At 43.6% G+C, this 68,102-nt stretch overlaps 31 non-coding genes and 1 pseudogene across 31 annotated transcripts; all 32 read left to right on the top strand.

Moving 5' to 3' along the window:
* Positions 1-28,543: 28,543 nt before the first annotated feature.
* LOC135043539 (U1 spliceosomal RNA) lies at positions 28,544-28,707 on the top strand. Its single transcript, XR_010236379.1, has one exon. It is a non-coding gene; the product is annotated as a U1 spliceosomal RNA (small nuclear RNA).
* Positions 28,708-28,859: 152 nt separating this feature from the next.
* Positions 28,860-29,022, top strand: LOC135043555 (U1 spliceosomal RNA). The gene has a single exon (XR_010236395.1). It is a non-coding gene; the product is annotated as a U1 spliceosomal RNA (small nuclear RNA).
* Positions 29,023-29,668: 646 nt separating this feature from the next.
* LOC135043540 (U1 spliceosomal RNA) lies at positions 29,669-29,832 on the top strand. The gene has a single exon (XR_010236380.1). It is a non-coding gene; the product is annotated as a U1 spliceosomal RNA (small nuclear RNA).
* Positions 29,833-29,984: 152 nt separating this feature from the next.
* Positions 29,985-30,147, top strand: LOC135043558 (U1 spliceosomal RNA). Its single transcript, XR_010236398.1, has one exon. It is a non-coding gene; the product is annotated as a U1 spliceosomal RNA (small nuclear RNA).
* Positions 30,148-30,818: 671 nt separating this feature from the next.
* LOC135043536 (U1 spliceosomal RNA) lies at positions 30,819-30,982 on the top strand. The gene has a single exon (XR_010236376.1). It is a non-coding gene; the product is annotated as a U1 spliceosomal RNA (small nuclear RNA).
* Positions 30,983-31,134: 152 nt separating this feature from the next.
* On the top strand, positions 31,135-31,297 carry LOC135043548 (U1 spliceosomal RNA). The gene has a single exon (XR_010236388.1). It is a non-coding gene; the product is annotated as a U1 spliceosomal RNA (small nuclear RNA).
* Positions 31,298-31,968: 671 nt separating this feature from the next.
* Positions 31,969-32,132, top strand: LOC135043545 (U1 spliceosomal RNA). Its single transcript, XR_010236385.1, has one exon. It is a non-coding gene; the product is annotated as a U1 spliceosomal RNA (small nuclear RNA).
* Positions 32,133-32,284: 152 nt separating this feature from the next.
* On the top strand, positions 32,285-32,447 carry LOC135043553 (U1 spliceosomal RNA). The gene has a single exon (XR_010236393.1). It is a non-coding gene; the product is annotated as a U1 spliceosomal RNA (small nuclear RNA).
* Positions 32,448-33,118: 671 nt separating this feature from the next.
* Positions 33,119-33,282, top strand: LOC135043546 (U1 spliceosomal RNA). Its single transcript, XR_010236386.1, has one exon. It is a non-coding gene; the product is annotated as a U1 spliceosomal RNA (small nuclear RNA).
* A 152-nt stretch (positions 33,283-33,434) lies between these two features.
* Positions 33,435-33,576, top strand: LOC135043560 (U1 spliceosomal RNA; annotated as a pseudogene).
* Positions 33,577-34,268: 692 nt separating this feature from the next.
* On the top strand, positions 34,269-34,432 carry LOC135043543 (U1 spliceosomal RNA). The gene has a single exon (XR_010236383.1). It is a non-coding gene; the product is annotated as a U1 spliceosomal RNA (small nuclear RNA).
* Positions 34,433-34,584: 152 nt separating this feature from the next.
* LOC135043551 (U1 spliceosomal RNA) lies at positions 34,585-34,747 on the top strand. Its single transcript, XR_010236391.1, has one exon. It is a non-coding gene; the product is annotated as a U1 spliceosomal RNA (small nuclear RNA).
* A 673-nt stretch (positions 34,748-35,420) lies between these two features.
* LOC135043532 (U1 spliceosomal RNA) lies at positions 35,421-35,584 on the top strand. Its single transcript, XR_010236372.1, has one exon. It is a non-coding gene; the product is annotated as a U1 spliceosomal RNA (small nuclear RNA).
* Positions 35,585-35,736: 152 nt separating this feature from the next.
* On the top strand, positions 35,737-35,899 carry LOC135043562 (U1 spliceosomal RNA). The gene has a single exon (XR_010236401.1). It is a non-coding gene; the product is annotated as a U1 spliceosomal RNA (small nuclear RNA).
* A 671-nt stretch (positions 35,900-36,570) lies between these two features.
* LOC135043538 (U1 spliceosomal RNA) lies at positions 36,571-36,734 on the top strand. The gene has a single exon (XR_010236378.1). It is a non-coding gene; the product is annotated as a U1 spliceosomal RNA (small nuclear RNA).
* Positions 36,735-36,886: 152 nt separating this feature from the next.
* On the top strand, positions 36,887-37,049 carry LOC135043557 (U1 spliceosomal RNA). The gene has a single exon (XR_010236397.1). It is a non-coding gene; the product is annotated as a U1 spliceosomal RNA (small nuclear RNA).
* A 671-nt stretch (positions 37,050-37,720) lies between these two features.
* Positions 37,721-37,884, top strand: LOC135043535 (U1 spliceosomal RNA). The gene has a single exon (XR_010236375.1). It is a non-coding gene; the product is annotated as a U1 spliceosomal RNA (small nuclear RNA).
* A 152-nt stretch (positions 37,885-38,036) lies between these two features.
* On the top strand, positions 38,037-38,199 carry LOC135043547 (U1 spliceosomal RNA). The gene has a single exon (XR_010236387.1). It is a non-coding gene; the product is annotated as a U1 spliceosomal RNA (small nuclear RNA).
* Positions 38,200-38,870: 671 nt separating this feature from the next.
* Positions 38,871-39,034, top strand: LOC135043542 (U1 spliceosomal RNA). The gene has a single exon (XR_010236382.1). It is a non-coding gene; the product is annotated as a U1 spliceosomal RNA (small nuclear RNA).
* Positions 39,035-39,186: 152 nt separating this feature from the next.
* Positions 39,187-39,349, top strand: LOC135043559 (U1 spliceosomal RNA). The gene has a single exon (XR_010236399.1). It is a non-coding gene; the product is annotated as a U1 spliceosomal RNA (small nuclear RNA).
* A 671-nt stretch (positions 39,350-40,020) lies between these two features.
* LOC135043534 (U1 spliceosomal RNA) lies at positions 40,021-40,184 on the top strand. The gene has a single exon (XR_010236374.1). It is a non-coding gene; the product is annotated as a U1 spliceosomal RNA (small nuclear RNA).
* A 152-nt stretch (positions 40,185-40,336) lies between these two features.
* LOC135043550 (U1 spliceosomal RNA) lies at positions 40,337-40,499 on the top strand. The gene has a single exon (XR_010236390.1). It is a non-coding gene; the product is annotated as a U1 spliceosomal RNA (small nuclear RNA).
* A 673-nt stretch (positions 40,500-41,172) lies between these two features.
* LOC135043531 (U1 spliceosomal RNA) lies at positions 41,173-41,336 on the top strand. The gene has a single exon (XR_010236371.1). It is a non-coding gene; the product is annotated as a U1 spliceosomal RNA (small nuclear RNA).
* Positions 41,337-41,488: 152 nt separating this feature from the next.
* On the top strand, positions 41,489-41,651 carry LOC135043561 (U1 spliceosomal RNA). The gene has a single exon (XR_010236400.1). It is a non-coding gene; the product is annotated as a U1 spliceosomal RNA (small nuclear RNA).
* A 671-nt stretch (positions 41,652-42,322) lies between these two features.
* Positions 42,323-42,486, top strand: LOC135043537 (U1 spliceosomal RNA). The gene has a single exon (XR_010236377.1). It is a non-coding gene; the product is annotated as a U1 spliceosomal RNA (small nuclear RNA).
* Positions 42,487-42,638: 152 nt separating this feature from the next.
* Positions 42,639-42,801, top strand: LOC135043556 (U1 spliceosomal RNA). Its single transcript, XR_010236396.1, has one exon. It is a non-coding gene; the product is annotated as a U1 spliceosomal RNA (small nuclear RNA).
* Positions 42,802-43,472: 671 nt separating this feature from the next.
* LOC135043544 (U1 spliceosomal RNA) lies at positions 43,473-43,636 on the top strand. Its single transcript, XR_010236384.1, has one exon. It is a non-coding gene; the product is annotated as a U1 spliceosomal RNA (small nuclear RNA).
* A 152-nt stretch (positions 43,637-43,788) lies between these two features.
* LOC135043549 (U1 spliceosomal RNA) lies at positions 43,789-43,951 on the top strand. The gene has a single exon (XR_010236389.1). It is a non-coding gene; the product is annotated as a U1 spliceosomal RNA (small nuclear RNA).
* Positions 43,952-44,622: 671 nt separating this feature from the next.
* On the top strand, positions 44,623-44,786 carry LOC135043541 (U1 spliceosomal RNA). The gene has a single exon (XR_010236381.1). It is a non-coding gene; the product is annotated as a U1 spliceosomal RNA (small nuclear RNA).
* Positions 44,787-44,938: 152 nt separating this feature from the next.
* On the top strand, positions 44,939-45,101 carry LOC135043554 (U1 spliceosomal RNA). Its single transcript, XR_010236394.1, has one exon. It is a non-coding gene; the product is annotated as a U1 spliceosomal RNA (small nuclear RNA).
* Positions 45,102-45,772: 671 nt separating this feature from the next.
* Positions 45,773-45,936, top strand: LOC135043533 (U1 spliceosomal RNA). The gene has a single exon (XR_010236373.1). It is a non-coding gene; the product is annotated as a U1 spliceosomal RNA (small nuclear RNA).
* A 152-nt stretch (positions 45,937-46,088) lies between these two features.
* LOC135043552 (U1 spliceosomal RNA) lies at positions 46,089-46,251 on the top strand. The gene has a single exon (XR_010236392.1). It is a non-coding gene; the product is annotated as a U1 spliceosomal RNA (small nuclear RNA).
* The last annotated feature ends 21,851 nt before the right edge of the window (positions 46,252-68,102 follow it).

The raw sequence follows: 68,102 nt of genomic DNA, 5'->3' as shown, positions 1-68,102 counted from the left end.
TTTTTTCTATCTTCTTGATACTAGTAGCTTACTTTAGGAGTCTGCAGTGCTGACAGACAGTGTCCAGCAGGTCCGTCATTACATAATATATACCTGTCCGGCTGCAGTACTAGTGTGATATATATATATATATATATATTTTAATTTTATCTCATTATCATCCAGTCTATATTAGCAGCAGACACAGTACGGTAGTCCACGGCTGTAGCTACCTCTGTGTCGGCAGTCGCTCGTCCATCCATAATTGTATACCACCTACCCGTGGTTTTTTTTTTCTATCTTCTTGATACTAGTAGCTTACTTTAGGAGTCTGCAGTGCTGACAGACAGTGTCCAGCAGGTCCGTCATTACATAATATATACCTGTCCGGCTGCAGTACTAGTGTGATATATATATATATTTTAATTTTATCTCATTATCATCCAGTCTATATTAGCAGCAGACACAGTACGGTAGTCCACGGCTGTAGTTACCTCTGTGTCGGCAGTCGCTCGTCCATCCATAATTGTATACCACCTACCCGTGTTTTTTTTTTTTTTCTATCTTCTTGATACTAGTAGCTTACTTTAGGAGTCTGCAGTGCTGACAGACAGTGTCCAGCAGGTCCGTCATTACATAATATATAACTGTCCGGCTGCAGTACTAGTGTGATATATATATATATATATTTTAATTTTATCTCATTATCATCCAGTCTATATTAGAAGCAGACACAGTACGGTAGTCCACGGCTGTAGCTACCTCTGTGTCGGCAGTCGCTCGTCATCCATAAGTATACTAGTATCCATCCATCTCCATTGTTTACCTGAGGTGCCTTTTAGTTGTGCCTATTAAAATATGGAGAACAAAAATGTTGAGGTTCCAAAAATAGGGAAAGATCAAGATCGACTTCCACCTCGTGCTGAAGCTGCTGCCACTAGTCATGGCTGAGACGATGAAATGCCAGCAACGTTGTCTGCCAAGGCCGATGCCCAATGTCATAGTACAGAGCATGTAAAATCCAAAACACCAAATATCAGTAAAAAAAGGACTCAAAAATCTAAAATAAAATTGTCGGAGGAGAAGCGTAAACTTGCCAATATGCCATTTACCACACGGAGTGGCAAGGAACGGCTGAGGCCCTGGCCTATGTTCATGGCTAGTGGTTCAGCTTCACATGAGGATGGAAGCACTCAGCCTCTCGCTAGAAAAATGAAAAGACTCAAGCTGGCAAAAGCACAGCAAAGAACTGTGCGTTCTTCGAAATCCCAAATCCACAAGGAGAGTCCAATTGTGTCGGTTGCGATGCCTGACCTTCCCAACACTGGACGTGAAGAGCATGCGCCTTCCACCATTTGCACGCCCCCTGCAAGTGCTGGAAGGAGCACCCGCAGTCCATTTCCTGATAGTCAGATTGAAGATGTCAGTGTTGAAGTACACCAGGATGAGGAGGATATGGGTGTTGCTGGCGCTGGGGAGGAAATTGACCAGGAGGATTCTGATGGTGAGGTGGTTTGTTTAAGTCAGGCACCCGGGGAGACACCTGTTGTCCGTGGGAGGAATATGGCCATTGACATGCCTGGTGAAAATACCAAAAAAATCAGCTCTTCGGTGTGGAAGTATTTCAACAGAAATGCGGACAACAGGTGTCAAGCCGTGTGTTGCCTTTGTCAAGCTGTAATAAGTAGGGGTAAGGACGTTAACCACCTCGGAACATCCTCCCTTATACGTCACCTGCAGCACATTCATAATAAGTCAGTGACAAGTTCAAAAACTTTGGGCGACAGCGGAAGCAGTCCACTGACCAGTAAATCCCTTCCTCTTGTAACCAAGCTCACGCAAACCACACCACCAACTCCCTCAGTGTCAATTTCCTCCTTCCCCAGGAATGCCAATAGTCCTGCAGGCCATGTCACTGGCAATTCTGACGAGTCCTCTCCTGCCTGGGATTCCTCCGATGCATCCTTGCGTGTAACGCCTACTGCTGCTGGCGCTGCTGTTGTTGCTGCTGGGAGTCGATGGTCATCCCAGAGGGGAAGTCGTAAGCCCACTTTTACTACTTCCACCAAGCAATTGACTGTCCAACAGTCCTTTGCGAGGAAGATGAAATATCACAGCAGTCATCCTGTTGCAAAGCGGATAACTGAGGCCTTGACAACTATGTTGGTGTTAGACGTGCGTCCGGTATCCGCCGTTAGTTCACAGGGAACTAGACAATTTCTTGAGGTAGTGTGCCCCCGTTACCAAATACCATCTAGGTTCCACTTCTCTAGGCAGGCGATACCGAGAATGTACACGGACGTCAGAAAAAGACTCACCAGTGTCCTAAAAAATGCAGTTGTACCCAATGTCCACTTAACCACGGACATGTGGACAAGTGGAGCAGGGCAGGGTCAGGACTATATGACTGTGACAGCCCACTGGGTAGATGTATGGACTCCCGCCGCAAGAACAGCAGCGGCGGCACCAGTAGCAGCATCTCGCAAACGCCAACTCCTAGGCAGGCTACGCTTTGTATCACCGGTTTCCAGAATACGCACACAGCTGAAAACCTCTTACGGCAACTGAGGAAGATCATCGCGGAATGGCTTACCCCAATTGGACTCTCCTGTGGATTTGTGGCATCGGACAACGCCAGCAATATTGTGTGTGCATTAAATATGGGCAAATTCCAGCACGTCCCATGTTTTGCACATACCTTGAATTTGGTGGTGCAGAATTATTTAAAAAACGAGAGGGGCGTGCAAGAGATGCTGTCGGTGGCCAGAAGAATTGCGGGACACTTTCGGCGTACAGGCACCACGTACAGAAGACTGGAGCAACACCAAAAACGCCTGAACCTGCCCTGCCATCATCTGAAGCAAGAAGTGGTAACGAGGTGGAATTCAACCCTATATATGCTTCAGAGGTTGGAGGAGCAGCAAAAGGCCATTCAAGCCTATACAATTGAGCACGATATAGGAGGTGGAATGCACCTGTCTCAAGCGCAGTGGAGAATGATTTCAACGTTGTGCAAGGTTCTGCTGCCCTTTGAACTTGCCACACGTGAAGTCAGTTCAGACACTGCCAGCCTGAGTCAGGTCATTCCCCTCATCAGGCTTTTGCAGAAGAAGCTGGAGACATTGAAGGAGGAGCTAACACAGAGCGATTCCGCTAGGCATGTGGGACTTGTGGATGGAGCCCTTAATTCGCTTAACAAGGATTCACGGGTGGTCAATCCGTTGAAATCAGAGCACTACATTTTGGCCACCGTGCTCGATCCTAGATTTAAAACCTACCTTGGATCTCTCTTTCCGGCACAAACAAGTCTGCTGGGGTTCAAAGACCTGCTGGTGAGAAAATTGTCAAGTCAAGCGGAACGCGACCTGTCAACATCTCCTCCTTCACATTCTCCCGCAACTGGGGGTGCGAGGAAAAGGCTCAGAATTCCGAGCCCACCCGCTGGCGGTGATGCAGGGCAGTCTGGAGCGACTGCTGATGCTGACATCTGGTCCGTACTGAAGGACCTGACAACGATTACGGAGTCGGACATGTCGTCTACTGGCACTGCATATGATTCTCTCCCCATTGAAAGAATGGTGGAGGATTATATGAGTGACCGCATCCAAGTAGGCACGTCAGACAGTCCGTACTTATACTGGCAGGAAAAAGAGGCAATTTGGAGGCCCTTGCACAAACTGGCTTTATTCTACCTAAGTTGCCCTCCCACAAGTGTGTACTCCGAAAGAGTGTTTAGTGCCGCCGCTCACCTTGTCAGCAATCGGCGTACGAGGTTACTTCCAGAAAATGTGGAGAAGATGATGTTCATTAAAATTAATTATAATCTATTCCTCCGTGGAGACATTGACCAGCAGCAATTGCCTCCACAAAGTACACAGGGAGCTGAGATGGTGGATTCCAGTGGGGATGAATTGATAATCTGTGAGGAGGGGGATGTACACGGTGATATATCGGAGGATGATGATGAGGTGGACATCTTGCCTCTGTAGAGCCAGTTTGTGCAAGGAGAGATTAATTGCTTCTTTTTTGGTGGGGGTCCAAACCAACCCGTCATTTCAGTCACAGTCGTGTGGCAGACCCTGTCACTGAAATGATTGGTTGGTTAAAGTGTGCATGTCCTGTTTATACAACATAAGGGTGGGTGGGAGGGCCCAAGGACAATTCCATCTTGCACCTCTTTTTTCTTTCATTTTTCTTTGCGTCATGTGCTGTTTGGGGAGTATTTTTTTGAAGGGCCATCCTGCGTGACACTGCAGTGACACTCCTAGATGGGCCAGGTGTTTGTGTCGGCCACTAGGGTCGCTTATCTTACTCACACAGCTACCTCATTGCGCCTCTTTTTTTCTTTGCGTCATGTGCTGTTTGGGTAATGTTTTTTGGAAGGGCCATCCTGCGTGACACTGCAGTGCCACTCCTAGATGGGCCAGGTGTTTGTGTCGGCCACTAGGGTCGCTTATCTTACTCACACAGCTACCTCATTGCGCCTCTTTTTTTCTTTGCGTCATGTGCTGTTTGGGGAGTGTTTTTTGGAAGGGCCATCCTGCGTGACACTGCAGTGACACTCCTAGATGGGCCAGGTGTTTGTGTCGGCCGCTAGGGTCGCTTAGCTTACTCACACAGCTACCTCATTGCGCCTCTTTTTTTCTTTGCGTCATGTGCTGTTTGGGGAGTGTTTTTTGGAAGGGCCATCCTGCGTGACACTGCAGTGCCACTCCTAGATGGGCCAGGTGTTTGTGTCGGCCACTAGGGTCGCTTAGCTTAGTCATCCAGCGACCTCGGTGCAAATTTTAGGACTAAAAATAATATTGTGAGGTGTGAGGCGTTCAGAATAGACTGAAAATGAGTGGAAATTATGGTTTTTGAGGTTAATAATACTTTGGGATCAAAATGACCCCCAAATTCTATGATTTAAGCTGTTTTTTAGTGTTTTTGGAAAAAAACACCCGAATCCAAAACACACCCGAATCCGACAAAAAAAATTCAGTGAGGTTTTGCCAAAACGCGGTCGAACCCAAAACACGGCCGCGGAACCGAACCCAAAACCAAAACACAAAACCCGAAAAATTTCAAGTGCACATCTCTAAAGAGGGGTCAGTAATGCAGTGATGGTTATAGAAAGGTCAGTGATGTAGTGTAGGGTATAGAGGGGTCAGTTATGTAGTGTGGGGTAAAGAGGGGTCAGTAAAGATACTAAGCTGAAGTACTTAGAACACTTCTTGAATTAAGACACAACCTGCAAGACAAAAGTATGCAATATGGGTGAAAAGGCAAATGTCAGAGGTCTGATACAAGTGACCAGCTCCACACCTTGCACCACATAGCGTTATGTTAAACTGGGATATGTTCTTTTTTGGTGTGTGTGTGTGTGTGTGTGTGTGTGTGTGTATGTGTGTGTGTGTGTGTGTGTGTGGGGGGGGGGGGGTGCCAAAGGAAATTTTTGCCATTGGCTCCTTTGGTCTAGAACCAGCCCTGATCACAAAATATTTTTGTCTGAGCAGACTGGACACTGATCAGCGTTGGCTCATTCTCAGCCCCCCGCCCAGCCTCTGCTGCCAACAGACTGCTATTAGCTAGTTAACCTTCTGCCTTCCCTATCTATGACACAGACTGCTGCTAATGCTACCAGAATGTTCCCAGTGGCTTCACACCAACAGTGAATCCCAGCCGATGATGTAGGGCAGCGTGTGGGGGAGGGGGTCAGTTGCTGTGGCTCCAACATGGTAACCGCCAATGGACTGCAATGCTTTATCGAAAGGGGGGGCGCCAGTCCCTTACTTTGCCAGGGGCGCTTGGACCCCTAGCTACACCTCTGTTGACCCTAACCGATACCCCTAAACTAACCATAATTCCTGCAGTAAAAATCCATGTTTCTATGTATATAGGGGGTCATTCCGAGTTGATCGCTTGCTGCCGTTGTTCGCTGCGTAGCAATCAGTTGAAAAAAAATGGCTAATCTGTGCATGCGCATGCTCCGTAATGTGCATGCGCATCGTACGGGTACAAAGTCCATTGTGGTTTTGCACTAGTTCTAGCGATTATTCCAATCACAGAACAGGCCACAAGGAGATTGACAGAAAGAGGGCGTTTCTGGGTGTCAACTGACCGTTTTCAGGGAGTGCTTGGAAAAATGCAGGCGTGGCAGAAGAAATGCAGACGTGGCTGGGCATTCGCTGGATGGGTGTGTGACATCAAAAGCCGTCCCTCGGTTGTTAGAATCAACGCACACGAAGTGTAACTACAGTGCTGGTCTTATTTTGAAACGATTTTGCAGGCGCTCTGCTACTCAAGTATTCGCACTTCTCCAAAGTGAATATACACTCTCCAGTGGGCAGCGACAATGCGTTTGCATGGCTGCTAAAAACTGCTAGCGAGCAATCAACTCAGAATGACCCCCATAGTGTATTGCAAGAAAATATCTGTAAATCCAATGGTACCGTAAGTGCGGTATATACTCGCACTTCTTTGCGGGGTGAGAACATCTCCCCTAAGTGAAGTCAGCCCTATGAATAGAGTTTGTGTGATCCCTGTGCAGCAGTCACAGAAAGGGTTCATCTCTGCAGTTTGTCACTCAAATTACATTGCTGCATTTTTTCTAGAAGTGGATCTGAGAGCTGTTACCCGCAGACCAGCTACAATAATTATCCTGGGTACTCACTAGACCAGTGGTTCTCAAACTGCACCCTGGGGTGCCTCAGGACACTTGCAGGGGTGCCTTGGATTGGTGGTCCAGGACCAATTCAAAATATTTATAGTTAGTGTTATAGGCAAAACCAGTGCTGTTGGCTGGCAATCATAACATATGTGCACAAGCAGAAGCAAATCCTGTCCCCTACCAAAGGGCCAGTGCTAGGGTGTTTGGCGCCTCCCTGCAAACTATTAATTTGGGCCCTCTCTCCAATACTTAATAAAGGGACAGTGCGCTCCTTAAAAAAAGAAGGTGTGGTATCACAAGGAAGGGGCATGGCCACACAATAGCACCCCAAATCAAAATACGCCACACAGTAGCACTATCTTATTGTCATTACACCGCATGTAATAATAATAATAATAATACCCACAGTCGCAGTGCCCTTTATACACATAACCACCATATCAGTGCAGCTTACACACATAATGCCAACAGTAGCAGTGCCCCTTCTACACATGCCCACGGTGGCAATCCTTTACATGGCAAATATCAACCCGGTTTTGCCATGTAAAGGATTGCCACTTTAAAAACAAACAATAAAAAAAAAAAACAACAGGAAAAAACACAAAATCTCTCACTTTCTGATTCTCACACCCTATTACATTCCTCCCTATATATTTAAATGTTTCTATTACTGTATGTCCCCTCTTCCCTTCTCCAAACTATACACATCAACATTTTTTAGTATTTCCAGGTAAGTTTTGTGATGTAGGCCATGCACAATTTTAGTTGCCCTAATGTATTTACAGCCTTCTGGAGATATGGCTTCTGGAACTGAACACAGGATTCTAAATGTGGCTGTACCAAGGACCTATACAGTGGCATTACAGGTTGAGTATCCCTTATCCAAAATGCTTGGGACCAGAGGAATTTTGGATATCAGATTTTTCTGTATTTTGGAATAATTGCATACCATAACGAGATATTATGGTGATGGGACCTAAATCTAAGCACAGAAGGCATTTATGTTTCATATACACCTTATACACACAGCCTGAAGGTCATTTTAGCCAATATTTTTTATAACTTTGTGCATTAAACAAAGTGTGTGTACATTCACAGAATTCATTTATGTTTCATATACACCTTATACACACAGTCTGAAGTTCATTTAATACAATATTTTTAATAACTTTGAGTATTAAACAAAGTTTGTGTACACTGAGCCATCAAAACACAAAGGTTTCACTATCTCAGTCTCACTCAAAAAAGTCCGTATTTCGGAATATTCCGTATTTCTGAATATTTGGATATGGGATACTCAACCTGTATTACTTTTTTCTGCTACTGGTTCTTTAACCTATGCAAACAAGCATCTGACTTGCCTTTCCTATTGCTTTGTTACATTGCTCACCTGAAATAGTAATACTTAGATAGCTTTCCTCTTGCCATTATAATGCCCTTAATATTATAGTTAGCCTTTGCATTTTTGAGACGTGTATGATTTTGCATTTTTTGGCATTAAATGTTGCCATGTTCTTGACCATTCCTCTAGTCCAGGGGCGGAACTGCCAGAGACAACGGAGTCAGTTGCCGCCGGGCTCCAGCCCTAAAGGGGCTTCCTCCATTGCCCCCCGGCTGTTACGTGCCCTTCCTACTAAATAGACAAAGGCGCTACCAGCAGGGTCTCGCAGTTTGTACATTCCATGCCGTAACACCCTTCTTTCCACCTTCACAATGAAGCTATTGGTACTTTGCAAAAAAAAAATTATTAGCATTGCAACTCAGCAGATCAATGCAGTGTGCAGCCACACACTCCATATATCTGCTCAGCCACAAAGCTGATTATTTCTTCACAAAGTACAAGATGAGCTCCAAATAGAATTCTCTAGCTTAGATTATACCTTTCTATGCAAGGGTAAATAGCTCAATTGTTTGACTGCAATGCCACAGGAAATGGTTTGGATCCAAGACAGTGTGACTGAATAATAAAGAAACCTTAAGATGAGTTCATGAATGTTGTATAAGTATTAGTGAGAGAATGGGTCAGGAGCATGCTAGGCTGCAAAAAATAAGGTAGGCTGCAAGTGAAAGTAATGATCTCCTATATATTTTCCCAGATCTGTCACTCTGTGTGGCTAACTCTGGGGGAAGTCACAGCAATGGGCGGAGACGGCATCTGCAGGACGATACACCAGTGCCAGCAGCAGACCGTAACAAAGTGACAGATCAGGGAGAATATATAGGAGGTAGGGAGGTGGCCATGGTACATGGCTGGCCAAGGGACACTAGCTCATGTACCCCTTTACCACTGAGGCTGGCCACCAAGGATGGACCTGTCACCAGTGCACATGCAATAACCTCTTCTGCTGCCCTCTTTGCAACTCAGATTGCCCAGTGCTCCCCTTCGCTAACAGTCCACAAAGTTTCCCCATCTCACGATCTGCCTCCTCACCCCCACTTTCATCTCTACAGCACACGCGCATATCATACAAGATCCCATCATGCGTACGTAGGTCTGAAATGCAAGAGGGAGGTTGGGGGGAGATTGGCATGCGCCAGCAACACCACACAGCTCACTGTGACCACAGTGGAGAGGCGCTGCAACAGGACAATACACCAACCTCGGAGCAAGGAACTGCGTCGGTCAGGAGGAGAACTATTTCAATAGCATAAAAAGGTTAATGCGTCCCACCCTATGGACACCAGACTCATCAAGTCACTGTTGCCAGAGTCTCATACAATGACTCTGAACCTCTAAGCACACTATTTGACTGTCCACACCCTGCTGTGCCTAATACCCATCTCCTCCACCACCCTCAACACTGACCCACACATCATTCACCCACAAAGATACAATAAAGGTAGTTTGGATAAATTAGCTAAATGAAATGGATTTAACCAATTTATCTAAATGACCATTTTTGGATGTTTTCCAGTGTTTGTGAGCAAATGGTCAATTGTCATTTGCTGCCACATATTAGCATAATTTTGTTTCAACTAGAAAAAATTTAATTGGACAGATAATCTAAGTGTGGATCCAGTTTAAAGGTCCGTATTCACGGCCCGATTTTGGGGAGAGATGTGTGCTGAGCGAACTGCTCAGCACACATCTCTGCCCCCGCTCAGCACAGCGTGATGTGTGCTGAGCGTACGGGAGGTGGGGGGGGGGGGGGCGCTCATTTCACCCCCTGTGTAGGGCATTCTGTGTGTATCCAGTTTTCCAGGTGTGAGCATCATACAACTACTGACTTGCGAGTAACTATACAGCAGCTCCATACCTTGTGACTTGAAGAAACACCAGTTAACCCCGGGAATGCTGCAGTCAAAGCAACAATTCCTCTTCTTACATTCCGCTGCACTTATTGTGGGGTAGCCGCAATCCCTTCTGCTGTACGGTTCCACATTACATTGTTTCTTGTCACTTCCTGTTGATGCAGTAAGGAAACATCCAGGAATTACAGCAGCTTAGTTTTTTTTTTTTTTAACTGGGGCAATTTAGCTAGATCACAGGGCAATTTAGCTCCTTTGGTCCTTTTTTTAGGACAAGTTAATCAGACAGTTGAGCAAACTGAAAAACAGCTAACAGGAAATTTCCACTTAAATGGTATTTTCTAATCTTATCTGACCATGACTAAGAATAAAGGATACACAAGATAAACTCTTAGAGCCATGGACCTTATCCATGTTTAAGCTCCATCAAATCTGTAATCAATAGCACTACATGCTCCCACTTTACCACTGTACTATATACTCTACCTGTGTTTTTAAGGTAAAAACACCATTTAACCCCAGTGACACTTGAATTAAAGCAGCAGCCTCTGGAATAGCATTCCTTAGCATTAATCCCAGGAAATCTGCAATCTTCACGCTCTTTAATAGCCATGCTACATTGCTGTTTACTTGGATGGAGCAGAGAGCACAACATCAGGACATAGGAAATATTACAATGCATGATAAGAAAGGTGTGAGCTCTACAGCAAGGCCTCTAACCCTTTGCCAGTGCCAAATACATAGGGCTTAACTCAGATCTGATCACAGCAGCAAATTTATTAGCTAAAACCATGTACACTGCAGGGGGGGGGGGGGGTGTATAATATGTGCAGAGAGAGTTAGATTTTGGTGCGGTGTGTTCAAACTGAAATCTAAATTGCAGTGTAAAAACAAAACAGCCAGTATTTACTAGAGATGAGCGGGTTCGGTTTCTCTGAAACCGAACCCGCACGAACTTCATGTTTTTTTCACGGGTCCGAGCAGACTCGGATCCTCCCGCCTTGCTCGGTTAACCCGAGCGCGCCCGAACGTCATCATGACGCTGTCGGATTCTCGCGAGACTCGGATTCTATATAAGGAGCCGCGCGTCGCCGCCATTTTCACACGTGCATTGAGATTGATAGGGAGAGGACGTGGCTGGCGTCCTCTCCATTAGAAATTAGATTAGAAGAGAGAGAGAGATTGTGCAGAGTCAGACAGAGTTTACCACAGTGACCAGTGCAGTTGTTGTTAGTTAACTTTTATTTATTTTAATATAATATATCCGTTCTCTGCTATATCCGTTCTCTGCCTGAAAAAAAACGATACACAGCAGCAGCCAGTCACACAGTGTGACTCAGTCTGTGTGCACTCAGCTCAGCCCAGTGTGCTGCACATCAATGTATAAAAGGCAAAGCTTATAATAATTGTGGGGGAGACTGGGGAGCACTGCAGGTTGTTATAGCAGGAGCCCCCAGGAGTACATAATATTATATTAATTTAAAATTAAACAGTGCACACTTTTGCTGCAGGAGTGCCACTGCCAGTGTGACTAGTGGTGACCAGTGCCTGACCACCAGTATAGTAGTATATTGTTGTATGTATTGTATACTATCTCTTTATCAACCAGTCTATATTAGCAGCAGACACAGTACAGTGCGGTAGTTCACGGCTGTGGCTACCTCTGTGTCGGCAGTCGGAACTCGGCAGGCAGTCCGTCCATCCATAATTGTATTACAATATATACCACCTAACCGTGGTATTTTTTTTTCTTTCTTTATACCGTCGTCATAGTGTCATACTAGTTGTTACGAGTATACTACTATCTCTTTATCAACCAGTGTACAGTGCGGTAGTTCACGGCTGTGGCTACCTCTGTGTCGGCAGTCGGCAGGCAGTCCGTCCATCCATAATTGTATTATTATTATAATATATACCACCTAACCGTGGTTTTTTTTTCATTCTTTATACCGTCATAGTGTCATACTAGTTGTTACGAGTATACTACTATCTCTTTATCAACCAGTGTACAGTGCGGTAGTTCACGGCTGTGGCTACCTCTGTGTCGGCAGTCGGCAGGCAGTCCGTCCATCCATAATTGTATTATTATTATAATATATACCACCTAACCGTGGTTTTTTTTTCATTCTTTATACCGTCGTCATAGTGTCATACTAGTTGTTACGAGTATACTACTATCTCTTTATCAACCAGTGTACAGTGCGGTAGTTCACGGCTGTGGCTACCTCTGTGTCGGCAGTCGGCAGGCAGTCCGTCCATCCATAATTGTATTATTATTATAATATATACCACCTAACCGTGGTTTTTTTTTCATTCTTTATACCGTCGTCATAGTGTCATACTAGTTGTTACGAGTATACTACTATCTCTTTATCAACCAGTGTACAGTGCGGTAGTTCACGGCTGTGGCTACCTCTGTGTCGGCAGTCGGCAGGCAGTCCGTCCATCCATAATTGTATTATTATTATAATATATACCACCTAACCGTGGTTTTTTTTTCATTCTTTATACCGTCGTCATAGTGTCATACTAGTTGTTACGAGTATACTACTATCTCTTTATCAACCAGTGTACAGTGCGGTAGTTCACGGCTGTGGCTACCTCTGTGTCGGCAGTCGGCAGGCAGTCCGTCCATCCATAATTGTATTATTATTATAATATATACCACCTAACCGTGGTTTTTTTTTCATTCTTTATACCGTCGTCATAGTGTCATACTAGTTGTTACGAGTATACTACTATCTCTTTATCAACCAGTGTACAGTGCGGTAGTTCACGGCTGTGGCTACCTCTGTGTCGGCAGTCGGCAGGCAGTCCGTCCATCCATAATTGTATTATTATTATAATATATACCACCTAACCGTGGTTTTTTTTTCATTCTTTATACCGTCGTCATAGTGTCATACTAGTTGTTACGAGTATACTACTATCTCTTTATCAACCAGTGTACAGTGCGGTAGTTCACGGCTGTGGCTACCTCTGTGTCGGCAGTCGGCAGGCAGTCCGTCCATCCATAATTGTATTATTATTATAATATATACCACCTAACCGTGGTTTTTTTTTCATTCTTTATACCGTCGTCATAGTGTCATACTAGTTGTTACGAGTATACTACTATCTCTTTATCTACCAGTGTACAGTGCGGTAGTTCACGGCTGTGGCTACCTCTGTGTCGGCAGTCGGCAGGCAGTCCGTCCATCCATAATTGTATTATTATTATAATATATACCACCTAACCGTGGTTTTTTTATACCACCTAACCGTGGCAGTCCGTCCATAATTGTATACTAGTATCCAATCCATCCATCTCCATTGTTTACCTGAGGTGCCTTTTAGTTCTGCCTATAAAATATGGAGAACAAAAAAGTTGAGGTTCCAAAATTAGGGAAAGATCAAGATCCACTTCCACCTCGTGCTGAAGCTGCTGCCACTAGTCATGGCCGAGACGATGAAATGCCAGCAACGTCGTCTGCCAAGGCCGATGCCCAATGTCATAGTACAGAGCATGTCAAATCCAAAACACCAAATATCAGAAAAAAAAGGACTCCAAAACCTAAAATAAAATTGTCGGAGGAGAAGCGTAAACTTGCCAATATGCCATTTACCACACGGAGTGGCAAGGAACGGCTGAGGCCCTGGCCTATGTTCATGGCTAGTGGTTCAGCTTCACATGAGGATGGAAGCACTCAGCCTCTCGCTAGAAAACTGAAAAGACTCAAGCTGGCAAAAGCACCGCAAAGAACTGTGCGTTCTTTGAAATCCCAAATCCACAAGGAGAGTCCAATTGTGTCGTTTGCGATGCCTGACCTTCCCAACACTGGACGTGAAGAGCATGCGCCTTCCACTATTTGCATGCCCCCTGCAAGTGCTGGAAGGAGCACCCGCAGTCCAGTTCCTGATAGTCAGATTGAAGATGTCAGTGTTGAAGTACACCAGGATGAGGAGGATATGGGTGTTGCTGGCGCTGGGGAGGAAATTGACCAGGAGGATTCTGATGGTGAGGTGGTTTGTTTAAGTCAGGCACCCGGGGAGACACCTGTTGTCCGTGGGAGGAATATGGCCGTTGACATGCCAGGTGAAAATACCAAAAAAATCAGCTCTTCGGTGTGGAGGTATTTCACCAGAAATGCGGACAACAGGTGTCAAGCCGTGTGTTCCCTTTGTCAAGCTGTAATAAGTAGGGGTAAGGACGTTAACCACCTCGGAACATCCTCCCTTATACGTCACCTGCAGCGCATTCATAATAAGTCAGTGACAAGTTCAAAAACTTTGGGTGACAGCGGAAGCAGTCCACTGACCAGTAAATCCCTTCCTCTTGTAACCAAGCTCACGCAAACCACCCCACCAACTCCCTCAGTGTCAATTTCCTCCTTCCCCAGGAATGCCAATAGTCCTGCAGGCCATGTCACTGGCAAGTCTGACGAGTCCTCTCCTGCCTGGGATTCCTCCGATGCATCCTTGCGTGTAACGCCTACTGCTGCTGGCGCTGCTGTTGTTGCCGCTGGGAGTCGATGGTCATCCCAGAGGGGAAGTCGTAAGCCCACTTGTACTACTTCCAGTAAGCAATTGACTGTTCAACAGTCCTTTGCGAGGAAGATGAAATATCACAGCAGTCATCCTACTGCAAAGCGGATAACTGAGGCCTTGGCATCCTGGGTGGTGAGAAACGTGGTTCCGGTATCCATCATTACTGCAGAGCCAACTAGAGACTTGTTGGAGGTACTGTGTCCCCGGTACCAAATACCATCTAGGTTCCATTTCTCTAGGCAGGCGATACCGAAAATGTACACAGACCTCAGAAAAAGAGTCACCAGTGTCCTAAAAAATGCAGCTGTACCCAATGTCCACTTAACCACGGACATGTGGACAAGTGGAGCAGGGCAGGGTCAGGACTATATGACTGTGACAGCCCACTGGGTAGATGTATGGACTCCCGCCGCAAGAACAGCAGCGGCGGCACCAGTAGCAGCATCTCGCAAACGCCAACTCTTTCCTAGGCAGGCTACGCTTTGTATCACCGCTTTCCAGAATACGCACACAGCTGAAAACCTCTTACGGCAACTGAGGAAGATCATCGCGGAATGGCTTACCCCAATTGGACTCTCCTGTGGATTTGTGGCATCGGACAACGCCAGCAATATTGTGTGTGCATTAAATCTGGGCCAATTCCAGCACGTCCCATGTTTTGCACATACCTTGAATTTGGTGGTGCAGAATTTTTTAAAAAACGACAGGGGCGTGCAAGAGATGCTGTCGGTGGCCAGAAGAATTGCGGGACACTTTCGGCGTACAGGCACCACGTACAGAAAACTGGAGCACCACCAAAAACTACTGAACCTGCCCTGCCATCATCTGAAGCAAGAAGTGGTAACGAGGTGGAATTCAACCCTCTATATGCTTCAGAGGTTGGAGGAGCAGCAAAAGGCCATTCAAGCCTATACAATTGAGCACGATATAGTAGGTGGAATGCACCTGTCTCAAGTGCAGTGGAGAATGATTTCAACGTTGTGCAAGGTTCTGATGCCCTTTGAACTTGCCACACGTGAAGTCAGTTCAGACACTGCCAGCCTGAGTCAGGTCATTCCCCTCATCAGGCTTTTGCAGAAGAAGCTGGAGGCATTGAAGAAGGAGCTAACACGGAGCGATTCCGCTAGGCATGTGGGACTTGTGGATGCAGCCCTTAATTCGCTTAACAAGGATTCACGGGTGGTCAATCTGTTGAAATCAGAGCACTACATTTTGGCCACCGTGCTCGATCCTAGATTTAAAGCCTACCTTGGATCTCTCTTTCCGGCAGACACAGGTCTGCTGGGGTTGAAAGACCTGCTGGTGACAAAATTGTCAAGTCAAGCGGAACGCGACCTGTCAACATCTCCTCCTTCACATTCTCCCGCAACTGGGGGTGCGAGGAAAAGGCTCAGAATTCCGAGCCCACCCGCTGGCGGTGATGCAGGGCAGTCTGGAGCGACTGCTGATGCTGACATCTGGTCCGGACTGAAGGACCTGACAACGATTACGGACATGTCGTCTACTGTCACTGCATATGATTCTCTCAACATTGATAGAATGGTGGAGGATTATATGAGTGACCGCATCCAAGTAGGCACGTCACACAGTCCGTACTTATACTGGCAGGAAAAAGAGGCAATTTGGAGGCCCTTGCACAAACTGGCTTTATTCTACCTAAGTTGCCCTCCCACAAGTGTGTACTCCGAAAGAGTGTTTAGTGCCGCCGCTCACCTTGTCAGCAATCGGCGTACGAGGTTACATCCAGAAAATGTGGAGAAGATGATGTTCATTAAAATGAATTATAATCAATTCCTCCGCGGAGACATTGACCAGCAGCAATTGCCTCCACAAAGTACACAGGGAGCTGAGATGGTGGATTCCAGTGGGGACGAATTGATAATCTGTGAGGAGGGGGATGTACACGGTGATATATCGGAGGGTGAAGATGAGGTGGACATCTTGCCTCTGTAGAGCCAGTTTGTGCAAGGAGAGATTAATTGCTTCTTTTTTGGGGGGGGTCCAAACCAACCCGTCATATCAGTCACAGTCGTGTGGCAGACCCTGTCACTGAAATGATGGGTTGGTTAAAGTGTGCATGTCCTGTTTTGTTTATACAACATAAGGGTGGGTGGGAGGGCCCAAGGATAATTCCATCTTGCACCTCTTTTTTCTTTTCTTTTTCTTTGCATCATGTGCTGATTGGGGAGGGTTTTTTGGAAGGGACATCCTGCGTGACACTGCAGTGCCACTCCTAGATGGGCCCGGTGTTTGTGTCGGCCACTAGGGTCGCTAATCTTACTCACACAGCTACCTCATTGCGCCTCTTTTTTTCTTTGCGTCATGTGCTGTTTGGGGAGGGTTTTTTGGAAGGGACATCCTGCGTGACACTGCAGTGCCACTCCTAGATGGGCCCGGTGTTTGTGTCGGCCACTAGGGTCGCTTATCTTTCTCACACAGTCAGCTACCTCATTGCGCCTCTTTTTTTCTTTGCGTCATGTGCTGTTTGGGGAGGGTTTTTTGGAAGGGACATCCTGCGTGACACTGCAGTGCCACTCCTAGATGGGCCCGGTGTTTGTGTCGGCCACTAGGGTCGCTTATCTTTCTCACACAGTCAGCTACCTCATTGCGCCTCTTTTTTTCTTTGCGTCATGTGCTGTTTGGGGAGGGTTTTTTGGAAGGGACATCCTGCGTGACACTGCAGTGCCACTCCTAGATGGGCCCGGTGTTTGTGTCGGCCACTAGGGTCGCTAATCTTACTCACACAGCTACCTCATTGCGCCTCTTTTTTTCTTTGCGTCATGTGCTGTTTGGGGAGGGTTTTTTGGAAGGGACATCCTGCGTGACACTGCAGTGCCACTCCTAGATGGGCCCGGTGTTTGTGTCGGCCACTAGGGTCGCTTATCTTACTCACACAGCGACCTCGGTGCAAATTTTAGGACTAAAAATAATATTGTGAGGTGTGATGTGTTCAGAATAGGCTGAAAATGAGTGTAAATTATGTTTTTTGAGGTTAATAATACTTTGGGATCAAAATTACCCCCAAATTCTATGATTTAAGCTGTTTTTTAGGGTTTTTTGAAAAAAACACCCGAATCCAAAACACACCCGAATCCGACAAAAAAAATTCGGTGAGGTTTTGCCAAAACGCGGTCGAACCCAAAACACGGCCGCGGAACCGAACCCAAAACCAAAACACAAAACCCGAAAAATTTCCGGCGCTCATCTCTAGTATTTACCCTGCACACAAACAATATAACCCACCTAAATCTCTCTGCAAATGTTATATCTGCCCCCCCCCCCAACCCTGCAATGCACATGGTTTTGCCCACTAGCTAACAAATTTGCTGCATCTGGGAATTACAGCAGCTTAATATTTCTTTTTACAGAAGGTTCAGCAAATTAAATTATTTAGTGAAATACTGTAATCATAACAGTTACAGGGATATTGTAGGTAGATTTATTGTCAGTGGATAAATGTAAAAATTAAACCCTTAGGCATAGTTCCAAAATGCTGTCATTGCAATCCAGATTTTAAGGATATCATGCTTGAGCACAGGTGACTTAATTAGAACTTCGGTCAATGTGAATTAACCATTGGACTCAACCATGGTTATCCTTAAAACCCAGGGGTCTATTTAAGATCGATCTTAATCGATGTTGGGCTTCCAGGTTGAAAAAAAAACACACATTTACTAACATTTTAAAATTTATATAAAAAATCATCTGTTCGTAAATGCAGTGCACATGGTTTTGCCCAACTGCTAACAAAAATCCTGCTGCGATCAACTCAGAATTACCCCCATGGCCCTCATTCCGAGTTGTTCGCTCGCAAGCTGCTTTTAGCAGCATTGCACACGCTAAGCTGCCGCCTACTGGGAGTGAATCTTAGCATCTTAAAATTGCGAACGAAAGATTTGCAATATTGCGATAAGACATCTCTGTGCAGTTTCTGAGTAGCTCGAGACTTACTCTGCCAGTGCGATCAGTTCAGTGCTTGTCGTTCCTGGTTTGACGTCACAAACACACCCAGCGTTCGCCCAGACACTCCTCCGTTTCTCGAGCCACTCCCGCGTTTTTCCCAGAAACGGTAGCATTTTTTCCCACACGCCCCTAAAACGGCCTGTTTCCGCCCAGAAACACCCACTTCCTGTCAATCACATTACGATCACCAGAACGATGAAAAAACCGTGAGTAATATTCCTAACTGCATAGCAAATTTACTTGGCGCAGTCGCAGTGTGAACATTGCGCATGCGCATTAAGCGGAAAATCGCTGCGATGCGAAGAAAATTACCGAGCGAACAACTCGGAATGACCACCTATGTGCACTGCAGGGAAGGCAGATTTAACATGTGCAGAGAGAGTTAGATTTGGGTGTGGTGTGTTCAATCTGCAATCTAATTTGCAGTGTAAAAATAAAGCAGTTAGTATTTACCCTGCACAGAAACAAAATAACTCACCCAAATCTAACTCTTTCTGCACATGTTATATCTGCCTCCCCTGCAGTACACATGGTTTTGCCCAACTGCTAACAAAATTCCTGCTGCGATCAACTTGGAATTACCCCCATCGATTGATGTTTTCACACTGCTCGTGTATATAAGACATAGGGCCTAATTCAGTTTGGATCGTAATACGCGTTCCAACCGCAAAAACTATGAAGAGGATGGGGGCATATACGCAGGGTCCATCCTGTGCGTGTGCCTACATTTTCTCCGGGTGCCCCGCAGAAAATGCGAATGCCTCTGCCTGTCAATCAGTAGAGGGCGTACCTTCGCAGGTATATCGCGATCATGAGCCATGTCTCCCATTTTTGTAATTATAGGTGCTCTGTGAGCTGCTGGCCATGCCCCAGCCCCTCTGTCTCCCGTGAATAGAGATTGAGGCTTATTCAGACCAGATCGCTTCAATTTATTTTCACCCAGCGGGCAATCTGGTTTGCACTGCACATGCGTATGCGCCACAATGCGTAAGTGCGACGGTCCGGAGATCACAAGAAGATTGACAAGAAGAGGGTGTTTGTGTGGGTGGCAACTGAATGTTTCTAGGGAGTGTCCGGAAAAACACTGGAGGGACCCGGCGTTTTGTGGGAGGATTTGTGACGTCACCTCAATGGCTGAGTAAGTGCTGAGCTGTGCAGCTCTTGTGCACATGTGATCACACACCTGCACAGCAAATTTTCCCTTCCGCTGTAGGCGACAACTACCTGATTACAGGGATGCAAAAAACACACCCTAGCGATCAGGTCTGAATTACCCACAATGTGCATATTTGCAGAGCAACAAGCTACAGGGAGCCTTCCACCCCCCCCCCTTTCCCATGGGAAGGGGGGGGGGGGGTTGTTTGGGTTAGCTGGACATTCCCCAAAAAAGTGACTGTCCTGCAAAAATTGGGATAGTTGGGAGGTATGTTCAAATACATTTATTGTTTTGCATGCAGGGTAAATACTGGCTTCTTTGACATTTAGCCACAAATGCTGCACAGCTGAATTACAGTATTACACTGCAATTAACAGTTATGCTAGGACATTCCCCCTCCCAAATCTACCTCTCTCTGCATGTTACATCTGTCCCACAGTGGCGTGCGGTGAGGTCAGTGGCTAGTGAGGCACTACAGCCATAATGTCCGCCGAATCCTGCCCATGACCCTTAGCCAATGCCCGCTACTGCCTCTGAGCCGATACCCGCTGCCACCGCCAATGGCTTACAAACTCGCCCACAATCAACTGACCCAGCCCTCCACCACTAATTTCTATCTCAGTCCGATGCCGCCAATGCCCGCTGCCTGCCTGCTCATTGTTCTCGTTATATATTATAAATTTTTAAAGAAAAAAAAAATGAGTGTTTGGGACTGGGAAGGGTGAGGGAGGAGGACATGAATGCAATTTTGTTGTCCAGGGCTTCCATTAACTTAAAGGAGAAGGGTCTGAATGGGTTAAAAAAAATGCGTGAGGTCCCCCCTCCTTAGTATAACCAGCCTCGGGCTCTTTGAGCCGGTCCTGGTTATTTAAATACTGGGGGAAAAATTGGACAGGGGTTCCCCGTATTTAGACAACCAGCACCGGGCTCTTAGACCGGTCCAGGTTCCAAAAATACGTGGGACAATAGATGTAGGGGTCCCCCATATTTTTAAAACCAGCACCGGGCTCCACTAGCCAGAGAGATAATGCCACAGCCGGGGGACACTTTTATGTAGGTCCCTGCAGCCCTGGCATTACCCCTCCAACTAGTCACCCCTGGCCGGGGTTCCCTGGAGGAGTGGGGACCCCTTAAATCAAGAGGTTCCTCCCCTCGAGGCACCCAAGGGCCAGGGGTGAAGCCCGAGGCTGTCCCCAGCACCCCTGGGTGGTGGGTGCCGGGCTGATAGCCATGTGTGTAAAAAAAGAATATTGTTTTTTCGTTGTGGAACTACAAGGCCCAGCAAGCCTCCCCCGCTTGCTGGTACTTGGAGAACCTCAAGTACCAGCAGGCGGGGAAATAACGGGCTTGCTGGTACCTGTAGTTCTACAACAACAAAAAATACCCAAATAAAAACACAAACACACACAGCGTGACAGTAAAATTATTGAGACAGGCTGTAGCATGTGGGTGCATGTAACCCTATAAAAGTGATGGATTGGGTGACTATTACAATACCCACTGTTGCTGTCTGAAAAATGATGGATTTATAGATTGCTCTGCCGAGACATGTTTTTTTCTAAAATGCACCACAGGTATGGATGGATAGTATACTTGACGACACAGAGGTAGGTAGAGCAGTGGCCTACTGTACCGTACTGCTATATATTATATTATTTATTATTATTATTATCCTTTATTTATATGGCGCCACAAGGGTTCCGCAGTGCCCAATTACAGAGTACATAAACAAATAATCAAACAGGAAAACAGCAACTTACAGTTGACGACAATATAGGACAAGTACAGGGTAAATAAACATAGCTACATCAGCAGATGACACTGGAATAAGTATCAGGTGGCAGAAGACTGCTGGATTTGGTGCAGCTGAAGATTATTAAAGTAAGAAAAGAGTAAGCACATGAGGGAAGAGGGCCCTGCTCGTGAGAGCTTACATTCTAAAAGGGAGGGGTAGACAGACAGGGGTGAGACAGATGGGGTACATAGAGAGCATGGAACAGAGGTTTAGGATGAGATTTGGCTGGGTTTGGTGAAGAAGTGGGTCTTGAGAGCCCGTTTGAAGTTTTGTAGAGAGGTGGAGAGTCTGAGGGGGAGAGGTAGGGAATTCCAGAAAAGTGGTGCAGCACGTGAAAAATCTTGGAGGTAGGAGTGGGAGGAAGTAATCCGTAGGCAGGAGAGTCGGTGTGCATTAGCAGAGCGAAGAGGACGGGTGGGAGTGTAAAGCGAGATAAGATCAGAGATGTAGATGGGAGAGGAGTGGGTGAGGGCTTTGTAAGCAAGTGTGAGAAGCTTGAAATGGATTCTGAAAGGGAAGGGGAGCCAGTGAAGGACTAGTAAGAGAGGAGAGGTGGACGTAGTGCGTTTGGTGAGGAAAATGAGCCGGGCAGCAGCATTGAGGATAGATTGGAGTGGAGAGAGGTATTTGTCAGGAATGCCAGTCAGGAAGAGATTACAGCAGTCCAGTCTGGAGATGACCAGTGAGTGGATAAGAGTCTTAGTAGCATCCTGGGTCAGAAAGGGTCTGATCCTGGAAATATTTTTTAGATGAAAACGGCAGGTTTGTGAGAGGTGCTGAATGTGTGGTTTGAAGGAGAGGGAGGAGTCAAGGATTACTCCAAGACAGCGCGCTTGGGGGGTAGAGGAGATAGTAGTGCCATCAATAGATAATGAGATTGTAGGAGGTGAGATTATGCGGGAGGGAGGGAAGATGATCAGCTCGGTCTTAGACATGTTAAGTTTAAGAAAGCGCTGGGACATCCAGGAAGAGATAGCAGAGAGACAGTTGGAGATACGAGTGAGGAGAGTAGGGGAGAGGTCTGGAGAGGAAAGATAAATTTGAGTGTCATCAGCATAGAGATGATATTGGAAACCAAAAGAACTAATGAGCTTACCTAGTGAGGACGTATAGAGAGAGAAGAGAAGAGGACCAAGGACAGAACCTTGGGGTACCCCTACAGTTAGTGGAAGTGAGGGGGAGGTGGAGTCATGAGAGGAGACAGAGAATGAACGGTCAGAAAGGTAGGACGACAACCAAGAGAGGGCAGTGTTACGCAAAACAATGGAGTGAAGGATTTGCAGTAGGAGAGGATGGTCCACAGTGTCAAAAGCAGCAGAGAGATCAAGTAGAATAAGTAGAGAGTAGTGTCCCTTAGATTTAGCAGCATGGAGGTCATTGCATACTTTTGTAAGGGCAGTTTCAGTGGAGTGGAGAGGACGGAAGCCAGACTGGAATGGGTCAAGCAGTGAGTGTGAGGAAAGAAAGGAAGTAAGGCGGTTGTAGACAATACGCTCAAGGAGTTTGGAGGCAAAAGGGAGGAGAGAGATGGGTCGGTAGTTGGAGATAGTGTTTGGATCAAGGGTAGGTTTTTTAAGAATAGGAGAGATGAGAGCGTGCTTGAAGGCAGAGGGGACAGTGCCTGATGAGAGGGAGAGATTGAGAAGGTGGGAAAGATGGGAACAAGCAGAAGAAGAGAGGTGGCAAAGGAGGCGGGAGGGGATAGGGTCAAGTGGGGAGGTGGTGAGGGGACAGGAACGAATGAGGGCCATGACTTCCTCTCCAGATGCATGGGAGAAAGATGACAGAGTTGGTGCGAGGGATGGGGAGGGTTGGTAAGGGATGGGAGAAGGCTGGTTACTGATAGTCTGGTGTGATGTGATGTCCTGACGTATGGAGTCAATTTTGGATGTGAAGTAAGTGGCAAAGTCAAGAGCAGAGAGTGAGGAAGGGAGACGAGGTGGAGGTGGGCAGAGGAGTGAGTTGAGAGTGGCAAAGAGGCGCCGGGGGTTGGAAGACTGGGAGGAGATGAGGTTCTTGAAGTATGACTGTTTAGCAAGAGAAAGGGCAGCACTGAAGGATGAGAGCATAAGTTTGAAATGGAGGAAGTCTGCCTTAGAGCGTGATTTCCTCCAGTGTCGCTCAGCAGTACATGAGCATTTTTGCAGATATCTGGTGCATTTGGTGTGCCAGGGTTGAGGTGTTAATTTGCAAGGGTGAATAGTGGTTGGTGGAGCAACAGAGTCAAGAGCAGAAGTAAGGGAAGCATTGTATGTGGAAGTGGCTTGTTCAGGGCATGAGAGAGAGAGAATAGGAGAGAGAAGTGAGTCAAACAGGGAGGAAAGGAATGTGGTGTCAATAGCTTCAATGTTACGCTTAGTGATGGTAGCCTTAGGAGGTAGAGATGGGGAAGTCGAGAGAGATAGGTTGAAGGGGAGCAGGTGGTGGTCAGAGAGGGGAAATGGGGAGTTGGAAAAATCAGAAATATCACAGCGGTGAGTGAAGACCAGATCCAGTGAGCTCCCATTCACATGGGAGGGTGAGGAGGTCCACTGGGAGAGACCAAGTGAAGAGGTGAGGTTAAGGAGTTTAGAGGCAGGGGATTGTGTGGGGATGTCAATAGGGATGTTGAAATCGCCTAGGATAATGGTGGGAATGTCAGAAGAGAGGAAGTGAGGAAGCCAGGAAGCAAAGTTGTCGATGAATTTGGAAGCAGTGCCAGGGGGCCGGTAAATGACAGCTACTCTAAGATGGACTGGTTGGAAGAGGCATATGGTGTGGACCTCAAATGTAGAGAATATAAGGGATGGTTCTGGTGGTATGAGTTGGTAGGAGTAACTAGAAGGTAAAAGGACCCCAACACCACCCCCATGGCGACCCCCAGGTCGGGGTGTGTGTGTGAATGTAAGGCCCCCAGCAGAGAGAGCAGCAGCAGAAGTAGTGTCAGAGGGCATAATCCAAGTTTCAGTAATGGCTAGTAGGTGTAGGGAGTTGGAAATGAAAAGGTCATGAGTGGGGACCAGTTTGTTACAAACAGATCTGGCATTCCAGAGGGCACAGGATAGGGGGTATGAGTTTGTGGGAGAGATGTGAATTAGATTTTCAGGGTTGCTGTAGCGATGAGGTGGGATTAACTTTGAGGGCAGGGATGATGAGAGAGTAGTGATGGTACGGGTGCCTGAGCTAGGAGGGGAAACTGCAGGAGGTGGGCAGGGAGGGAGGTCAGTGTGATGTGGATGGGGGTGTGGGGAGGTGACAGGGAAGGGAGAGAGGGAGCAGGGCTGAGTTGTGGGGTAGCAGGACCATGGGGCAGAGGTGAATGAAAGTGGGGTAACAGGAAAGGTGGGGGAAGGAAACAGAGGGATGGAGGGGAGACAGAGGAGGGGAGAGAGGAGGAGGTGGAGGAGACTAGTGGGGAAGGATAAAGATACATTATTAGGTAGACACTGAGTGATGTGGGGAGTATAAGAAAACCTTGACATAGTGTTAAGTAGGTAAATAGGTTGAAGTAGTGGAAGTAGGAGAGGAGACTGTAAGGCAATCCGAGCAGAAGAATTGCAGAAATGCAGGTGAGAAAAGCAGTGTAGGCTCAAGGGGTGTAGATTTAGTATGAAATGAGTCAAAAGCGTAGATAAAGTGGGTGCAGAAATGTATTTGGAGTGTAAGAAATGAAAGGATTGTGAGAGGTTTAAGAAGCAATGGTAATTATGTTAGATGTTTTAAGTGTTTGCAGGTAAAATTGCATTGGTGCAGCTGTGCTTAAAAAACAAAATTACAATAATACAGATACAGGCATTTGTAGGTGAAATGGATGGTTTATGAAATGTCCAAGTAAGGTAGTTCTGTGCTATGTAATCAGATGCAACAATCAGGAGGTGAGTGATCTGAGGAGTAAGTGACTCACATTTGTTATTAGTTCTTCAGTTTTCTTTGTTTTGTTAGATTGGTGTGCTTCTGTTTTCCTTCTTTTTCACTTCGATTGAACGCTGATTGAACGCTGATTGAACACTGCTGTTATGTGTCAATTTTATCACGCTTTGATAAAAATGCACGCTTAGATCAATAAATGCACAGCCAAATGGCTTTGCACAGCCTACACCATTGGACTTAAGTAGAAGACTATTACAAGTGAAACCAATAATTGAAATCTGTAACCACACCCCACCCCCTCAAATGCCAGGCAATAAATTACCTTAAAAACAACAACCAGGCATTCCACAAAGATTAAACTGGGTCTCTATCATTCAAAACTTTAAAAAAGTACTTAAAAATCACATACTATGCGATAATGTTTCAATTTGCATTACCCAGCAGAATTAGCTTTGCATATATAGATATAGTGCAGCAGAATATATTGGTGGTTGTAGTCAATTGTAATTACCTGTAGGTGACAAGAAGAGAAGAAACGTCAATTCACAATCGATATCAGCTGAAGATAAATTAACGCTGATTGAACGCTGCTGTTATGTGTCAATTTTATCACGCTTTGATAAAAATGCACGCTTGGATCAATAAATGCACAGCCAAACGGCTTTGCACAGCCTACACCATTGGACTTAAGTAGAAGACTATTACAAGTGAAACCAATAATTGAAATCTGTAACCACACCCCACCCCCTCAAATGCCAGGCAATAAATTACCTTAAAAACAACAACCAGGCATTCCACAAAGATTAAACTGGGTCTATATCATTCAAAACTTTAAAAAAGTACTTAAAAATCACATACTATGCAATAATGTTTCAATTTGCATTACCCAGCAGAATTAGCTTTGCATATATAGATATAGTGCAGCAGAATATATTGGTGGTTGTAGTCAATTGTAATTACTCAGCAGAATTAGCTTTTCATATATAGATATAGTGCAGCAGAATATATTGGTGGTTGTAGTCAATTGTAATTACCCAGCAGAATTAGCTTTGCAAATATAGATATAGTGCAGCAGAATATATTGGTGGTTGTAGTCAATTGTAATTACCCAGCAGAATTAGCTTTGCATATATATAGTGCAGCAGAATATATTGGTGGTTGTAGTAAATTGTAATTACCCAGCAGCAGCTCTACTGCACTCAACATCACCAGTGCTCACAATATATATAATGCTATATACTATGCCATAGTGGTGCTTACTATATAACACCCCCTACTGCGTTCCCCCTGGCAATGAGCATGACACCCAGAGAGTGAAACCCCTGGCAATGAGCATGACACCCAGCACGTGAAACTCTTGGCATTGAGCAGTTTTTGTAAAAGTAATTAGAAGCTTTACTGTAGGGCATAGTGTATCACAGATATTGTGGTGAGTGACATAATATGTTCCAAAGGGCATTAATGTGTGGGGCTTACCCTGCACAGAAACAAAATAACTCACCCAAATCTAACTCTTTCTGCACATGTTATATCTGCCTCCCCTGCAGTACACATGGTTTTGCCCAACTGCTAACAAAATTCCTGCTGCGATCAACTTGGAATTACCCCCATCGATTGATGTTTTCACACTGCTCGTGTATATAAGACATAGGGCCTAATTCAGTTTGGATCGTAATACGCGTTCCAACCGCAAAAACTATGAAGAGGATGGGGGCATATACGCAGGGTCCATCCTGTGCATGTGCCTACATTTTCTCCGGGTGCCCCGCAGAAAATACGAATGCCTCTGCCTGTCAATCAGTAGAGGGCGTACCTTCGCAGGTATATCGCGATCATGAGCCATGTCTCCCATTTTTGTCATTATAGGTGCTCTGTGAGCTGCTGGCCATGCCCCAGCCCCTCTGTCTCCCGTGAATAGAGATTGAGGCTTATTCAGACCAGATCGCTTCAATTTATTTTCACCCAGCGGGCAATCTGGTTTGCATTGCACATGCGTATGCGCCACAATGCGTAAGTGCGACGGCCCGGAGATCACAAGAAGATTGACAAGAAGAGGGTGTTTGTGTGGGTGGCAACTGAATGTGTCTAGGGAGTGTCCGGAAAAACACTGGAGGGACCCGGCGTTTTGTGGGAGGATTTGTGACGTCACCTCAATGGCTGAGTAAGTGCTGAGCTGTGCAGCTCTTGTGCACATGTGATCACACACCTGCACAGCAAATTTTCCCTTCCGCTGTAGGCGACAACTACCTGATTACAGGGATGCAAAAAACACACCCTAGCGATCAGGTCTGAATTACCCACAATGTGCATATTTGCAGAGCAACAAGCTACAGGGAGCCTTCCACCCCCCATCCCCCCCCCTTCCCCATGGGAAGGGGGGGGGGGGGTGTTTGGGTTAGCTGGACATTCCCCAAAAAAGTGACTGTCCTGCAAAAATTGGGATAGTTGGGAGGTATGTTCAAATACATTTATTGTTTTGCATGCAGGGTAAATACTGGCTTCTTTGACATTTAGCCACAAATGCTGCACAGCTGAATTACAGTATTACACTGCAATTAACAGTTATGCTAGGACATTCCCCCTCCCAAATCTACCTCTCTCTGCATGTTACATCTGTCCCACAGTGGCGTGCGGTGAGGTCAGTGGCTAGTGAGGCACTACAGCCATAATGTCCGCCGAATCCTGCCCATGACCCTTAGCCAATGCCCGCTACTGCCTCTGAGCCGATACCCGCTGCCACCGCCAATGGCTTACAAACTCGCCCACAATCAACTGACCCAGCCCTCCGCACTATCCTGACTTCTCCCGTCTGCTTACTTTGTGCTTTCCAATGCACAATGCAAACTACAGGTAGTACTGCAGGGCCCACACCCTTTTACTTGCCTTACAGAGCAGCTCTGGGGCTGTTACAGTGCCCAGCTGCTGCAAGAAATCAGCTTGAATGCTTCAGGGGCTGGGGCATAGCCAACATGAGCCCCACACCGAAGGAGGGTGGAGGTGTTTAATGCGAACTAGGGGTCATCCAAGCGCCGCAAAAGGCCGCCATGCCCTGCACGCCCCTTTTCCCTTTTCATATGCAGACGAGAGTTGAAGCCAACTTTGACCCACTGCTTGGATGGCATTACCATATGCAAATCAATCTGCTGCAGGCCTTCCCCCAGGAATGCTTGCACTAGTTGTTGCATTTGGTTTGTTGTTTGGGGGTGCTTCAGTATTAGGCAGCCTTCTGCCCTCCCATGTTCATCTGAAAATATGTGTTCTCCCTGCAGTTGTTGTCCCCAGATGAGAGTTCCCTTGTGCTGCCTCAGTTGAATCTCCTTTACTTGACAGAGATGTGCCTGAGCAGCGGCCCTCCCCAGCCCTATCTCAAATCATACTTATTTTGCATAGGAGATACCATGGTCATGAAGATTGTTTTCCCAGGGTGAGGTTCATTCATTGCATTCTGGGTATGCTGACCCCTGTGATTTCCCCAAATGTGGGAAACTCGACTGCATTATTTGTGGTAGTGGGGGACTGTGTTTGTGCTTTCCTCTGGTCAGCTCTGGTAAAAGTCAGATTTCTTTGTCTCAGATCTTCCTCTAGCCTTGTTCTTCTTTCGAGAGTTCCCTTGTGCTGCCTCAGTTGGATCTCCTTCACTTGACAGGGTGGTGCCCGAGCAGCGACCCTCCCCAGCTCTAGCCCAACTCCTATTTACCTGCCAGGTGAGATACTATGATCAGGAAGGTGCTTCTCCCAGGGCAAGGCTCACCCATTGCACTCTGGGTGTGCTGCTCCTGCGATTTCCCCAAATGTGGGACACTTGACTGCATAATTTGTGTTTCCTCTGGTCGGCTCTCATATAATTCAGATCTCTTTGTCTCAGATCTTTCTCCAGCCTAGTTTGCTGTCTGTTTCCACTTCTCTTTTCTTGAGCCGCTCCCTTCTATGCAGTTGCGCACTATCCTGACCTCTCCCGTCTGCTTACTTTGTGCCTTCCAACGCACAATGCATACTACAGGTAGTGCTGCAGGGCCCACACCCTTTTACATGCTTTACAGAGCAACTCTGGAGCTGTTACAGTGCCCAGCTGCTGCAAGAAATCATCTTGAATGCTTCAGGGGCTGGGGCATAGCCAACATGAGCCCCACACCGAAGGAGGGGTCATCCAAGCGCCACAAAAGGACACCATGCCCTGCACATCCCTTTTTTCTTTTCATATGCAGACGAGGGTTGAAGCCAACTTTGACCCACTGCTTGGATGACATCACCATATGCAAATCCATCTGCTGCAGGCCTTCCCCCAGGAATGCTTGCACTAGTTGTTGCATTTGGTTTGTTGTTTGGGGGTGCTTCAGTATTAGGCAGCCTTCTGCCCTCCCATGTTCATCTGAAAATATGTGTTCTCCCTGCAGTTGTTGTCCCCAGATGAGAGTTCCCTTGTGCTGCCTCAGTTGAATCTCCTTTACTTGACAGAGATGTGCCTGAGCAGCGGCCCTCCCCAGCCCTATCCCAAATCATACTTATTTTGCATAGGAGATACCATGGTCATGAAGATTGTTCTCCCAGGGTGAGGTTCATTCATTGCATTCTGGGTATGCTGACCCCTGTGATTTCCCCAAATGTGGGAAACTCGACTGCATTATTTGTGGTAGTGGGGGACTGTGTTTGTGCTTTCTTCTGGTCAACTCTGGTAAAAATCAGATTTCTTTGTCTCAGATCTTCCTCTAGCCTTGTTCCTCTTTCGAGAGTTCCCTTGTGCTGCCTCAGTTGGATCTCCTTCACTTGACAGGGGGGTACCCGAGCAGCGACCCTCCCCAGCTCTAGCCCAACTCCTACTTACCTGCCAGGTGAGATACTATGATCATGTAGGTGCTTCTCCCAGGGCAAGGCTCACCCATTGCACTCTGGGTGTGCTGCCCCTGTGATTTCCCCAAATGTGGGAAACTTGACTGCATAATTTGTGTTTCCCCTGGTCGTCTCTCGTATAATTCAGATCTCTTTGTCTCAGGTCTCTCTCCAGCCTAGTTTGCTGTCTGTTTCCACTTCTCTTTTCTTGAGCCGCTCCCTTCTATGCCCTTGCGCACTATCCTGACTTCTCCCGTCTGTTTACTTTGTGCCTTCCAACACACAATGCAAACTACAGGTAGTGCTGCAGGGCCCACACCCTTTTACTTGCCTCACAGAGCAGCTCTGGAGCTGTTACAGTACCCAGCTGCTGCAAGAAATCAGCTTGAATGCTTCAGGGGCTGGGTCATTGCCAACATGAGCCCCACACCGAAGGAGGGTGGGGGTGTTTAATGCGAACTAAGGGTCACCCAAGCGCCGCAAAAGGCCGCCATGCCCTGCACGCCCCTTTTCTCTTTTCATATGCAGACGAGGGTTGAAGCCAACTTTGACCCACTGCTTGGATGGCATTACCATATGCAAATCAATCTGCTGCAGGCCTTCCCCCAGGAATGCTTGCACTAGTTGTTGCATTTGGTTTGTTGTTTGGGGGTGCTTCAGTATTAGGCAGCCTTCTGCCCTCCCATGTTCATCTGAAAATATGTGTTCTCCCTGCAGTTGTTGTCCCCAGATGAGAGTTCCCTTGTGCTGCCTCAGTTGAATCTCCTTTACTTGACAGAGATGTGCCTGAGCAGCGGCCCTCCCCAGCCCTATCCCAAATCATACTTATTTTGCATAGGAGATACCATGGTCATGAAGATTGTTCTCCCAGGGTGAGGTTCATTCATTGCATTCTGGGTATGCTGACCCCTGTGATTTCCCCAAATGTGGGAAACTCGACTGCATTATTTGTGGTAGTGGGGGACTGTGTTTGTGCTTTCCTCTGGTCAGCTCTGGTAAAAGTCAGATTTCTTTGTCTCAGATCTTCCTCTAGCCTTGTTCTTCTTTCGAGAGTTCCCTTGTGCTGCCTCAGTTGGATCTCCTTCACTTGACAGGGGGGTGCCCGAGCAGCGACCCTCCCCAGCTCTAGCCCAACTCCTACTTACCTGCCAGGTGAGATACTATGATCAGGAAGGTGCTTCTCCCAGGGCAAGGCTCACCCATTGCACTCTGGGTGTGCTGCTCCTGCGATTTCCCCAAATGTGGGAAACTTGACTGCATAATTTGTGTTTCCTCTGGTCGGCTCTCGTATAATTCAGATCTCTTTGTCTCAGGTCTTTCTCCAGCCTAGTTTGCTGTCTGTTTCCACTTCTCTTTTCTTGAGCCGCTCCCTTCTATGCCCTTGCGCACTATCCTGACCTCTCCCGTCTGCTTACTTTGTGCCTTCCAACGCACAATGCATACTACAGGTAGTGCTGCAGGGCCTACACCCTTTTACATGCTTTACAGAACAGCTCTGGAGCTGTTACAGTGCCCAGCTGCTGCAAGAAATCATCTTGAATGCTTCACGGGCTGGGGCATAGTCAACATGAGCCCCACACCGAAGGAGGGTGGAGATGTTTAATGCGAATTAAGGGTCATCCAAGCGCCACAAAAGGACGCCATGCCCTGCACATCCCTTTTATCTTTTCATATGCAGATGAGGGTTGAAGCCAACTTTGACCCACTGCTTGGATGACATCACCATATGCAAATCCATCTGCTGCAGGCCTTCCCCCAGGAATGCTTGTACTAGTTGTTGCATTTGGTTTGTTGTTTGGGGGTGCTTCAGTATTAGGCAGCCTTCTGCCCTCCCATGTTCATCTGAAAATATGTGTTCTCCCTGCAGTTGTTGTCCCCAGATGAGAGTTCCCTTGTGCTGCCTCAGTTGAATCGCCTTTACTTGACAGAGATGTGCCTGAGCAGCGGCCCTCCCCAGCCCTATCCCAAATCATACTTATTTTGCATAGGAGATATCATGGTCATGAAGATTGTTCTCCCAGGGTGAGGTTCATTCATTGCATTCTGGGTATGATGACCCCTGTGATTTCCCCAAATGTGGAAAACTCGACTGCATTATTTGTGGTAGAGGGGGACTGTGTTTGTGCTTTCCTCTGGTCAGCTCTGGTAAAAGTCAGATTTCTTTGTCTCAGATCTTCCTCTAGCCTTGTTCTTCTTTCGAGAGTTCCCTTGTGCTGCCTCAGTTGGATCTCCTTCACTTGACAGGGGGGTGCCCGAGCAGCGACCCTCCCCAGCTATAGCCCAACTCCTACTTACCTGCCAGGTGAGATACTATGATCAGGAAGGTGCTTCTCCCAGGGCAAGGCTCACCCATTGCACTCTGGGTGTGCTGCTCCTGCGATTTCCCCAAATGTGGGATACTTGACGGCATAATTTGTGTTTCCTCTGGTCGGCTCTCGTATAATTCAGATCTCTTTGTCTCAGGTCTCTCTCCAGCCTAGTTTGCTGTCTGTTTCCACTTCTCTTTTCTTGAACCGCTCCCTTCTATGCCCTTGCGCACTATCCTGACTTCTCCCGTCTGCTTACTTTGTGCCTTCCAACGCACAATGCGAACTACAGGTAGTGCTGCAGGGCCCACACCCTTTTAGTTGCCTTACAGAGCAGCTCTGGAGCTGTTACAGTGCCCAGCTGCTGCAAGAAATCAGCTTGAATGCTTCAGGTGCTGGGGCATAGCCAACATGAGCCCCACACCGAAGGAGGGTGGAGGTGTTTAATGCGAATTAGGGGTCATGCAAGCGCCGCAAAAGGCCGCCATGCCCTGCACATCCCTTTTTTCTTTTCATATGCAGACGAGGGTTGAAGCCAACTTTGACCCACTGCTTGGATGACATCACCATATGCAAATCCATCTGCTGCAGGCCTTCCCCCAGGAATGCTTGCACTAGTTGTTGCATTTGGTTTGTTGTTTGGGGGTGCTTCAGTATTAGGCAGCCTTCTGCACTCCCATGTTCATCTGAAAATATGTGTTCTCCCTGCAGTTGTTGTCCCCAGATGAGAGTTCCCTTGTGCTGCCTCAGTTGAATCGCCTTTACTTGACAGAGATGTGCCTGAGCAGCGGCCCTCCCCAGCCCTATCCCAAATCATACTTATTTTGCATAGGAGATATCATGGTCATGAAGATTGTTCTCCCAGGGTGAGGTTCATTCATTGCATTCTTGGTATGATGACCCCTGTGATTTCCCCAAATGTGGGAAACTCGACTGCATTATTTGTGGTAGTGGGGGACTGTGTTTGTGCTTTCCTCTGGTCAGCTCTGGTAAAAGTCAGATTTCTTTGTCTCAGATCTTCCTCTAGCCTTGTTCTTCTTTCGAGAGTTCCCTTGTGCTGCCTCAGTTGGATCTCCTTCACTTGACAGGGGGGTGCCCGAGCAGCGACCCTCCCCAGCTCTAGCCCAACTCCTACTTACCTGCCAGGTGAGATACTATGATCATGTAGGTGCTTCTCCCAGGGCAAGGCTCACCCATTGCACTCTGGGTGTGCTGCCCCTTTGATTTCCCCAAATGTGGGAAACTTGACTGCATAATTTGTGTTTCCCCTGGTCGGCTCTCATATAATTCAGATCTCTTTGTCTCAGGTCTCTCTCCAGCCTAGTTTGCTGTCTGTTTCCACTTCTCTTTTCTTGAGCCGCTCCCTTCTATGCCCTTGCGCACTATCCTGACTTCTCCCGTCTGCTTACTTTGTGCCTTCCAACGCACAATGCGAACTACAGGTAGTGCTGCAGGGCCCACACCCTTTTACTTGACTTACAGAGCAACTCTGGAGCTGTTACAGTGCCCAGCTGCTGCAAGAAATCAGCTTGAATGCTTCAGGGGCTGGGGCATAGCCAACATGAGCCCCACACCGAATGAGGGTGGAGGTGTTTAATGCGAACTAGGGGTCATCCAAGCGCCGCAAAAGGCCGCCATGCCCTGCACGCCCCTTTTCTCTTTTCATATGCAGATGAGGGTTGAAGCCAACTTTGACCCACTGCTTGGATGACATCACCATATGCAAATCCATCTGCTGCAGGCCTTCCCCCAGGAATGCTTGTACTAGTTGTTGCATTTGGTTTGTTGTTTGGGGGTGCTTCAGTATTAGGCAGCCTTCTGCCCTCCCATGTTCATCTGAAAATATGTGTTCTCCCTGCAGTTGTTGTCCCCAGATGAGAGTTCCCTTGTGCTGCCTCAGTTGAATCTCCTTTACTTGACAGAGATGTGCCTGAGCAGCGGCCCTCACCAGCCCTATCCCAAATCATACTTATTTTGCATAGGAGATACCATGGTCATGAAGATTGTTCTCCCAGGGTGAGGTTCATTCATTGCATTCTGGGTATGATGACCCCTGTGATTTCCCCAAATGTGGGAAACTCGACTGCATTATTTGTGGTAGTGGGGGACTGTGTTTGTGCTTTCCTCTGGTCAGCTCTGGTAAAAGTCAGATTTCTTTGTCTCAGATCTTCCTCTAGCCTTGTTCCTCTTTCAAGAGTTCCCTTGTGCTGCCTCAGTTGGATCTCCTTCACTTGACAGGGGGGTGCCCGAGCAGCGACCCTCCCCAGCTCTAGCCCAACTCCTACTTACCTGCCAGGTGAGATACTATGATCATGAAGGTGCTACTCCCAGGGCAAGGCTCACCCATTGCACTCTGGGTGTGCTGCTCCTGCAATTTCCCCAAATGTGGGACACTTGACTGCATAATTTGTGTTTCCCCTGGTCGGCTCTCGTATAATTCAGATCTCTTTGTCTCAGGTCTCTCTCCAGTATAGTTTGCTGTCTGTTTCCACTTCTCTTTTCTTGAGCCGCTCCCTTCTATGCCCTTGCGCACTATCCTGACTTCTCCCGTCTGCTTACTTTGTGCCTTCCAATGCACAATGCAAACTACAGGTAGTGCTGCAGGGCCCACACCCTTTTACTTGCCTTACAGAGCAGCTCTGGAGCTGTTACAGTGCCCAGCTGCTGCAAGAAATCAGCTTGAATGCTTCAGGGGCTGGGGCATAGCCAACATGAGCCCCACACCGAAGGAGGGTGGAGGTGTTTAATGCGAACTAGAGGTCATCCAAGCGCCGCAAAAGGCCGCCATGCCCTGCACGCCCCTTTTCTCTTTTTTGATATGCAGACGAGGGTTGAAGCCAACTTTGACCCACTGCTTGGATGGCATTACCATATGCAAATCAATCTGCTGCAGGCCTTCCCCCAGGAATGCTTGCACTAGTTGTTGCATTTGGTTTGTTGTTTGGGGGTGCTTCAGTATTAGGCAGCCTTCTGCCCTCCCATGTTCATCTGAAAATATGTGTTCTCCCTGCAGTTGTTGTCCCCAGATGAGAGTTCCCTTGTGCTGCCTCAGTTGAATCTCCTTTACTTGACAGAGATGTGCCTGAGCAGCGGCCCTCCCCAGCCCTATCCCAAATCATACTTATTTTGCATAGGAGATACCATGGTCATGAAGATTGTTCTCCCAGGGTGAGGTTCATTCATTGCATTCTGGGTATGCTGACCCCTGTGATTTCCCCAAATGTGGGAAACTCAACTGCATTATTTGTGGTAGTGGGGGACTGTGTTTGTGCTTTCCTCTGGTCAGCTCTGGTAAAAGTCAGATTTCTTTGTCTCAGATCTTCCTCTAGCCTTGTTCTTCTTTCGAGAGTTCCCTTGTGCTGCCTCAGTTGGATCTCCTTCACTTGACAGGGGGGTGCACGAGCAGCGACCCTCCCCAGCTCTAGCCCAACTCCTATTTACCTGCCAGGTGAGATACTATGATCAGGAAGGTGCTTCTCCCAGGGCAAGGCTCACCCATTGCACTCTGGGTGTGCTGCTCCTGCGATTTCCCCAAATGTGGGACACTTGACGGCATAATTTGTGTTTCCTCTGGTCGGCTCTCATATAATTCAGATCTCTTTGTCTCAGGTCTTTCTCCAGCCTAGTTTGCTGTCTGTTTCCACTTCTCTTTTCTTGAGCCGCTCCCTTCTATGCCCTTGCGCACTATCCTGACCTCTCCCGTCTGCTTACTCTGTGCCTTCCAACGCACAATGCATACTACAGGTAGTGCTGCAGGGCCCACACCCTTTTACATGCTTTACAGAGCAGCTCTGGAGCTGTTACAGTGCCCAGCTGCTGCAAGAAATCATCTTGAATGCTTCAGGGGCTGGGGCATAGCCAACATGAGCCCCACACCGAAGGAGGGTGGAGATGTTTAATGCGAATTAGGGGTCATCCAAGCGCCACAAAAGGACGCCATGCCCTGCACATCCCTTTTTTCTTTTCATATGCAGACGAGGGTTGAAGCCAACTTTGACCCACTGCTTGGATGACATCACCATATGCAAAACCATCTGCTGCAGGCCTTCCCCCAGGAATGCTTGCACTAGTTGTTGCATTTGGTTTGTTGTTTGGGGGTGCTTCAGTATTAGGCAGCCTTCTGCCCTCCCATGTTCATCTGAAAATATGTGTTCTCCCTGCAGTTGTTGTCCCCAGATGAGAGTTCCCTTGTGCTGCCTCAGTTGAATCTCCTTTACTTGACAGAGATGTGCCTGAGCAGCGGCCCTCCCCAGCCCTATCCCAAATCATACTTATTTTGCATAGGAGATACCATGGTCATGAAGATTGTTCTCCCAGGGTGAGGTTCATTCATTGCATTCTGGGTATGCTGACCCCTGTGATTTCCCCAAATGTGGGAAACTCAACTGCATTATTTGTGGTAGTGGGGGACTGTGTTTGTGCTTTCTTCTGGTCAACTCTGGTAAAAATCAGATTTCTTTGTCTCAGATCTTCCTCTAGCCTTGTTCCTCTTTCGAGAGTTCCCTTGTGCTGCCTCAGTTGGATCTCCTTCACTTGACAGGGGGGTACCCGAGCAGCGACCCTTCGCAGCTCTAGCCCAACTCCTACTTACCTGCCAGGTGAGATACTATGATCATGTAGGTGCTTCTCCCAGGGCAAGGCTCACCCATTGCACTCTGGGTGTGCTGCCCCTGTGATTTCCCCAAATGTGGGAAACTTGACTGCATAATTTGTGTTTCCCCTGGTCGGCTCTCGTATAATTCAGATCTCTTTGTCTCAGGTCTCTCTCCAGCCTAGTTTGCTGTCTGTTTCCACTTCTCTTTTCTTGAGCCGCTCCCTTCTATGCCCTTGCGCACTATCCTGACTTCTCCCGTCTGCTTACTTTGTGCCTTCCAACACACAATGCAAACTACAGGTAGTGCTGCAGGGCCCACACCCTTTTACTTGCCTCACAGAGCAGCTCTGGAGCTGTTACAGTGCCCAGCTGCTGCAAGAAATCAGCTTGAATGCTTCAGGGGCTGGGGCATTGCCAACATGAGCCCCACACCGAAGGAGGGTGGGGGTGTTTAATGCGAACTAAGGGTCACCCAAGCGCCGCAAAAGGCCGCCATGCCCTGCACGCCCCTTTTCTCTTTTCATATGCAGACGAGGGTTGAAGCCAACTTTGACCCACTGCTTGGATGGCATTACCATATGCAAATCAATCTGCTGCAGGCCTTCCCCCAGGAATGCTTGCACTAGTTGTTGCATTTGGTTTGTTGTTTGGGGGTGCTTCAGTATTAGGCAGCCTTCTGCCCTCCCATGTTCATCTGAAAATATGTGTTCTCCCTGCAGTTGTTGTCCCCAGATGAGAGTTCCCTTGTGCTGCCTCAGTTGAATCTCCTTTACTTGACAGAGATGTGCCTGAGCAGCGGCCCTCCCCAGCCCTATCCCAAATCATACTTATTTTGCATAGGAGATACCATGGTCATGAAGATTGTTCTCCCAGGGTGAGGTTCATTCATTGCATTCTGGGTATGCTGACCCCTGTGATTTCCCCAAATGTGGGAAACTCGACTGCATTATTTGTGGTAGTGGGGGACTGTGTTTGTGCTTTCCTCTGCTCAGCTCTGGTAAAAGTCAGATTTCTTTGTCTCAGATCTTCCTCTAGCCTTGTTCTTCTTTCGAGAGTTCCCTTGTGCTGCCTCAGTTGGATCTCCTTCACTTGACAGGGGGGTGCCCGAGCAGCGACCCTCCCCAGCTCTAGCCCAACTCCTACTTACCTGCCAGGTGAGATACTATGATCAGGAAGGTGCTTCTCCCAGGGCAAGGCTCACCCATTGCACTCTGGGTGTGCCGCTCCTGCGATTTCCCCAAATGTGGGAAACTTGACTGCATAATTTGTGTTTCCTCTGGTCGGCTCTCGTATAATTCAGATCTCTTTGTCTCAGGTCTTTCTCCAGCCTAGTTTGCTGTCTGTTTCCACTTCTCTTTTCTTGAGCCGCTCCCTTCTATGCCCTTGCGCACTATCCTGACCTCTCCCGTCTGCTTACTTTGTGCCTTCCAACGCACAATGCATACTACAGGTAGTGCTGCAGGGCCCACACCCTTTTACATGCTTTACAGAACAGCTCTGGAGCTGTTACAGTGCCCAGCTGCTGCAAGAAATCATCTTGAATGCTTCAGGGGCTGGGGCATAGCCAACATGAGCCCCACACCGAAGGAGGGTGGAGATGTTTAATGTGAATTAGGGGTCATCCAAGCGCCACAAAAGGACGCCATGCCCTGCACATCCCTTTTTTCTTTTCATATGCAGACGAGGGTTGAAGCCAACTTTGACCCACTGCTTGGATGACATCACCATATGCAAATCCATCTGCTGTAGGCCTTCCCCCAGGAATGCTTGTACTAGTTGTTGCATTTGGTTTGTTGTTTGGGGGTGCTTCAGTATTAGGCAGCCTTCTGCCCTCCCATGTTCATCTGAAAATATGTGTTCTCCCAGCAGTTGTTGTCCCCAGATGAGAGTTCCCTTGTGCTGCCTCAGTTGAATCTCCTTTACTTGACAGAGATGTGCCTGAGCAGCGGCCCTCCCCAGCTCTATCCCAAATCATACTTATTTTGCATAGGAGATACCATGGTCATGAAGATTGTTCTCCCAGGGTGAGGTTCATTCATTGCATTCTGGGTATGCTGACTCCTATGATTTCCCCAAATGTGGGAAACTCGACTGCATTATTTGTGGTAGTGGGGGACTGTGTTTGTGCTTTCCTCTGGTCAGCTCTGGTAAAAGTCAGATTTATTTGTCTCAGATCTTCCTCTAGCCTTGTTCTTCTTTCGAGAGTTCCCTTGTGCTGCCTCAGTTGGATCTCCTTCACTTGACAGGGGGGTGCCCTAGCATCAACCCTCCCCAGCTCAAGCCCAACTCCTACTTACCTGCCAAGTGAGATACAATGATCATGAAGGTGCTTCTCCCAGGGCAAGGCTCACCCATTGCACTCTGGGTGTGCTGCTCCTGCGATTTCCCCAAATGTGGGAAACTTGACTGCATAATTTGTGTTTCCCCTGGTCAGCTCTCGTATAATTCAGATCTGTTTGTCTCAGGTCTCTCTCCAGCCTAGTTTGCTGTCTGTTTCAACTTCTCTTTTCTTGAGCCGCTCCCTTCTATGCCCTTGCGCATTATCTTGACTTCTCCCATCTGCTTACTTTGTGCCTTCCAATGCACAATGCGAACTACAGGTAGTGCTGCAGGGCCCACACCCTTTTACTTGCCTTACAGAGCAGCTCTGGAGCTATTACAGTGCCCAGCTGCTGCAAGTAATCAGCTTGAATGCTTCATGGGCTGGGGCATAGCCAACATGAGCCCCACACCGAAGTAGGGTGGAGGTGTTTAATGCGAACTAGGGGTCATCCAAGCGCCGCAAAAGGCAGCCATGCCCTGCACGCCCCTTTTCTCTTTTCATATGCAGACGAGGGTTGAAGCCAACTTTGACCCACTGCTTGGATGACATCACCATATGCAAAACCATCTGCTGCAGGCCTTCCCCCAGGAATGCTTGTAATAGTTGTTGCATTTGGTTTGTTGTTTGGGGGTGCTTCAGTATTAGGCAGCCTTCTGCCCTCCCATGTTCATCTGAAAATATGTGTTCTCCCTGCAGTTGTTGTCCCCAGATGAGAGTTCCCTTGTGCTGCCTCAGTTGAATCTCCTTTACTTGACAGAGATGTGCCTGAGCAGCGGCCCTCACCAGCCCTATCCCAAATCATACTTATTTTGCATAGGAGATACCATGGTCATGAAGATTGTTCTCCCAGGGTGAGGTTCATTCATTGCATTCTGGGTATGCTGACCCCTGTGATTTCCCCAAATGTGGGAAACTCGACTGCATTATTTGTGGTAGTGGGGGACTGTGTTTGTGCTTTCCTCTGGTCAGCTCTGGTAAAAGTCAGATTTCTTTGTCTCAGATCTTCCTCTAGCCTTGTTCCTCTTTCAAGAGTTCCCTTGTGCTGCCTCAGTTGGATCTCCTTCACTTGACAGGGGGGTGCCCGAGCAGCGACCCTCCCCAGCTCTAGCCCAACTCCTACTTACCTGCCAGGTGAGATACTATGATCATGAAGGTGCTACTCCCAGGGCAAGGCTCACCCATTGCACTCTGGGTGTGCTGCTCCTGCAATTTCCCCAAATGTGGGACACTTGACTGCATAATTTGTGTTTCCCCTGGTCGGCTCTCGTATAATTCAGATCTCTTTGTCTCAGGTCTCTCTCCAGTATAGTTTGCTGTCTGTTTCCACTTCTCTTTTCTTGAGCCGCTCCCTTCTATGCCCTTGCGCACTATCCTGACTTCTCCCGTCTGCTTACTTTGTGCCTTCCAATGCACAATGCAAACTACAGGTAGTGCTGCAGGGCCCACACCCTTTTACTTGCCTTACAGAGCAGCTCTGGAGCTGTTACAGTGCCCAGCTGCTGCAAGAAATCAGCTTGAATGCTTCAGGGGCTGGGGCATAGCCAACATGAGCCCCACACCGAAGGAGGGTGGAGGTGTTTAATGCGAACTAGAGGTCATCCAAGCGCCGCAAAAGGCCGCCATGCCCTGCACGCCCCTTTTCTCTTTTTTGATATGCAGACGAGGGTTGAAGCCAACTTTGACCCACTGCTTGGATGGCATTACCATATGCAAATCAATCTGCTGCAGGCCTTCCCCCAGGAATGCTTGCACTAGTTGTTGCATTTGGTTTGTTGTTTGGGGGTGCTTCAGTATTAGGCAGCCTTCTGCCCTCCCATGTTCATCTGAAAATATGTGTTCTCCCTGCAGTTGTTGTCCCCAGATGAGAGTTCCCTTGTGCTGCCTCAGTTGAATCTCCTTTACTTAACAGAGATGTGCCTGAGCAGCGGCCCTCCCCAGCCCTATCCCAAATCATACTTATTTTGCATAGGAGATACCATGGTCATGAAGATTGTTCTCCCAGGGTGAGGTTCATTCATTGCATTCTGGGTATGCTGACCCCTGTGATTTCCCCAAATGTGGGAAACTCAACTGCATTATTTGTGGTAGTGGGGGACTGTGTTTGTGCTTTCCTCTGGTCAGCTCTGGTAAAAGTCAGATTTCTTTGTCTCAGATCTTCCTCTAGCCTTGTTCTTCTTTCGAGAGTTCCCTTGTGCTGCCTCAGTTGGATCTCCTTCACTTGACAGGGGGGTGCACGAGCAGCGACCCTCCCCAGCTCTAGCCCAACTCCTATTTACCTGCCAGGTGAGATACTATGATCAGGAAGGTGCTTCTCCCAGGGCAAGGCTCACCCATTGCACTCTGGGTGTGCTGCTCCTGCGATTTCCCCAAATGTGGGACACTTGACGGCATAATTTGTGTTTCCTCTGGTCGGCTCTCATATAATTCAGATCTCTTTGTCTCAGGTCTTTCTCCAGCCTAGTTTGCTGTCTGTTTCCACTTCTCTTTTCTTGAGCCGCTCCCTTCTATGCCCTTGCGCACTATCCTGACCTCTCCCGTCTGCTTACTTTGTGCCTTCCAACGCACAATGCATACTACAGGTAGTGCTGCAGGGCCCACACCCTTTTACATGCTTTACAGAGCAGCTCTGGAGCTGTTACAGTGCCCAGCTGCTGCAAGAAATCATCTTGAATGCTTCAGGGGCTGGGGCATAGCCAACATGAGCCCCACACCGAAGGAGGGTGGAGATGTTTAATGCGAATTAGGGGTCATCCAAGCGCCACAAAAGGACGCCATGCCCTGCACATCCCTTTTTTCTTTTCATATGCAGACGAGGGTTGAAGCCAACTTTGACCCACTGCTTGGATGACATCACCATATGCAAAACCATCTGCTGCAGGCCTTCCCCCAGGAATGCTTGCACTAGTTGTTGCATTTGGTTTGTTGTTTGGGGGTGCTTCAGTATTAGGCAGCCTTCTGCCCTCCCATGTTCATCTGAAAATATGTGTTCTCCCTGCAGTTGTTGTCCCCAGATGAGAGTTCCCTTGTGCTGCCTCAGTTGAATCTCCTTTACTTGACAGAGATGTGCCTGAGCAGCGGCCCTCCCCAGCCCTATCCCAAATCATACTTATTTTGCATAGGAGATACCATGGTCATGAAGATTGTTCTCCCAGGGTGAGGTTCATTCATTGCATTCTGGGTATGCTGACCCCTGTGATTTCCCCAAATGTGGGAAACTCAACTGCATTATTTGTGGTAGTGGGGGACTGTGTTTGTGCTTTCTTCTGGTCAACTCTGGTAAAAATCAGATTTCTTTGTCTCAGATCTTCCTCTAGCCTTGTTCCTCTTTCGAGAGTTCCCTTGTGCTGCCTCAGTTGGATCTCCTTCACTTGACAGGGGGGTACCCGAGCAGCGACCCTTCGCAGCTCTAGCCCAACTCCTACTTACCTGCCAGGTGAGATACTATGATCATGTAGGTGCTTCTCCCAGGGCAAGGCTCACCCATTGCACTCTGGGTGTGCTGCCCCTGTGATTTCCCCAAATGTGGGAAACTTGACTGCATAATTTGTGTTTCCCCTGGTCGGCTCTCGTATAATTCAGATCTCTTTGTCTCAGGTCTCTCTCCAGCCTAGTTTGCTGTCTGTTTCCACTTCTCTTTTCTTGAGCCGCTCCCTTCTATGCCCTTGCGCACTATCCTGACTTCTCCCGTCTGCTTACTTTGTGCCTTCCAACACACAATGCAAACTACAGGTAGTGCTGCAGGGCCCACACCCTTTTACTTGCCTCACAGAGCAGCTCTGGAGCTGTTACAGTGCCCAGCTGCTGCAAGAAATCAGCTTGAATGCTTCAGGGGCTGGGGCATTGCCAACATGAGCCCCACACCGAAGGAGGGTGGGGGTGTTTAATGCGAACTAAGGGTCACCCAAGCGCCGCAAAAGGCCGCCATGCCCTGCACGCCCCTTTTCTCTTTTCATATGCAGACGAGGGTTGAAGCCAACTTTGACCCACTGCTTGGATTGCATTACCATATGCAAATCAATCTGCTGCAGGCCTTCCCCCAGGAATGCTTGCACTAGTTGTTGCATTTGGTTTGTTGTTTGGGGGTGCTTCAGTATTAGGCAGCCTTCTGCCCTCCCATGTTCATCTGAAAATATGTGTTCTCCCTGCAGTTGTTGTCCCCAGATGAGAGTTCCCTTGTGCTGCCTCAGTTGAATCTCCTTTACTTGACAGAGATGTGCCTGAGCAGCGGCCCTCCCCAGCCCTATCCCAAATCATACTTATTTTGCATAGTAGATACCATGGTCATGAAGATTGTTCTCCCAGGGTGAGGTTCATTCATTGCATTCTGGGTATGCTGACCCCTGTGATTTCCCCAAATGTGGGAAACTCGACTGCATTATTTGTGGTAGTGGGGGACTGTGTTTGTGCTTTCCTCTGCTCAGCTCTGGTAAAAGTCAGATTTCTTTGTCTCAGATCTTCCTCTAGCCTTGTTCTTCTTTCGAGAGTTCCCTTGTGCTGCCTCAGTTGGATCTCCTTCACTTGACAGGGGGGTGCCCGAGCAGCGACCCTCCCCAGCTCTAGCCCAACTCCTACTTACCTGCCAGGTGAGATACTATGATCAGGAAGGTGCTTCTCCCAGGGCAAGGCTCACCCATTGCACTCTGGGTGTGCCGCTCCTGCGATTTCCCCAAATGTGGGAAACTTGACTGCATAATTTGTGTTTCCCCTGGTCGGCTCTCGTATAATTCAGATCTCTTTGTCTCAGGTCTTTCTCCAGCCTAGTTTGCTGTCTGTTTCCACTTCTCTTTTCTTGAGCCGCTCCCTTCTATGCCCTTGCGCACTATCCTGACCTCTCCCGTCTGCTTACTTTGTGCCTTCCAACGCACAATGCATACTACAGGTAGTGCTGCAGGGCCCACACCCTTTTACATGCTTTACAGAACAGCTCTGGAGCTGTTACAGTGCCCAGCTGCTGCAAGAAATCATCTTGAATGCTTCAGGGGCTGGGGCATAGCCAACATGAGCCCCACACCGAAGGAGGGTGGAGATGTTTAATGTGAATTAGGGGTCATCCAAGCGCCACAAAAGGACGCCATGCCCTGCACATCCCTTTTTTCTTTTCATATGCAGACGAGGGTTGAAGCCAACTTTGACCCACTGCTTGGATGACATCACCATATGCAAATCCATCTGCTGTAGGCCTTCCCCCAGGAATGCTTGTACTAGTTGTTGCATTTGGTTTGTTGTTTGGGGGTGCTTCAGTATTAGGCAGCCTTCTGCCCTCCCATGTTCATCTGAAAATATGTGTTCTCCCAGCAGTTGTTGTCCCCAGATGAGAGTTCCCTTGTGCTGCCTCAGTTGAATCTCCTTTACTTGACAGAGATGTGCCTGAGCAGCGGCCCTCCCCAGCTCTATCCCAAATCATACTTATTTTGCATAGGAGATACCATGGTCATGAAGATTGTTCTCCCAGGGTGAGGTTCATTCATTGCATTCTGGGTATGCTGACTCCTATGATTTCCCCAAATGTGGGAAACTCGACTGCATTATTTGTGGTAGTGGGGGACTGTGTTTGTGCTTTCCTCTGGTCAGCTCTGGTAAAAGTCAGATTTCTTTGTCTCAGATCTTCCTCTAGCCTTGTTCTTCTTTCGAGAGTTCCCTTGTGCTGCCTCAGTTGGATCTCCTTCACTTGACAGGGGGGTGCCCTAGCATCAACCCTCCCCAGCTCAAGCCCAACTCCTACTTACCTGCCAAGTGAGATACTATGATCATGAAGGTGCTTCTCCCAGGGCAAGGCTCACCCATTGCACTCTGGGTGTGCTGCTCCTGCGATTTCCCCAAATGTGGGAAACTTGACTGCATAATTTGTGTTTCCCCTGGTCAGCTCTCGTATAATTCAGATCTGTTTGTCTCAGGTCTCTCTCCAGCCTAGTTTGCTGTCTGTTTCAACTTCTCTTTTCTTGAGCCGCTCCCTTCTATGCCCTTGCGCATTATCTTGACTTCTCCCATCTGCTTACTTTGTGCCTTCCAATGCACAATGCGAACTACAGGTAGTGCTGCAGGGCCCACACCCTTTTACTTGCCTTACAGAGCAGCTCTGTAGCTATTACAGTGCCCAGCTGCTGCAAGTAATCAGCTTGAATGCTTCATGGGCTGGGGCATAGCCAACATGAGCCCCACACCGAAGTAGGGTGGAGGTGTTTAATGCGAACTAGGGGTCATCCAAGCGCCGCAAAAGGCCGCCATGCCCTGCACGCCCCTTTTCTCTTTTCATATGCAGACGAGGGTTGAAGCCAACTTTGACCCACTGCTTGGATGACATCACCATATGCAAATCCATCTGCTGCAGGCCTTCCCCCAGGAATGCTTGTACTAGTTGTTGCATTTGGTTTGTTGTTTGGGGGTGCTTCAGTATTAGGCAGCCTTCTGCCCTCCCATGTTCATCTGAAAATATGTGTTCTCCCTGCAGTTGTTGTCCCCAGATGAGAGTTCCCTTGTGCTGCCTCAGTTGAATCTCCTTTACTTGACAGAGATGTGCCTGAGCAGCGGCCCTCCCCAGCCCTATCCCAAATCATACTTATTTTGCATAGGAGATACCATGGTCATGAAGATTGTTCTCCCAGGGTGAGGTTCATTCATTGCATTCTGGGTATGCTGACCCCTGTGATTTCCCCAAATGTGGGAAACTCGACTGCATTATTTGTGGTAGTGGGGGACTGTGTTTGTGCTTTCCTCTGGTCAGCTCTGGTAAAAGCCAGATTTCTGTGTCTCAGATCTTCCTCTAGCCTTGTTCTTCTTTCGAGAGTTCTCTTGTGCTGCCTCAGTTGGATCTCCTTCACTTGACAGGGGGGTGCCCGAGCAGCGACCCTCCTCAGCTCTTGCCCAACTCCTACTTACCTGCCAGGTGAGATACTATGATCATGAAGGTGCTTCTCCCAGGGCAAGGCTCACCCATTGCACTCTGTGTGTGCTGCTCCAGCGATTTCCCCAAATGTGGGAAACTCGACTGCATAATTTGTGTTTCCCCTGGTCGGCTCTCGTATAATTCAGATCTCTTTGTCTCAGGTCTCTCTCCAGCCTAGTTTGCTGTCTGTTTCCACTTCTCTTTTCTTGAGCCGCTCCTTTCTATGCCCTTGCGCACTATCCTGACTTCTCCCGTCTGCTTACTTTGTGCCTTCCAACGCACAATGCGAACTACAGGTAGTGCTGCAGGGCCCACACCCTTTTAGTTGCCTTACAGAGCAGCTCTGGAGCTGTTACAGTGCCCAGCTGCTGCAAGAAATCAGCTTGAATGTTCTTCGTTGATTGATGGAAGAAACATCTAACAAAAACTCTCCAGATTATTGACTTTTTAAAGTTTTTCTAGGAAACGTTCTAGATGAATGCTTATTAGCGTTTGTCAGAATGTACGTTTGCAAAGTGTCACTGTGGCGCAATCAGTTAGCGTGTTCGGTTATTATCCAAAAGGTTGGTGGTTCAATCCCACCCAGGGACGTAATTTACCTTGTTATCAGATTTTGGTGATCTTTAAGTAGACAAGTCAAAATTTCAAACCCCCTCTTGTGGTGTAGGGTACCTGGCCTTCTCTGATGTAATCAGAGTTAGATTTGATTAAGTGATTTTATAAAAAAAAACAGCTAGGAAGCACAATTTAGCAGTGGGTTGCAGAGAAAAAGAAATATGCTGGCAAAAAAATCCAATTGAGTGATTAAACAGCTCTTCATTTTCTGGCTTTATTTTTATGCTAACAAATTTGTTCTCTGAAAAGTGTCCACAAAGCCAAGTATCTGATTAACACCTTTGTAGGGATGGTTTTTCACCTATTACTAAATTAAACTTGCTTCATTGGAAAGGCAGCAAGATGCATCGTCATTTCAATATCTACTGAAATAATACAGGTTGACACCAGGAAACATTAACGCCACTGCATCCTTGCTGCTTTCTCATGTGGAAGTCTGTTTAATGTGAAAGCAAGGTGATATCTAATTAGCATACAGGTAAGGAATTAAGAAAATCTTTATTTAAGGGTGAAGATGTTTCTCACAAAATCGTTGCCCCAATGCATCATTGAAATTCAAGCTGGAAAGATGATTTTAATATATCACTTGTACATTTTGTATTGCTCTTCTGGTGACAATGTAGTTTGTTTTTGTCAATTACCATTTTAATAATAGGGTAAAGAAAATTAAGTGGATTTTTGAAAGAAAACAATACTGTCAATATACTATTAAACAAATTAAAATGGTAAAAGTTATTGTACTTTAAGTAAAAATAAAAGAGCTAAAATATCAATCCCAATTTTGGATTACTTTAATTAAAAAAAAATGCATATAGCAGAGGGTAGTTTCAATCTGCCTACCTCTGGGTTATCGGCCCAGCATGCTTCCATTGCAGTACTCTGCTGCACATGTAAGTGCAAGAGATCCTGAAGCACTCACTCATCATGGGAAAGTACCAATGTGTTTCTTCGTTGGTTGATGGAAGAAACATCTTACAAAAACTCTCCAGATTATTGACTTTTTAAAGTTTTTCTAGGAAACGTTCTAGATGAATGCTTATTAGCCTTTGTCAGTATGAACTTTTTGCAAAGTGTCTCTGTGGCGCAATTGGTTAGTGTGTACGGCTATTAACCAAAAGGTTGGTGGTTAAATCCTACCCAGGGACGTAATTGACCTTGTGATCAGATTTTGGTGATATTTAAGTAGACAAGTCAAAATTTCAAACCCCCTCTTATTGTGTAGGGTACCTAGCCTTCTCTGATGTAATCAGAGTTAGATTTGATTCAGTGATTTTATAAAAACAGCTAGGAAGCACAATTTATCAGTGGGTTGCAGAGAAAAAGAAATATGCTGGCAAAAAAATCCAATTGAGTGATTAAACAGCTCTTCATTTTCTGGCTTTATTTTTATGCTAACAAATTTGTTCTCTGAAAAGTGTCCACAAAGCCAAGTCTCTGATTAACACCTTTGTAGGGATGGTTTTTCACCTATTACTAAATTAAACTTGCTTCATTGGAAAGGCAGCAAGATGCATCCTCATTTCAATGTCTACTGAAATAATACAGGTTGACACCAGGAAACATTAACGCCACTGCATCCTTGCTGCTTTCTCATGTGGAAGTCTGTTTAATGTGAAAACAAGGTGATATCTAATTAGCACACAGGTAAGGAATTAAGAAAATCTTTATTTAAGGGTGAAGATGTTTCTCACAAAATCGTTGCCCCAATGCATCATTGAAATTCAAGCTGGAAAGATGATTTTAATATATCACTTGTACATTTTGTATTGCTCTTCTGGTGACAATGTAGTTTGTTTTTGTCAATTACCATTTTAATAATAGGGTAAAGAAAATTTAGTGGATTTTTGAAAGAAAACAATACTGTCAATATACTATTAAAACAAATTAAAATGGTAAAAGTTATTGTACTTTAAGTAAAAATAAAAGAGCAAAAATATCAATCCCAGTTTTGGATTACTTTAATTAACAAAAAAAAATGCATATAGCAAAGGATAGTTTCAATCTGCCTACCTCTGGGTTATGGGCCCAGCATGCTTCCATTGCAGTACTCTGCTGCACATGTAAGTGCAAGAGATCCTGAAGCACTCACTCATCATGGGAAAGTACCAATGTGTTTCTTCGTTGGTTGATGGAAGAAACATCTTACAAAAACTCTCCAGATTATTGACTTTTTAAAGTTTTTCTAGGAAACGTTCTAGATGAATGCTTATTAGCCTTTGTCAGTATGTACTTTTGCAAAGTGTCTCTGTGGTGCAATTGGTTAGTGTGTAAGGCTGTTAACCAAAAGGTTGGTGGTTCAATCCCACCCAGGAATGTAATTGACCTTGTGATCAGATTTTGGTGATATTTAAGTAGACAAGTCAAAATTTCAAACCCTCTCTTATTGTGTAGGGTACCTGGCCTTCTCTGATGTAATCAGAGTTAGATTTGATTCAGTGATTTTATAAAAAACAGCTAGGAAGCACAATTTAGCAGTGGGTTGCAGATAAAAAAAATATGCTGGCAAAAAAATACAATTGAGTGATTAAACAGCTCTTCATTTTCTGGCTTTATTTTTATGCTAACAAATTTGTTCTCTGAAATGTGTCCACAAAGCCAAGTCTCTGATTAACACCTTTGTAGGGATGGTTTTTCACCTATTACTAAATTAAACTTGCTTCATTGGAAAGGCAACAAGATGCATCCTCATTTCAATGTCTACTGAAATAATACAGGTTGACACCAGGAAACATTAACGCCACTGCATCCTTGCTGCTTTCTCATGTGGAAGTCTGTTTAATGTGAAAACAAGGTGATATCTAATTATCACACTGGTAAGGAATTAAGAAAATCTTTATTTAAGGGTGAAGATGTTTCTCACAAAATCGTTGCCCCAATGCATCATTGAAATTCAAGCTGGAAAGATGATTTTAATATATCACTTGTACATTTTGTATTGCTCTTCTGGTGACAATGTAGTTTGTTTTTGTCAATTACCATTTTAATAATAGGGTAAAGAAAATTAAGTGGATTTTTGAAAGAAAACAATACTGTCAATATACTATTAAAACAAATTAAAATGGTAAAAGTTATTGTACTTTAAGTAAAAATAAAAGAGCCAAAATATCAATCCCAGTTTTGGATTACTTTAATTAACAAAAAAAAAGCATATAGCAAAGGATAGTTTCAATCTGCCTACCTCTGGGTTATGGGCCCAGCATGCTTCCATTGCAGTACTCTGCTGCACATGTAAATGCAAGAGATCCTGAAGCACTCACTCATCATGGGAAAGTACCAATGTGTTTCTTCATTGGTTGATGGAAGAAACATCTTACAAAAACTCTCCAGATTATTGACTTTTTAAAGTTTTTCTAGGAAACGTTCTTGATGAATGCTTATTAGCCTTTGTCAGTATGTACTTTTTCTCTGTGGTGCAATTGGTTAGTGTGAAAGGCTATTAACCAAAAGGTTGGTGGTTCAATCCCACCCAGGAACGTAATTGACCTTGTGATCAGATTTTGGTGATATTTAAGTAGACAAGTCAAAATTTCAAACCCCCTCTTATTGTGTAGGGTACCTGGCCTTCTCTGATGTAATCAGAGTTAGATTTGATTCAGTGATTTTATAAAAAATAGCTAGGAAGCACAATTTAGCAGTGGGTTGCAGAGAAAAAAAATATGCTGGCAAAAAAAAATCCAATTGAGTGATTAAACAGCTCTTCATTTTCTGGCTTTATTTTTATGCTAACAAATTTGTTCTCTGAAAAGTGTCCACAAAGCCAAGTCTCTGATTAACACCTGTGTAGGGATGGTTTTTCACCTATTACTAAATTAAACTTGCTTCATTGGAAAGGCAGCAAGATGCATCCTCATTTCAATGTCTACTGAAATAATACAAGTTGACACCAGGAAACATTAACGCCACTGCATCCTTGCTGCTTTCTCATGTGGAAGTCTGTTTAATGCGAAAACAAGGTGATATCTAATTAGCACACAGGTAAGGAATTAAGAAAATCTTTATTTAAGGGTGAAGATGTTTCTCACAAAATCGTTGCCCCAATGCATCATTGAAATTCAAGCTGGAAAGATGATTTTAATATATCACTTGTACATTTTGTATTGCTCTTCTGGTGACAATGTAGTTTGTTTTTGTCAATTACCATTTTAATAATAGGGTAAAGAAAATTAAGTGGATTTTTGAAAGAAAACAATACTGTCAATATACTATTAAAACAAATTAAAATGGTAAAAGTTATTGTACTTTAAGTAAAAATAAAAGAGCCAAAATATCAATCCCAGTTTTGGATTACTTTAATAAAAAAAAAAAAAGCATACAGCAGAGGATAGTTTCAATCTGCCTACCTCTGGGTTATGAGCCCAGCATGCTTCCATTGCTGTACTCTGCTGCACATGTAAGTGCAAGAGATCCTGAAGCACTCACTCATCATGGGAAAGTACCAATGTGTTTCTTCGTTGGTTGATGGTAGAAACATCTTACAAAAACTCTCCAGATTATTGACTTTTTAAAGTTTTTCTAGGAAACGTTTTAGATGAATGCTTATTAGCATTTGTCAGTATGCCCTTTCGCAAAGTGTCTCTGTGGCGCAATTAGTTAGTGTGTACGGCTATTAACTAAAAGGTTGGTGGTTCAATCCCACCCAGGGATGTAATTGATCTTGTTATCAGATTTTGGTGATCTTTAAGTAGACAAGTCAAAATTTCAAACCCCCTCTTATGGTGTAGGGTACCTGGCCTTCTCTGATGTAATCAGAGTTAGATTTGATTCATTGATTTTATAAAAACAGCTAGGAAGCACAATTTAGCAGTGGTTTGCAGAGAAAAAAAATATGCTGGCAGAAAAATCCAATTGAGTGATTAAACAGCTCTTCATTTTCTGGCTTTATTTTTATGCTAACAAATTTGTTCTCTGAAAAGTGTCCACAAAGCAAAGTCTCTGATTAACACCTTTGTAAGGATGGTTTTTCACCTATTACTAAATTAAACTTGCTTCATTGGAAAGGCAGCAAGATGCATCCTCATTTCAATGTCTACTGAAATAATACAAGTTGACACCAGGAAACATTAACGCCACTGCATCCTTGCTGCTTTCTCATGTGGAAGTCTGTTTAATGCGAAAACAAGGTGATATCTAATTATCACACAGGTAAGGAATTAAGAAAATCTTTATTTAAGGGTGAAGATGTTTCTCACAAAATCGTTGCCCCAATGCATCATTGAAATTCAAGCTGGAAAGATGATTTTAATATATCACTTGTACATTTTGTATTGCTCTTCTGGTGACAATGTAGTTTGTTTTTGTCAATTACCATTTTAATAATAGGGTAAAGAAAATTAAGTGGATTTTTGAAAGAAAACAATACTGTCAATATACTATTAAAACAAATTAAAATGGTAAAAGTTATTGTACTTTAAGTAAAAATAAAAGAGCCAAAATATCAATCCCAGTTTTGGATTACTTTAATTAACAAAAAAAAAGCATATAGCAAAGGATAGTTTCAATCTGCCTACCTCTGGGTTATGGGCCCAGCATGCTTCCATTGCTGTACTCTGCTGCACATGTAAGTGCAAGAGATCCTGAAGCACTCACTCATCATGGGAAAGTACCAATGTGTTTCTTCGTTGGTTGATGGAAGAAACATCTTACAAAAACTCTCCAGATTATTGACTTTTTAAAGTTTTTCTAGGAAACGTTCTAGATGAATGCTTATTAGCCTTTGTCAGTATTTACTTCTGCAAAGTGTCTCTGTGGCGCAATCAGTTAGTGTGTACGGCTATTAACCAAAAGGTTGGTGGTTCAATCACACCCAGGGACGTAATTGACCTTGTGATCAGATTTTGGTGATCTTTAAGTAGACAAGTCAAAATTTCAAACCCCCTGTTATGGTGTAGGGTACCTGGCCTTCTCTGATGTAATCAGAGTTAGATTTGATTCAGTGATTTTATTAAAACAGCTAGGAAGCACAATTTAGCAGTGGGTTGCAGAGAAAAAGAAATATGCTGGCAAAAAAATCCAATTGAGTGATTAAACAGCTCTTCATTTTCTGGCTTTATTTTTATGCTAACAAATTTGTTCTCTGAAAAGTGTCCACAAAGCCAAGTCTCTGATTAACACCTTTGTAGGGATGGTTTTTCACCTATTACTAAATTAAACTTGCTTCATTGGAAAGGCAGCAAGATGCATCCTCATTTCAATGTCTACTGAAATAATACAGGTTGACACCAGGAAACATTAACGCCACTGCATCCTTGCTGCTTTCTCATGTGGAAGTCTGTTTAATGTGAAAACAAGGTGATATCTAATTAGCACACAGGTAAGGAATTAAGAAAATCTTTAAGGGTGAAGATGTTTCTCACAAAATCGTTGCCCCAATGCATCATTGAAATTCAAGCTGGAAAGATGATTTTAATATATCACTTGTACATTTTGTATTGCTCTTCTGGTGACAATGTAGTTTGTTTTTGTCAATTACCATTTTAATAATAGGGTAAAGAAAATTAAGTGGATTTTTGAAAGAAAACAATACTGTCAATATACTATTAAAACAAATTAAAATGGTAAAAGTTATTGTACTTTAAGTAAAAATAAAAGAGCAAAAATATCAATCCCAGTTTTGGATTACTTTAATTAACAAAAAAAAATGCATATAGCAAAGGATAGTTTCAATCTGCCTACCTCTGGGTTATGGGCCCAGCATGCTTCCATTGCAGTACTCTGCTGCACATGTAAGTGCAAGAGATCCTGAAGCACTCACTCATAATGGGAAAGTACCAATGTGTTTCTTCGTTGGTTGATGGAAGAAACATCTTACAAAAACTCTCCAGATTATTGACTTTTTAAAGTTTTTCTAGGAAACGTTCTAGATGAATGCTTATTAGCCTTTGTCAGTATGTACTTTTGCAAAGTGTCTCTGTGGTGCAATTGGTTAGTGTGTAAGACTATTAACCAAAAGGTTGGTGGTTCAATCCCACCCAGGAATGTAATTGACCTTGTGATCAGATTTTGGTGATATTTAAGTAGACAAGTCAAAATTTCAAACCCCCTCTTATTGTGTAGGGTACCTGGCCTTCTCTGATGTAATCAGAGTTAGATTTGATTCAGTGATTTTATAAAAAAAACAGCTAGGAAGCACAATTTAGCAGTGGGTTGCAGATAAAAAAATATGCTGGCAAAAAAATACAATTGAGTGATTAAACAGCTCTTCATTTTCTGGCTTTATTTTTATGCTAACAAATTTGTTCTCTGAAATGTGTCCACAAAGCCAAGTCTCTGATTAACACCTTTGTAGGGATGGTTTTTCACCTATTACTAAATTAAACTTGCTTCATTGGAAAGGCAACAAGATGCATCCTCATTTCAATGTCTACTGAAATAATACAGGTTGACACCAGGAAACATTAACGCCACTGCATCCTTGCTGCTTTCTCATGTGGAAGTCTGTTTAATGTGAAAACAAGGTGATATCTAATTATCACACAGGTAAGGAATTAAGAAAATCTTTATTTAAGGGTGAAGATGTTTCTCACAAAATCGTTGCCCCAATGCATCATTGAAATTCAAGCTGGAAAGATGATTTTAATATATCACTTGTACATTTTGTATTGCTCTTCTGGTGACAATGTAGTTTGTTTTTGTCAATTACCATTTTAATAATAGGGTAAAGAAAATTAAGTGGATTTTTAAAAGAAAACAATACTGTCAATATACTATCAAAACAAATTAAAATGGTAAAAGTTATTGTACTTTAAGTAAAAATAAAAGAGCCAAAATATCAATCCCAGTTTTGGATTACTTTAACAAAAAAAAAATGCATATAGCAAAGGATAGTTTCAATCTGCCTACCTCTGGGTTATGGGCCCAGCATGCTTCCATTGCAGTACTCTGCTGCACATGTAAGTGCAAGAGATCCTGAAGCACTCACTCATCATGGGAAAGTACCAATGTGTTTCTTTGTTGGTTGATGGAAGAAACATCTTACAAAAACTCTCCAGATTATTGACTTTTTAAAGTTTTTTTAGGAAACGTTCTAGATGAATGCTTATTAGCCTTTGTCAGTATGAACTTTTGCAAAGTGTCTCTGTGGCGCAATTGGTTAGTGTGTAAGGCTATTAACCAAAAGGTTGGTGGTTCAATCCCACCCAGGGACGTAATTGACCTTGTGATCAGATTTTGGTGATATTTAAGTAGACAAGTCAAAATTTCAAACCCCCTCTTATTGTGTAGGGTACCTGGCCTTCTCTGATGTTATCAGAGTTAGATTTGATTCAGTGATTTTATAAAAAAACAGCTAGGAAGCACAATTTAGCAGTGGGTTGCAGAGAAAAAAAATATGCTGGCAAAAAAATCCAATTGAGTGATTAAACAGCTCTTCATTTTCTGGTTTATTTTTATGCTAACAAATTTGTTCTCTGAAAAGTGTCCACAAAGCCAAGTCTCTGATTAACACCTTTGTAGGGATGGTTTTTCACCTATTACTAAATTAAACTTGCTTCATTGGAAAGGCAGCAAGATGCATCCTCATTTCAATGTCTACTGAAATAATACAGGTTGACACCAGGAAACATTAACGCCACTGCATCCTTGCTGCTTTCTCATGTGGAAGTCTGTTTAATGTGAAAACAAGGTGATATCTAATTAGCACACAGGTAAGGAATTAAGAAAATCTTTATTTAAGGGTGAAGATGTTTCTCACAAAATCGTTGCCCCAATGCATCATTGAAATTCAAGCTGGAAAGATGATTTTAATATATCACTTGTACATTTTGTATTGCTCTTCTGGTGACAATGTAGTTTGTTTTTGTCAATTACCATTTTAATAATAGGGTAAAGAAAATTAAGTGGATTTTTGAAAGAAAACAATACTGTCAATATACTATTAAAACAAATTAAAATGGTAAAAGTTATTGTACTTTAAGTAAAAATAAAAGAGCAAAAATATCAATCCCAGTTTTGGATTACTTTAATTAACAAAAAAAATGCATATAGCAAAGAATAGTTTCAATCTGCCTATCTCTGGGTTATGGGCCCAGCATGCTTCCATTGCAGTACTCTGCTGCACATGTAAGTGCAAGAGATCCTGAAGCACTCACTCATCATGGGAAAGTACCAATGTGTTTCTTCATTGGTTGATGGAAGAAACATCTTACAAAAACTCTCCAGATTATTGACTTTTTAAAGTTTTTCTAGGAAACGTTTTAGATGAATGCTTATTAGCCCTTGTCAGTATATACTTTTGCAATGTGTCTCTGTGGCGCAATTAGTTAGTGTGTACGGCTATTAACCAAAAGGTTGGTGGTTCAATCCCACCCAGGTACGTAATTGACCTTGTTATCAGATTTTGGTGATCTTTAAGTAGACATGTCAAATTTCATACCCCCTGTTATTGTGTAGGGTACCTGGCCTTCTCTGATGTAATCAGAGTTAGATTTGATTCAATGATTTTATAAAAACATCTAGGAAGCACAATTTAGCAGTGGGTTGCAGAGAAAAAAAAATATGCTGGCAAAAAAATCAAATTGCGTGATTAAACAGCTCTTCATTTTCTGGCTTTATTTTTATGCTAACAAATTTGTTCTCTGAAAAGTGTCCACAAAGCCAAGTCTCTGATTAACACCTTTGTAGGGATGGTTTTTCACCTATTACTAAATTAAACTTGCTTCATTGGAAAGGCAGCAAGATGCATCCTCATTTCAATGTCTACTGAAATAATACAGGTTGAAACCAGGAAACATTAACGCCACTGCATCCTTGCTGCTTTCTCATGTGGAAGTCTGTTTAATGTGAAAACAAGGTGATATCTAATTAGCACACAGGTAAGGAATTACGAAAATCTTTATTTAAGGGTGAAGATGTTTCTCACAAAATTGTTGCCCCAATGCATCATTGAAATTCAAGCTGGAAAGATGATTTTAATATATCACTTGTACATTTTGTATTGCTCTTCTGGTGACAATGTAGTTTTTTTTGTCAATTACCATTTTAATAATAGGGTAAAGAAAATTAAGTGGATTTTTGAAAGAAAACTATACTGTCAATAAACTATTAAAACAAATTAAAATGGTAAAAGTTATTGTACTTTAAGTAAAAATAAAAGAGCAAAAATATCAATCCCAGTTTTGATTACTTAAATTAACAAAAAAAATGCATATAGCAAAGGATAGTTTCAATCTGCCTACCTCTGGGTTATGGGTCCAGCATGCTTCCATTGCAGTACTCTGCTGCACATGTAAGTGCAAGAGATCCAGAAGCACTCACTCATCATGGGAAAGTACCAATGTGTTTATTCGTTGGTTGATGGAAGAAACATCTTACAAAAACTCTCCAGATTATTTATTTTTTAATGTTTTTCTAGGAAACGTTCTAGATGTATGCTTATTAGCCTTTGTCAGTATGTACTTTTTGCAAAGTGTCTCTGTGGCGCGATCGGTTAGTGTGTTCGACTATTAACCAAAAGGTTGGTGGTTCAATCCCACCCAGGGACGTAATTGACCTTGTGATCAGATTTTGGTGATATTTAAGTAGACAAGTCAAAATTTCAAACCCCCTCTTATTGTGTAGGGTACCTGGCCTTCTCTGATGTAATCAGAGTTAGATTTGATTCAGTGATTTTATAAAAAACAGCTAGGAAGCACAATTTAGCAGTGGGTTGCAGAGAAAAAAAATATGCTGGCAAAAAAAATCCAATTGAGTGATTAAACAGCTCTTCATTTTCTGGCTTTATTTTTATGCTAACAAATTTGTTCTCTGAAAAGTGTCCACAAAGCCAAGTCTCTGATTAACACCTTTGTAGGGATGGTTTTTCACCTATTACTAAATTAAACTTGCTTCATTGGAAAGGCAGCAAGATGCATCCTCATTTCAATGTCTACTGAAATAATACAAGTTGACACCAGGAAACATTAACGCCACTGCATCCTTGCTGCTTTCTCATGTGGAAGTCTGTTTAATGCGAAAACAAGGTGATATCTAATTATCACACAGGTAAGGAATTAAGAAAATCTTTATTTAAGGGTGAAGATGTTTCTCACAAAATCGTTGCCCCAATGCATCATTGAAATTCAAGCTGGAAAGATGATTTTAATATATCACTTGTACATTTTGTATTGCTCTTCTGGTGACAATGTAGTTTGTTTTTGTCAATTACCATTTTAATAATAGGGTAAAGAAAATTAAGTGGATTTTTGAAAGAAAACAATACTGTCAATATACTATTAAAACAAATTAAAATGGTAAAAGTTATTGTACTTTAAGTAAAAATAAAAGAGCCAAAATATCAATCCCAGTTTTGGATTACTTTAATTAACAAAAAAAAAGCATATAGCAAAGGATAGTTTCAATCTGCCTACCTCTGGGTTATGGGCCCAGCATGCTTCCATTGCTGTACTCTGCTGCACATGTTAGTGCAAGAGATCCTGAAGCACTCACTCATCATGGGAAAGTACCAATGTGTTTCTTCGTTGGTTGATGGAAGAAACATCTTACAAAAACTCTCCAGATTATTGACTTTTTAAAGTTTTTCTAGGAAACGTTTTAGATGAATGCTTATTAGCCTTTGTCAGTATGCCCTTTCGCAAAGTGTCTTTGTGGCGCAATCAGTTAGTGTGTATGGCTATTAACTAAAAGGTTGGTGGTTCAATCCCACCCAGGGATGTAATTGATCTTGTTATCAGATTTTGGTGATCTTTAAGTAGACAAGTCAAAATTTCAAACCCCCTCTTATGGTGTAGGGTACCTGGCCTTCTCTGATGTAATCAGAGTTAGATTTGATTCATTGATTTTATAAAAACAGCTAGGAAGCACAATTTAGCAGTGGTTTGCAGAGAAAAAAAATATGCTGGCAGAAAAATCCAATTGAGTGATTAAACAGCTCTTCATTTTCTTGCTTTATTTTTATGCTAACAAATTTGTTCTCTGAAAAGTGTCCACAAAGCCAAGTCTCTGATTAACACCTTTGTAAGGATGGTTTTTCACCTATTACTAAATTAAACTTGCTTCATTGGAAAGGCAGCAAGATGCATCCTCATTTCAATGTCTACTGAAATAATACAAGTTGACACCAGGAAACATTAACGCCACTGCATCCTTGCTGCTTTCTCATGTGGAAGTCTGTGTAATGCGAAAACAAGGTGATATCTAATTATCACACAGGTAAGGAATTAAGAAAATCTTTATTTAAGGGTGAAGATGTTTCTCACAAAATCGTTGCCCCAATGCATCATTGAAATTCAAGCTGGAAAGATGATTTTAATATATCACTTGTACATTTTGTATTGCTCTTCTGGTGACAATGTAGTTTGTTTTTGTCAATTACCATTTTAATAATAGGGTAAAGAAAATTAAGTGGATTTTTGAAAGAAAACAATACTGTCAATATACTATTAAAACAAATTAAAATGGTAAAAGTTATTGTACTTTAAGTAAAAATAAAAGAGCCAAAATATCAATCCCAGTTTTGGATTACTTTAATTAACAAAAAAAAAAGCATATAGCAAAGGATAGTTTCAATCTGCCTACCTCTGGGTTATGGGCCCAGCATGCTTCCATTGCTGTACTCTGCTGCACATGTAAGTGCAAGAGATCCTGAAGCACTCACTCATCATGGGAAAGTACCAATGTGTTTCTTCGTTGGTTGATGGAAGAAACATCTTACAAAAACTCTCCAGATTATTGACTTTTTAAAGTTTTTCTAGGAAACGTTTTAGATGAATGCTTATTAGCCCTTGTCAGTATATACTTTTGCAATGTGTCTCTGTGGCGCAATTAGTTAGTGTGTACGGCTATTAACCAAAAGGTTGGTGGTTCAATCCCACCCAGGTACGTAATTGACCTTGTTATCAGATTTTGGTGATCTTTAAGTAGACAAGTCAAAATTTCAAACCCCCTGTAATGGTGTAGGGTACCTGGCCTTCTCTGATGTAATCAGAGTTAGATTTGATTCAGTGATTTTATAAAAACAGCTAGGAAGCACAATTTAGCAGTGGGTTGCAGAGAAAAAGAAATATGCTGGCAGAAAAATCCAATTGAGTGATTAAACAGCTCTTCATTTTCTGGCTTTATTTTTATGCTAACAAATTTGTTCTCTGAAAAGTGTCCACAAAGCAAAGTCTCTGATTAACACCTTTGTAGGGATGGTTTTTCACCTATTACTAAATTAAACTTGCTTCATTGGAAAGGCAGCAAGATGCATCCTCATTTCAATGTCTACTGAAATAATACAGGTTGACACCAGGAAACATTAACGCCACTGCATCCTTGCTGCTTTCTCATGTGGAAGTCTGTTTAATGTGAAAACAAGGTGATATCTAATTAGCACACAGGTAAGGAATTAAGAAAATCTTTATTTAAGGGTGAAGATGTTTCTCACAAAATCGTTGCCCCAATGCATCATTGAAATTCAAGCTGGAAAGATGATTTTAATATATCACTTGTACATTTTGTATTGCTCTTCTGGTGACAATGTAGTTTGTTTTTGTCAATTACCATTTTAATAATAGGGTAAAGAAAATGAAGTGGATTTTTGAAAGAAAACAATACTGTCAATATACTATTAAAACAAATTAAAATGGTAAAAGTTATTGTACTTTAAGTAAAAATAAAAGAGCCAAAATATCAATCCCAGTTTTGGATTACTTTAATTAACAAAAAAAATGCATATAGCAGAGGATAGTTTCAATCTGCCTACCTCTGGGTTATGGGCCCAGCATGCTTCCATTGCTGTACTCTGCTGCACATGTTAGTGCAAGAGATCCTGAAGCACTCACTCATCATGGGAAAGTACCAATGTGTTTCTTCGTTGGTTGATAGAAGAAACATCTTACAAAAACTCTCCAGATTATTGACTTTTTTAAGTTTTTCTAGGAAACGTTTTAGATGAATGCTTATTAGCATTTGTCAGTATGTACTTTCGCAAAGTGTCTCTGTGGCGCAATCAGTTAGTGTGTACGGCTATTAACCAAAAGGTTGGTGGTTCAATCCCACCCAGGGACGTAATTGACCTTGTTATCAGATTTTGGTGATCTTTAAGTAGACAAGTCAAATTTCATACCCCCTGTTATTGTGTAGGGTACCTGGCCTTCTCTGATGTAATCAGAGTTAGATTTGATTCAATGATTTTATAAAAACATCTAGGAAGCACAATTTAGCAGTTGGTTGCAGAGAAAAAGAAATATGCTGGCAAAAAAATCAAATTGCGTGATTAAACAGCTCTTCATTTTCTGGCTTTATTTTTATGCTAACAAATTTGTTCTCTGAAAAGTGTCCACAAAGCCAAGTCTCTGATTAACACCTTTGTAGGGATGGTTTTTCACCTATTACTAAATTAAACTTGCTTCATTGGAAAAGCAGCAAGATGCATCCTCATTTCAATGTCTACTGAAATAATACAGGTTGAAACCAGGAAACATTAACGCCACTGCATCCTTGCTGCTTTCTCATGTGGAAGTCTGTTTAATGTGAAAACAAGGTGATATCTAATTAGCACACAGGTAAGGAATTACGAAAATCTTTATTTAAGGGTGAAGATGTTTCTCACAAAATTGTTGCCCCAATGCATCATTGAAATTCAAGCTGGAAAGATGATTTTAATATATCACTTGTACATTTTGTATTGCTCTTCTGGTGACAATGTAGTTTTTTTTTGTCAATTACCATTTTAATAATAGGGTAAAGAAAATTAAGTGGATTTTTGAAAGAAAACTATACTGTCAATATACTATTAAAACAAATTAAAATGGTAAAAGTTATTGTACTTTAAGTAAAAATAAAAGAGCAAAAATATCAATCCCAGTTTTGATTACTTAAATTAACAAAAAAAAATGCATATAGCAAAGGATAGTTTCAATCTGCCTACCTCTGGGTTATGGGTCCAGCATGCTTCCATTGCAGTACTCTGCTGCACATGTAAGTGCAAGAGATCCTGAAGCACTCACTCATCATGGGAAAGTACCAATGTGTTAATTCGTTGGTTGATGGAAGAAACATCTTACAAAAACTCTCCAGATTATTGATTTTTTAATGTTTTTCTAGGAAACGTTCTAGATGTATGCTTATTAGCCTTTGTCAGTATATACATTTTGCAAAGTGTCTCTGTGGCGCAATCGGTAAGTGTGCTCGACTATTAACCAAAAGGTTGGTGGTTCAATCCCACCCAGGGACGTAATTGACCTTGTGATCAGATTTTGGTGATATTTAAGTAGACAAGTCAAAATTTCAAACCCCCTCTTATTGTGTAGGGTACCTGGCCTTCTCTGATGTAATCAGAGTTAGATTTGATTCAGTGATTTTATAAAAAACAGCTAGGAAGCACAATTTAGCAGTGGGTTGCAGAGAAAAAAAATATGCTGGCAGAAAAATCCAATTGAGTGATTAAACAGCTCTTCATTTTCTGGCTTTATTTTTATGCTAACAAATTTGTTCTCTGAAAAGTGTCCATAAAGCAAAGTCTCTGATTAACACCTTTGTAGGGATGGTTTTTCACCTATTACTAAATTAAACTTGCTTCATTGGAAAGGCAGCAAGATGCATCCTCATTTCAATGTCTACTGAAATAATACAAGTTGACACCAGGAAACATTAACGCCACTGCATCCTTGCTGCTTTCTCATGTGGAAGTCTGTTTAATGTGAAAACAAGGTGATATCTAATTATCACACAGGTAAGGAATTAAGAAAATCTTTATTTAAGGGTGAAGATGTTTCTCACAAAATTGTTGACCCAATGCATCATTGAAATTCAAGCTGGAAAGATGAATTTAATATATCACTTGTACATTTTGTATTGCTCTTCTGGTGACAATGTAGTTTGTTTTTGTCAATTACCATTTTAATAATAGGGTAAAGAAAATGAAGTGGATTTTTGAAAGAAAACAATACTGTCAATATACTATTAAAACAAATTAAAATGGTAAAAGTTATTGTACTTTAAGTAAAAATAAAAGAGACAAAATATCAATCCCAGTTTTGGATTACTTTAATTAACAAAAAAAAATGCATATAGCAGAGGATAGTTTCAATCTGCCTACCTCTGGGTTATGGGCCCAGCATGCTTCCATTGCTGTACTCTGCTGCACATGTAAGTGCAAGAGATCCTGAAGCACTCACTCATCATGGGAAAGTACCAATGTGTTTCTTCGTTGGTTGATGGAAGAAACATCTTACAAAAACTCTCCAGATTATTGACTTTTTAAAGTTTTTCTAGGAAACGTTTTAGATGAATGCTTATTAGCCCTTGTCAGTATATACTTTTGCAATGTGTCTCTGTGGCGCAATTAGTTAGTGTGTACGGCTATTAACCAAAAGGTTGGTGGTTCAATCCCACCCAGGTACGTAATTGACCTTGTTATCAGATTTTGGTGATCTTTAAGTAGACAAGTCAAAATTTCAAACCCCCTGTTATGGTGTAGGGTACCTGGCCTTCTCTGATGTAATCAGAGTTAGATTTGATTCAGTGATTTTATAAAAACAGCTAGGAAGCACAATTTAGCAGTGGGTTGCAGAGAAAAAGAAATATGCTGGCAGAAAAATCCAATTGAGTGATTAAACAGCTCTTCATTTTCTGGCTTTATTTTTATGCTAACAAATTTGTTCTCTGAAAAGTGTCCACAAAGCAAAGTCTCTGATTAACACCTTTGTAGGGATGGTTTTTCACCTATTACTAAATTAAACTTGCTTCATTGGAAAGGCAGCAAGATGCATCCTCATTTCAATGTCTACTGAAATAATACAGGTTGACACCAGGAAACATTAACGCCACTGCATCCTTGCTGCTTTCTCATGTGGAAGTCTGTTTAATGTGAAAACAAGGTGATATCTAATTAGCACACAGGTAAGGAATTAAGAAAATCTTTATTTAAGGGTGAAGATGTTTCTCACAAAATCGTTGCCCCAATGCATCATTGAAATTCAAGCTGGAAAGATGATTTTAATATATCACTTGTACATTTTGTATTGCTCTTCTGGTGACAATGTAGTTTGTTTTTGTCAATTACCATTTTAATAATAGGGTAAAGAAAATGAAGTGGATTTTTGAAAGAAAACAATACTGTCAATATACTATTAAAACAAATTAAAATGGTAAAAGTTATTGTACTTTAAGTAAAAATAAAAGAGCCAAAATATCAATCCCAGTTTTGGATTACTTTAATTAACAAAAAAAAATGCATATAGCAGAGGATAGTTTCAATCTGCCTACCTCTGGGTTATGGGCCCAGCATGCTTCCATTGCTGTACTCTGCTGCACAGTTTAGTGCAAGAGATCCTGAAGCACTCACTCATCATGGGAAAGTACCAATGTGTTTCTTCGTTGGTTGATAGAAGAAACATCTTACAAAAACTCTCCAGATTATTGACTTTTTTAAGTTTTTCTAGGAAACGTTTTAGATGAATGCTTATTAGCATTTGTCAGTATAGACTTTTGCAAAGTGTCTCTGTGGCGCAATCAGTTAGTGTGTACGGCTATTAACCAAAAGGTTGGTGGTTCAATCCCACCCAGGGACGTAATTGACCTTGTTGTCAGATTTTGGTGATCTTTAAGTAGACAAGTCAAATTTCATACCCCCTGTTATTGTGTAGGGTACCTGGCCTTCTCTGATGTAATCAGAGTTAGATTTGATTCAATGATTTTATAAAAACATCTAGGAAGCACAATTTAGCAGTGGGTTGCAGAGAAAAAGAAATATGCTGGCAAAAAAATCAAATTGCGTGATTAAACAGCTCTTCATTTTCTGGCTTTATTTTTATGCTAACAAATTTGTTCTCTGAAAAGTGTCCACAAAGCCAAGTCTCTGATTAACACCTTTGTAGGGATGGTTTTTCACCTATTACTAAATTAAACTTGCTTCATTGGAAAAGCAGCAAGATGCATCCTCATTTCAATGTCTACTGAAATAATACAGGTTGAAACCAGGAAACATTAACGCCACTGCATCCTTGCTGCTTTCTCATGTGGAAGTCTGTTTAATGTGAAAACAAGGTGATATCTAATTAGCACACAGGTAAGGAATTACGAAAATCTTTATTTAAGGGTGAAGATGTTTCTCACAAAATTGTTGCCCCAATGCATCATTGAAATTCAAGCTGGAAAGATGATTTTAATATATCACTTGTACATTTTGTATTGCTCTTCTGGTGACAATGTAGTTTTTTTTGTCAATTACCATTTTAATAATAGGGTAAAGAAAATTAAGTGGATTTTTGAAAGAAAACTATACTGTCAATATACTATTAAAACAAATTAAAATGGTAAAAGTTATTGTACTTTAAGTAAAAATAAAAGAGCAAAAAAATCAATCCCAGTTTTGATTACTTAAATTAACAAAAAAAAATGCATATAGCAAAGGATAGTTTCAATCTGCCTACCTCTGGGTTATGGGTCCAGCATGCTTCCATTGCAGTACTCTGCTGCACATGTAAGTGCAAGAGATCCTGAAGCACTCACTCATCATGGGAAAGTACCAATGTGTTTATTCGTTGGTTGATGGAAGAAACATCTTACAAAAACTCTCCAGATTATTGATTTTTTAATGTTTTTCTAGGAAACGTTCTAGATGTATGCTTATTAGCCTTTGTCAGTATGTACATTTTGCAAAGTGTCTCTGTGGCGCAATCGGTTAGTGTGCTCGACTATTAACCAAAAGGTTGGTGGTTCAATCCCACCCAGGGACGTAATTGACCTTGTGATCAGATTTTGGTGATATTTAAGTAGACAAGTCAAAATTTCAAACCCCCTCTTATTGTGTAGGGTACCTGGCCTTCTCTGATGTAATCAGAGTTAGATTTGATTCAGTGATTTTATAAAAAACAGCTAGGAAGCACAATTTAGCAGTGGGTTGCAGAGAAAAAAAATATGCTGGCAGAAAAATCCAATTGAGTGATTAAACAGCTCTTCATTTTCTGGCTTTATTTTTATGCTAACAAATTTGTTCTCTGAAAAGTGTCCACAAAGCCAAGTCTCTGATTAACACCTTTGTAAGGATGGTTTTTCACCTATTACTAAATTAAACTTGCTTCATTGGAAAGGCAGCAAGATGCATCCTCATTTCAATGTCTACTGAAATAATACAAGTTGACACCAGGAAACATTAACGCCACTGCATCCTTGCTGCTTTCTCATGTGGAAGTCTGTTTAATGTGAAAACAAGGTGATATCTAATTAGCACACAGGTAAGGAATTAAGAAAATCTTTATTTAAGGGTGAAGATGTTTCTCACAAAATTGTTGACCCAATGCATCATTGAAATTCAAGCTGGAAAGATGAATTTAATATATCACTTGTACATTTTGTATTGCTCTTCTGGTGACAATGTAGTTTGTTTTTGTCAATTACCATTTTAATAATAGGGTAAAGAAAATGAAGTGGATTTTTGAAAGAAAACAATACTGTCAATATACTATTAAAACAAATTAAAATGGTAAAAGTTATTGTACTTTAAGTAAAAATAAAAGAGACAAAATATCAATCCCAGTTTTGGATTACTTTAATTAACAAAAAAAAAAAAGCATATAGCAGAGGATAGTTTCAATCTGCCTACCTCTGGGTTATGGGCCCAGCATGCTTCCATTGCAGTACTCTGCTGCACATGTAAGTGCAAGAGATCCTGAAGCACTCACTCATCATGGGAAAGTACCAATGTGTTTCTTCGTTGGTTGATGGAAGAAACATCTTACAAAAACTCTCCAGATTATTGACTTTTTAAAGTTTTGCTAGGAAACGTTTTAGATGAATGCTTAAAAGCCTTTGTCAGTATTGAATTTTGCAAAGTGTCTCTGTGGCGCAATCAGTTAGTATGTACGGCTATTAACCAAAAGGTTGGTGGGTCAATCCCACCCAGGGACCTAATTGACCTTGTTATCAGATTTTGGTGATCTTTAAGTAGACAAGTCAAAATTTCAAACCCCCTGTTATGGTGTTGGGTACCTGGCCTTCTCTGATGTAATCAGAGTTAGATTTGATTCAGTGATTTTATAAAAACAGCTAGGAAGCACAATTTAGCAGTGGGTTGCAGAGAAAAAAAATATGCTGGCAGAAAAATCCAATTGAGTGATTAAACAGCTCTTTATTTTCTTGCTTTATTTTTATGCTAACAAATTTGTTCTCTGAAAAGTGTCCACAAAGCCAAGTCTCTGATTAACACCTTTGTAAGGATGGTTTTTCACCTATTACTAAATTAAACTTGCTTCATTGGAAAGGCAGCAAGATGCATCCTCATTTCAATGTCTACTGAAATAATACAGGTTGACACCAGGAAACATTAACGCCACTGCATCCTTGCTGCTTTCTCATGTGGAAGTCTGTTTAATGTGAAAACAAGGTGATATCTAATTAGCACACAGGTAAGGAATTAAGAAAATCTTTATTTAAGGGTGAAGATGTTTCTCACAAAATCGTTGCCCCAATGCATCATTGAAATTCAAGCTGGAAAGATGATTTTAATATATCACTTGTACATTTTGTATTGCTCTTCTGGTGACAATGTAGTTTGTTTTTGTCAATTACCATTTTAATAAAAGGGTAAAGAAAATTAAGTGGATTTTTGAAAGAAAACTATACTGTCAATATACTATTAAAACAAATTAAAATGGTAAAAGTTATTGTACTTTAAGTAAAAATAAAAGAGCAAAAATATCAATCCCAGTTTTGATTACTTAAATTAACAAAAAAAATGCATATAGCAAAGGATAGTTTCAATCTGCCTACTTCTGGTTTATGGGTCCAGCATGCTTCCATTGCAGTACTCTGCTGCACATGTAAGTGCAAGAGATCCTGAAGCACTTACTCATCATGGGAAAGTACCAATGTGTTTCTTCGTTGGTTGATGGAAGAAAAATCTTACAAAAACTCTCCAGATTATTGACTTTTTAAAGTTTTTCTAGGAAACGTTTTAGATGAATGCTTATTAGCCTTTGTCAGTATAGACTTTTGCAAAGTGTCTCTGTGGCACAATCAGTAAGTATGTACGGCTATTAACCAAAAGGTTGGTGGTTCAATCCCACCCAGGGACCTAATTGACCTTGTTATCAGATTTTGGTGATCTTTACATAGACAAGTCAAAATTTCAAACCCCCTGTTATAGTGTAGGGTACCTGGCCTTCTCTGATGTAATCAGAGTTAGATTTGATTCAGTGATTTTATAAAAACAGCTAGGAAGCACAATTTAGCAGTGGGTTGCAGAGAAAAATAAAAATGCTGGCAAAAAAATCCAATTGAGTGATTAAACAGCTCTTCATTTTCTGGCTTTATTTTTATGCTAACAAATTTGTTCTCTGAAAAGTGTCCACAAAGCCAAGTCTCTGATTAACACCTTTGTAGGGATGGTTTTTCACCTATTACTAAATTAAACTTGCTTCATTGGAAAGGCAGCAAGATGCATCCTCATTTCAATGTCTACTGAAA

The sequence above is a fragment of the Pseudophryne corroboree genome, unplaced genomic scaffold (genome assembly GCF_028390025.1).
Source record: "Pseudophryne corroboree isolate aPseCor3 unplaced genomic scaffold, aPseCor3.hap2 scaffold_872, whole genome shotgun sequence".
Taxonomy (NCBI): domain Eukaryota; kingdom Metazoa; phylum Chordata; class Amphibia; order Anura; family Myobatrachidae; genus Pseudophryne; species Pseudophryne corroboree.
The sequence above is the reverse complement of the archived record's forward strand: the minus strand, read 5'-3'. Positions and strand labels throughout refer to the sequence as shown.